The sequence below is a fragment of the Ctenopharyngodon idella genome, chromosome 2 (genome assembly GCF_019924925.1).
Source record: "Ctenopharyngodon idella isolate HZGC_01 chromosome 2, HZGC01, whole genome shotgun sequence".
Lineage (NCBI taxonomy): Eukaryota > Metazoa > Chordata > Actinopteri > Cypriniformes > Xenocyprididae > Ctenopharyngodon > Ctenopharyngodon idella.
This window is the reverse complement of record NC_067221.1, coordinates 42,725,972-42,798,060: the sequence shown is the minus strand read 5'-3', so window position 1 is coordinate 42,798,060 and position 72,089 is coordinate 42,725,972. Positions and strand designations below refer to the sequence as shown.

The window sequence follows — 72,089 nt, the reverse complement described above, 5'->3', positions numbered from 1 at the left end:
AGTAAAAAAGTATATTTCATATAAAATTTTAAAATAGTATTTTTGTGCATTTTTCAAAACAATATTTCCACTTCAGCAATAATTTGCCAAGTGTCGTCTGTAAAAAGAGACCAAAATTAAGTCTGTGTTAAAGCAATCAAAATTTATGACAGTTTAAGTTGGAAATTTAATTTTCAGATTTATGCTCAAAACGTCAATAAATGGATTATAACTACAGCGTAAATATAATTTAGTCCCATAAAATCCCCTAAAAATACAAAATATTAAATAAAAAACATTATCAAACTAAAATATAGTACATTCATTTCATTGAAATGAAAAAACAAATTAGGTAATTTTTGACCGACACGTGAAGAGCACTAGAGGGTTAAGCAATAAAAAATAAATAATCCAATCACCATTATTATATATTTATTTATTTAATAATTTTGCAGATAAATTACTGGATAATTATTTGTATGCATGTATGTTTTAGAAGTAATAACACACATTTTCTCAAGATGCATGTTTATTTAATTTTTTTATATAAAGAAATGCACTGTTGAACCCATCGATCTGTCTGTTACGAACTGCTCTGAGACTTTGGTTGAAGATCCAAAAGCAGCTTTATTAGGGCAGGCAAATAAAGACACGGGGAAACAGACAGAAGATCAAAACCCTGACATGAGAAACCAGAACTAACGCTCTGAAATGCAGTGTAACACATACAAGACTTCGCAACGAGTTGTGCTTCACACAAACTATTAACACCACCACTCGTGTTGCATTAAAGACTTTAGATTCACATGTGTTTGTTTGCAGTTTTCTGTACCTCATCATGACGACAGCAGCACGTGTTTCTCCAATTCTACATTCATCAAAATCGTTTTCTTTGAACATTTGCTTTAGTTTGGTTTTGTGCAGGTAGAGACACTGAGTCTGAGCACAGGACGAATCCCATGATTCATGAGCTCGACTTTGACTAAACCTGCATCTGCGTTTCTTTATAGGGCTCTAAATACTGGAGTAATGATGCTGAAAATTCAGCTTTGATCACAGGAATAAATTACACTTTACTATATATTCACATAGAAAACAGCTGATTTACATTGTAATAATATTTTACTGTTTTTACTGTGTTTTTTAATTAAATAAATGCAGCCTTGGCGAGCAGAAGAGACTCTTTCAGAAACTCTCTCAAAAAACTCTCATATTCAATGAAGGTTGAATCAGTTATTCTGTAATTTTCCTGTTTATTACTGTGAAGCTGCTTTGAAACGATCTGTACTGTATAAAGCGCTACAAAGATTATTGGAGAAGGTTTTACAAGAAAATACAATTTCAGTTTTTCTACTTAAAAACTTCAGGTTTAATTCAGTGTTACTTGCAACAGCAATTTCTGAGATAAAATTGTTTGTTCACCCATGTTTTTTTCAGTGTAGTTTCACTGTTTCTTTAGTATCATCGAGATACTGTTATAGTTTTTATTAATATTTTGAATTAGATTTTATGTTTATATTTTCCATTTTCATTTTAATTTCAGTTAACAATTTTAGTAGCCTAATTTTGTTGTTTTTGTCATTTTTAATAAGTTTTTTGGGGTTTCAAAAAATATATATCTACTGTAAATAGCCTAGTTTTTTTTTTTAATGAAATGAAAATAGGTAGTGCTGCCTTGACAACTAGCTGAAATAAATTATATATAATTTATTTCAGTGGTGTATTTCAGTTCAGTGGTCAGAGGAGCATCACTGTCAGCACACTAGAGGGCAGCATTTCGACATTTATCAGCTCATGCAGTCTGACGAACAGATCAGAAGCTCATCTCACAGCCTCTCCACAGATCACTTTCTTTATTTCTTTCATTCACGTTATTTTCTGTTTTTGTCCCCGGAAAATATTTGTCCACTAAAATCCATAAACACATTTGAGTGAGTGGCTTAAGTGTCCAAATGCACTGCAGAAAATCATTCTTTTAATAAAAAATACTGATGAAGTAAATGATTACGAGGCCGCTGTATGATCTGTTCATGAGTTCAGTGTGTTTCATAGGCTATGTATGAAAACTAATGTTTTTGTGCTAACGTTTTGAGAACATTATTAAAGGCCAGACAACATTGGAAAAACGGAAGAACGTTTGTTCATAACTTTGAGAGAACCTTAACAGAACGTTCCGTTAGCTGGGATGAATGAATGTACCGCTCTGGTACATTTTAAACGCTTTATTCCCTCCTGTCTGTCGGCTTTAGATGTCAGTGTGACTGATGCTCGATGTCTCTTTGCTCTGAGGATTGTGGTCAAGCTGGCGTGGAAATGAAAACAGCAGTAGTTTCTCTCTCTCTCTCTCTTCATCAGTCATTAATCAGCTGCTCGTGGTGAAACAAACCGGTTCATTGATTCACCTAGAGAACAAGAAGAGAACAGATCAGATCAGATCAGATTAGACTGCATTCATCTTACAGAGCCAATGAAATACAGTTCACATCAAACACACATGCAGAAATGTAAATGTTAAAGGATTAGTTCACTTTTAAATAAACTTTTGCTGATAATTTACTCACCCCCCATGTCATCCAAGATGTTTATGTCTTTCTTTCTTCATTCGAAAAGAAATGAAGGTTTTTGATTAGGATTTTTCTCCTTATAATGGACTTCACTGGCCTCCAAACGGTTGAAGTTCAAAATTACAGTTTCAGTGCAGCTTCAAAGAGCTTTAAATGATCCCAGACGAGGAATAAGAGTCTTATCTAGAGAAACCATCGGTCATCTTCGAAAAAAATGTAAATGTAAATGCATTATATAAACAAATGATCGCCTTCCAAGTGCTTCCGCCAAAACCGCATTTCCGTATTCTTCAAAAAGCTTACGCTGAATGTCCTACGCCTTCCCTATTCAACTTACGTAACGAACGCAGCGCCAGTTAATCTTTTTCCGTAAGTAGAATAGGGAAGGTGTAGGACATACAGCGTAAGCTTTTTACACTTTTTTATCAAATAAACTTTAGAATAACTTTGATATTATAAAAATCATGAGTCTGAAATATGATCATCATCTTTTGAGGAAGGTTTATTTGTTGATCTCTCAGTCATCATTGTATTGCATTGCATGATATGTTTTAAAACTTTATATTATTGGCAGATGTTGATATTTATGTGCATTTTATGCAAGTATGTGCTATACTGCTATAAAGATCTCATTTATCTACATTAGAAGTGCACCATATTTCTGCTCAGTTTGGGCCTCTGAATAAAAATGAGCTCCATATTCTCACTATAAGCCTGATTATTTAAATATGACAACAACAACAACAACAAATAAAACACAATATGCAAACTTTTTTTAGATTTTGTCTAAAGGTTCAATTAACTGTTAATTTTTTATTTTAAATGATTATATGTCAGGCTATAGTCAAATCTAAATAATGCATGTAAAATGGGTTTGAAGTAGATCCATTAACCCTTTAAGCTCAAACTCACTTCATTTTAATGAATTTTTCATAAAACAAGTTTCTTATCTTCATTCATTTCTCTTCTCCAGTAAATGTATCTTGATTTAAGAATGTTTAGATATTTGTGCTGGAAAACAAGACAGAAACACTTCATGTTTTTCAGTGCATCAGCTGACGGAAGGTGGTTGTTTTCAGAGAGATGTTCTTCTTCTCATCAGTCCGTTTGATTTTCAGAGACTCTGATGATGGTTCGGCCTCACGTCGCCTTGGAAGCAACAGTCCTCTTTGCATCCGATCAGACTGTTGCCATAGCAGCCACGAGGAGCTCAGCATCCGGCGACCCCAGCGAGAGCTCGTCTGTATCTGTTACCATGGAGCCCAGCATGAGTGTAGCAGCGTCACACCTTGATGAAGGCTTTTGTTCATCTGTCAATCAAACGCGAGCAGAGCTGCGTTCAGCATGAAGCGTTCTGCACGTCTCATCAGAATCATCCGCTGCTCTGACCTGCTTTTCAGGTTAAAAGATCTGCAGCACACTGGGAGAAGTGTCATCCGAGCGGAGCGTCAGGAGGAGAACATGGAAGGAACTCGCTGTCAGGCTCACTCAAAATATCTATTAAAACATGCGGGTCAGAAGGTTTATAATCACTAATTAAAACTAAAACCATCAAAACATTTCATTATATGAAACAAGATCAACTGGAATAAAATAAAATATACACTCTAAAAAAAATGTTGGGTTGTTTTAACCCATGGTTGGGTCAAATCTGGGTTGGATTTGTGCATATTTGACCCAACCATGGGTTAAAACAACACAGCATTTTTTAGTGTAAAAACCCCTAAAACTTAGGCAACATTTCTTATTTGTGTTTAGTTTAAGTTGTACTAACTAAAAACTAAAACTTAAAACTATATATACATATTTTAAAATAATAATAATAATAATACATGAAAAAAAAGTACAATAAAATTACTTAAACATTAACTAAAATTAACAAAAAAATAGTATTCATTCAAATAGTGTTTCAACCTAAAAAAGTAAGTGTTTGTGCTGCCTTAAAATTTTAAGTTTAGTTAACTTGAAATGTGAAGTTGTTATTTTAACAGTAGTAGTTGACAGTAGTTGACAATATTTGAGTTGACTAAACTTAAAATTTTCAGCACAAACACTTACTTTTTTAAGTTCAAACAACAACAAAAAAATGTACAGTGTATCGAATGGTACTACAATAACACTGGTTTGGATTTAATTGGAAATTGTATATTATATTTAATATTTATATTTAATATTGTAGTATTTAATAATGGAATATTACATTTGGGTTTAATGTAATATTCACTGTAAAATATGGTTGATAAATTCCTGACAATGTATGTTTTTCCATTATTAACTCTTCACCAATTTCAACTCAATTTTACTTAAAAACTTAAAAAAAAATGAGTTGAAATGACTTGTACAGCCAATTCGATTATACTTCAAAAATGGCAACTGAACTTTTTTTTTTTTTTTAAGTTGAATTAATGTTGTTATTTCCATCTGGATTATGATTTTTCCTCTTGGTTCATAAGACACTTGATTTTAGTTTAATTCGTTGGATTTTGGTGTTTCCACAGGCACACGTTTATCGTCTTAAACAGCAGACTTCACCGGATATAAATGTGCTGGAAATAGAGCAGAAGCGGACCTGTTTGAGAGCAGGCAGGTTTGTTTGTGAGGTGGGAAGCAGCAGATAAAGTAAATGAGTTTGGCAGCTCAGTGCATCGACTCGTTCAGAGAACATGATGAACACATTTGCATATAAATAGTACGATCATTTTAAGAGCTCATGAACGAGTTCTGCTCTTAGTGCTTTAACCACACGCACAATAGAATTATCAACTCTACAATCATTCCTTTGAACTAGTATCTGTTCTCTTTGTGTCTCATACTTTTATTGATTTTATATGACATCACATTTACAGTGGCGTAAAGAAGTCGTTTGATTGACGGATTATGCAGATTCTGTTTGCATTAAAAAGTCAAAATTATGACTTAAAAAGTCAAGGGTATGATGTAAAAAATCATGACATAGTAAGTCATATTTATGAAATTATGACATACTGTACTGAGTCAAAATTATGACATTGAAAAATCAAAATTATGACTTAAAAACTCATAATTATGACATTAAACAATCTGAACAATGACGTCAGTTATGGCATAAAAAGTCATAATTATGATGAAAAGTTGAAATTATGTCTGAAAGTCATATTTATGACATAAAAAATAAAATTATGACAAAGTTGTAATTATGACATGAGTTGGAATTATGATAAAAAAATGAAATTGACATACTAAATCAAAATTATGACAAGTCATAATTATGACATAAAAAGTAAAAGTTATGACTTACTGTAAAAAGTCATAATTATGACATAAAAAGTCAGTTATTATGACTTACTGTAAAATGTAATAATTATGACAAAAATTGATTTATAACTTACTGTAAAATGTCATAATTTTGACATTAAAGTGACAAAGTTGTGACTTACTGTAAACAGTCAAAATTATAACGTACCACATCATATTTTTTTATTGATTTTATATTACATCACATTTACAGTGGCATAAGGCAGTCCTTTGATTGCCGGATTATGCAGATTCTGTTTGCACTGTCTTGAATTTTATGTTGTCATAGCAACCTACTTTCACAAAGTGGTGTTAATGTTTGTTAACTCGTCTTAATTCGGCTTCATTTCTTCTGCAGTTCCAGCAGCATCAGTGAAGACGCATCAGTCACTAAAGCTTTCTTTACATCGCATATATTGATCGATCTGGATTCTAACGGATGTTTTAGATGATTTTATCATCTGTATCTGTTGCGTCTGCCATGTTTTCTCACTGACACGTCAGCAACTCAGAAACTGGGAGTTTCCCACTCGTAATAACGACGTTCGTGTGCTTTCAACTCATAAATACGATCCTTCAGACATGACTTGAATGCACCAAAACTCCTGCGCTGCATGGGATTGTGGGTAATATTAGCCACTAAAGTATGTACTTGAGCGCAGTGTGTGTGTGTGTGTGTGTGTGTGAAATTGAGCTGATGTGAAACTGTTTGCTCACATTTATCATTTCCATTTATTGAACATTGTGCTTCAATCAGAAACACTCTGCATGTGATACGAGAGCATTCAGAATGATCATGAGCCGCTGCTCGCTCTCGTCCTCTCTCTCTCTCTCTCTCTCTCTCGTTTGTTTGCTGAATCTCCATCACGGCATCATTCACACCGCAGCACTGACTGTAGAAACGACGTTACCTGATGATCTCTAACTGTTCCTTTTTATATCATTTATGGAAGCCAATTTCTGGCACAAAAAATCATGCTTTTGTAAATCTAAGTTATTACACAAAAAGTCAAAATTATGACATTTTAAGTCATATTTATGAGCTGAAAAGTCAAAGTTATGACATACTACGTCAATTATTGGATGAAAAGTCGAAATTATGACATTAAAAAGTAAAAATTATGACATAAAAAGTTGAAATTAAGACAAACTACGTAATTTATGAGATGAAAAGTTGAAATTGTGACAAAAAGTTTAAACTATGACACACTGAGTCAAAATATAAAAAATGTCAATTATGACATTAAAAAGTTGAAATTATGACATACTGTCATTTATGAGATGAAAAGTTGAAATAGACAAAAAGTTGAAATGATCACATACAGTACTGTCGAAAAACTATGACTTAAAAAGTAAAAATTATGAAATAAAAAGTCAGTTATGACTCAAAATTATGTTTAAATCAAAATTATGACTTAAAGTCAAAGGTATTATGTAAAAAGTAAAAATAATGTCATAAAAAGTCAAAATTATTACATATTAAGTAATATTTGTGAGATGAAAAGTCAAAATTATGACAAAAAGTTGAAATTATGACATACTAAATCAAAGTTATGACTTAATGTAAAAAGTCATAATTATGACAGAATGTTTTTATCATAATTTTTACATTTAATCTCATAATTATGACTTAATATACCATAACTTCAACTTTTTATGTCATAATTAAGATTTACCAAAGCATGATTTTTTGGGCTTCCACACATGATGATCGAGTGGAAAGAAACATCTTCATTCTGACGTGACGTGAAGTGCTTCCATGACGGATCATGTGACACTGAAGACTGGAGTAATGATGCTGAAAATTACAGTAATATTTCAGTTTTTACTGTATTGTTGATCAAATAAATGCAGGTGAGCAGAAGAGACTTATTTTCTTATTCATTATTGTTCCAAACTTTTGACCAGTAATGTATATTTATATTAAAGGATTTTCTCAATCAATGTAAACCAAATTTATCCTGGGTTCATTCAGAGCTATAGGCTGAAACCCCTTTTTCAACTTCAGACAAAAAACAGGAACTCCGCATCATCTTTTGAGACAAAGCGGGTCAAACGCGTGTAAATGACACGAGAATAAAGCGTGACAGATTCACTAACCCTTCAAAAAGCAGTTGTTTCTGCTGCTGGATTCAGCAGGTCTGTGAAACTCTGTGTGTTCAAGGGCAAATGGAGCCGCGGATCCGTCAGGCCCGGAGGAACATGAGCAAATATCGAGCCTGTCATCTCAGATTTGGTTCATAATGCTCACTGGCTGTTCAGAGCGCCTCGTCTCCATGGCAACCGCTTCATAATGCATCATGAAACACCTTCATGCAGGTTTTCATCAGATGCATCTCTTTATCCGCTCCATGTCGACGATGAAATGAATCTGAAGTCTAGATGTGATGCTTCAGGACAGATCCTCGTCGCATCACACACACACACACACACACACACACACACTGAAATAAAATAGAGTAGCAAATATTACAAAAATTGAATTTACAGGAAAAGAAATTGAAATGGAAGCATCATATAACTGCTGTAAGTCTAGATTTTTTTTTAACTTTTTATTCATCAAAGAATCCTGAAAAATAAAATGTATGACAGTTTCCATAAAAATATGACTGTTTTCAACATTGATAATAATCATAAATTGAGCAGCAAATCATCATATCAGAATGATTTCTGAAGGATCATGTGACACTGAAGACTGGAGTAATGATGCTGAAAATTCAGCTTTGATCACAGGAATAAATTACACTTTACTATATATTCACATAGAAAACAGCTGATTTACATTGGAATAATATTTCACTGTTTTTACTGTATTTTTTATAAAATGAACGCAGCCTTGATGAGCAGAACAGACTTCAGTCATGAAACTGCATTTTAATTTGTTTTCTGATTATATTTATTTCAGTTAACAATAGCTTTTCATTTAGTTTTGTTTTTAATTTTGCAGCTGAAAAGTTTTAATAATTTTGTTGTGTTTTTGTCATTTTTAAATAGTTTTTTTAACTTTAGCTAAACTTTGTTTAGTTTTAGTTATTTTAGTACTTGTTTTTTATTTCAATTACTAAAACAGTTTTTTATGGTTTCAGTTGACGACAGTCTGCAGCAGTTAATAACAGATGACCACAGTCTGACACACTCATGTGACGCAGCGGAGGATTCGTAAGGCGCTCAACCTTTTCATGTCTTTCATTAATTCTCATTACTGATGTAAGAAGGAGACTCCAGCTCATTTAATCACCTTCAGCCTTTAAAACCATCATGAACTGAAGCCAGAACAAACACTTGTGACCCGGAACACCTGCTGTGATGCTCCATTCATCTCTCCGTGTCTCATCTTCGTCTCATCCATCCTCCCGCTCTAGTTCTGGACACAGTCTGAGTCTGTTGGAGCTCTGGCGCGTCTCTAGTCTGACCTGAAGTCTTGCTCATTTGTTCACGGATCTCTGGGGAATCTGTGGGATTGGTGAAAGCGCCGGCGCTGGAAACCTTCAGCTATTACATAATACTTCTGAGAACGTTCCCTGTCAGCTGGGAGAACACTTACGTATTTGACACGGGTTTTTAAAATACACTGTCATTACAGCTAGCTTATGAATGTCCAGTAATGCTGAATTCAGTCTTCTAGGTTTGTGGAAAGACTAATTATAGTTCATTATACTCATTATACAATAGGAACAAAATAACAGACATACTGTAAGGTGATGCTCTTGTGATGTACTGATTTATGGATAAAAGCACCTGCTGTGAATGAGTGCAAATGTCTTCTAGATGTGGTTTATTATTCTCACAGATATTAATCATCTGCTGTTACTTTACGTGCTGATCTTCACCTGACAGATCATAAAAAAGGGGGACAATGTCACATTAATGGAGGGACTTGAACCACCATCCAGCAACCTACTGATCAGTATGTATATCTTCAGAAAAGTTTTTAAGTCAGTCACGGTGTTAATTTATTTGTAGGTTTTTCTGTATGTCGTTTGATTTTTGCTGGGTAAGATAATGTGTCTGGACAAATCCTGTGAAGATGCCATAATTATTTTGGAGCCGTGTGTCTGTGTGTGTGTTCATTTAGCTCATTCTTGTGTCCTAGAAACTCTAAATATAGGCTTCACACAGATGCAGAACAGGTAAATAATTAAGAGTGGCTGAACTCTACTTAAATCTGTTTAATTGATGCTTCTCCATGGACCCGCAGGCTCTGGATCTGGATGGAGATGATGCTGCGCTGAGATTTGCCAGATACAGCTGCTCACATCATGACCGATCCAGAATGATGGGAATATCACAGCCGCTTCCAGTGATGGAAGGAAATTACCTATTATGTGCCTTTTAACAAGATGTAATATAAATCTCTGGGGTCCCCAGAATGTGTCTGTGAAGTTTCAGCTCAAAATACCCCACAGATCATTCATTATACCATGCCCAAAATGCCACCTTTTGGGTGGAAGCAAAACCATGTTCATGTGTGTGTCTTTAAATGCTAATGAGCTGCTGCTCCCCGCCCCCCCTTTCCAGAAGAGGGCAGAGCCTTTACAGCACATGCCTTGGATACTCCGGCAACAACAAAACAGTAGAAACAGTATGTGGCTGTTTCCACAGAACGCGTTTTTGCATTCCACTACACTGCTTATCTGCTTTAGACGGACCTTGTGTTTTTTTCTTACATTCGGGCCATTCACACAGTGCATTTTGCGTCAAAAAACGCAAGACGTGAGCAGTGGAAAGCGCAAGGTGTCAAGACACATTTTTAAAAAGTTAATAAAGCAATAAGCCCCAAGAAGCTGTGGTTTACAGTGAATTTAGAACAGAGTGCCCCCCTTAGCTGAAAATATTTATTTTAATAGAAGCAGCAAGACACAGATGCACTGGCACAGGTGTATGTTTGTAGAGTAATTTAATGGCTTCAAACTCGACTGAACCAATCAGAATCAAGGACCGGAACTATCCGTTTTATATACCTTATGAAGCCCCGCCCCTTTCCAGCGCTGCGCTCGTTGTGTTCTGTCTTCTGGTTTGTATTTCCACAGCATGAAGGCAAGATCTTGCAGATTTGTGAATGAACCGCTCGTTTTTAAATCTTCCCAGTCTGCTGACATTTGTCAATACATCCACTTCAAACATTACAATGCTCGTAAGAACTTTCGTTAACTCTACAGTAAGTACATGGCGGACTGTGTACAGCTCACTCAGAGGAGCTAAGCTAACAGATTCCGTCACTATCATAGATACATTGTGACATCACGATGTAAAGAAAAACATCTCTGGTTACTTTTGTAACCTTGGTTTTTCTGAGAAGAGGGAACAAGACACTGTGAGCTACGCTATGGTGTGTATCCCCTTCTTCCCTTAATACTGAAGCCAAATTGCACTGCACCAGAAAACTTCTGGCCAATGGCTTTGAGTGTGCGAGGCAGGGGCGGAGTCATATGCTATATAGCTCTCAATCACAGTCATTGCCTCTACTGGAAAGCAATGTTTATAAGACTCTGAGGTTTGAACATCATCATACGTTCCCTTTTGATTCTCTCGACATTGTGAGCTATGCTGTGTACAGAACTCAAGCATAGCGAACAGAGGCGCAATAAATAATCAAGCTTGAGCCCGTTGACTGTCTTACATACCAACTAGCGGATGTAGGGGAAACCATGACAGCCAACAGAATTACACGCCTTACTACACTTAACACTTATTACAGCTTATTACAGCTTACCGGGGCGGTGAGCAAATTCAAAGTGACAAACACAAGCAAGGGTCATAGAAAATCCAGGTACTAAAATAAACAAATACTATTGCAAGCATTAACGTGCAAGTATCGCTGATAAAATAATAATACCTGCCGCTAAAAGAACAGCAACCAGAAGTAAACATGTGCCATGGTCGAGAACAACTCAAGTGTTTACCTAAGGCAACAAATAAATGCTCCAGTCAGAGCAGCCGAGTGTAACTGGTCCTACTTGACCTGCTCCGACCAGGACTTGAACCGATGTCTCTGAAATGGGAGGCAGCGCACTAGCAAGGACTCTAAAGACCGCAGCCTCTAGATTACTAGAGGTTTACATACACAGTTCTTACTAGCTTGCTTCCATTACACTCACCCCCCTAAACCTCACTCCCATCCGGGTCACGGCACCAAATGTAACCGGTCCTACTCAACCCGCTCCTAGTGGGATTCGAACCAGAGTCTCCGGCACGGGAGGCGGGTGTGCTAACAAGGACGCAAAAGACCGCAGCCTCTAGTGCCAGTCACTTGCGCGCCTCTTGAGATCAGGGGAGTAAGGTTTACCTGCACAGCTCTTACTAGCTGGCCTCCGTTACAAGAGCTCAGTACCGGACCTAGTTGAAACCATGCAGTTCAGTGTGAAGGGTGTGGTCAGGTGCACAAAAAACCAATAGAAAATCAGCTGGCATCTCTCTGCACAGACAAAACAACTTTTTCTGAGACATGTTTGTTTTTATTGTTATTGCAAACTTTACTGGCAAAACAACATTCAAACCCCCACCCCTGTCACCTGCAACCAGGGAACAGATGGGTGCAACCAAGCAAGACGAGCTCTTTTGCTCAGTGGCTTGTCGTCCGTTTCGACGGGCAAAACATTCCTCCTCAGAACACTCCCATCAGGATCGAGGTTGGGGCTCAGTTGTAGGTTTCGATTGACGGGGTTCCTGCCTCCTCTGCTGCTTGAAGTACCTGGACTTGGGCTTCACGGCAGGCTCCAAGTCCTTCTTCATGCCCGAAGAAGATGCAGCATACAGCCTGTCTTGCCTCCGAGACAAGCGCTGTGCTGAGGAAGATCTGGAACTCAGCGGAGGAGATGCAGCCCGTTTCGGCAGAAAGTGACTGCTTCTGCACCTCCAACAACTTCTCTGAAAAAGATCCCACAGCATCCCCAAAGAGGCTGTTGGGGCTTATGGGCGCGTCCATCAGCCGCGCTTTCTCTGAATCGCGCATGTCTGTCAGCGTGAGCCATAAGTGACGCTGAAGAACAGCAAGACTGCTCATGCTGCGTCCAATACCTTGAGCTGTCTTCTTAGTCACCCTGAGCGCCAGGTCTGTGGCTGAGCGCAACTTCCTGAAGGACTCAGAATCCGAACCCCGTTCATCCAAGGCCTGCAGCATCTTGGCTTGAAAAACCTGGAGCACTGCCATTGTGTGAATGGCCGGTGCTGGTATATATGCTTTGTCAGCGATATGGGCGGTAGTACAGCACGGCTTCGAGGGAAGCGATGGTGTAGATTTCCATCCACGTGCAGCTGGGCAGAGGTGGGCTCTGGTTTGGAGTATCCCAAGCGGTCGGTACCATCGACAGAGGAAAGGAGAAGAGATCCCGCGGCTTGGGCTCGGGCTGAATAAGGGGAGCGCCAAGACCATGAAATCTCATCGTGGACCTCCAGGAAGAACGGAACGGGTCTCTGGGGGGTGGCAACATTCTGTTCTTCACCCGCTGCTCAGGCGGAGACCAGTTGAGGGCCAGATCCTTAACGGCCTCTGTGAGGATGTTCAACAGCTCCTCTTCAATAGCCGTCAGAGGCTCGCACACTTCGCCACTGGAAGCCTCGGACCCCTGACAGGACCTGTCACTGAGCCTGAGGCCAAAAGCGACCAGTTCACAGGCCTCATCTATGGGACGGAAATTGCTTTCGGAATAAGACACAGGAGGTCCCATTGAGCAACGATCATGCGGGAGCTGCGCCGGCGTGCCGACGTTAGAGGGGCCTACAGCACGTGGCCAAACCGGCCTTTCCTTACCTCGACGGCGGCTGGAGGTAAAGGTGGAGGAGCGGCCTGAGCGCTGGAAATCCTGGTACAGACCATCCTGACTGTCATTTCTTCACAGAAAGGACACTCAGGCCTATTCAGTGTGGCCTCTGCGTGGGAACAGCCCAGACACCGTATCATGTGCGTCGGAGAGCTCAATGGGTCTACCACACGTGCGACACTCCTTGATGGACATCATCTCAGAAGGGAACAGTAGAAGCGTCGTCCTTATAAGGCATTGCCAATAAAAGATTCTGAGGCAATGGCTGTGAGTGCTGAGCTATATAGCGGATGGCTCCGCCCCAGTAAAGTTTACTGGAGTGGTGCAATTAGGCCTTAGTATTAAGGGAAGGAGGGGATAAACCCCATAGCGTAGCTCACAATGTCGAGAAACAGGGAACACGAATGACTCATTCTGTGTATGATTTATGGGAAATATGAAAAAAGGAGTGAGGTGGTAGTGTACACACACTGCCAACACACATTTATGTTCAAACACCATATGAAAGTGAATTTTGCATAATAGGTCCCATTTAAGTCTTGTTTTCTGAAAAAAAGTATCAAAATAGAGTAAGTTTATGTAATATCTGCCAATGGGGTCAGAAAACAGATCTTATTTTTTCTCTTTGAATTAAGATTATTTTTCTGACCCCATTGGCAGATATTTGTTCTTGTTTGAAGCACAATTTTTTTCAGAAAACAAGACTAAATATCTAAATGTATCTTGATTAAAGAATATTTAGATAATTGTGCTGGAAAACAAGACAAAAATACTGTCAATTTTTGCAGTGTGATCATTCTTTGGGTAAAGGAGAATCTGTCTGAAACAGAAGCAGTTAAATTATTCAAGTCTTGCCTCAGAGTCTGAGCAGATAAAGTACACAGAACCTTTCATAATGTGGTACAAGATCAGCAGCTGATCCTACATCGCCCCAGATACTGAAGAATAATGAAATCTAACTTTTCCGCCTGCTTCAATATGTGAACTTAATTAGGAGGAACAGGTGTGGAGCTCTCATACCCGCCAAAAGCATTTGCAAAATGTCATGTGAGGGACGCGTGGGAGCGCTGCTGGAGTCCCAGACCTCATTTCCACCGGAGTCTAGACTTTCCTGGAGTCTGAGAGGAAACCGCGGAGATTCATGTAGTGTCCTTAAAACACACAGATCTTTATGGTGCTTTATGTGCCCACTCATGTTCAGAAGTGCAGCTGACAAAAATATACTAAGAACTTTTTGCTAAATGTTATTTCTTTATGTTCTCTGAAAGTTCAAATTGTCCAGTTTTAAAAAAGTTTTTTTTCTTGGTTATTCTAACGTTAAGCGAATATTCCATTTTGCAAACATTATGGGAATGTTACTTTTGAACAGTTAGAATAACTCACCTGATTGAGTTTGTTGAGATAACTCAAATATTCAAGTTGTCACTAAATATAACTTCACATTTCAAGTTAGTTTAACTTAAAATGTAAATTAAAAGGTAAAAAACTAAGTTCAGACTTGACAGGATGACATTTGTGAATATTTTACTGTATATGTCTGTAACTGATATAACGTTAATATACCAATATATGGTCAGGTAACTTACAAAAATGCTTTTTCTGTAGCATTTTTACATTCTCTTTCCATTAAAATGAATAGGGCTTGTTTGTTTTCAGTGAGCGTTCAGCTCAGATGAGTTTTCCTTCTCTTGGCTCGTTACAGCTTTGTTAATTGTTTTGGCAGCAGCAGCATCTCTGCGTCTGATGGAGGTCACAGAGACACAGATATGATTATGCTAATGAGCAGAGACACATCCAGTGAGCGGAAAACCTGAAATGAAAAGAGGGACGTCCAGCAGAGACACGGGACATCTAGGCGTTCATTCGCATGCTGTCTTTCTCTCTGCTTAGTTTTCATTGACCTAGTCAATGCAAAAGTTATTTAAATATTTATTCAAAACCAACAGGCCTGGTTTTCATGAACTGAAGACATTTAGCTGATTCGGCTCAACTCCTATAGGAACATTAGAGAGTCTGGATTCTGACAGTCAAGATAAAGCAGCATTTTCAAACATTCAGGCAAAGTGGTGAACAAAAGTTCTTCCAGTAACGTTAATAGATTGTTTGTTCAAAGTTATCTGGTCTTTAATAGTTGTTGTTGTTGTTGAGACTTTCAACCAATTCTTCAAAAATGCTCATTTATTCAGAAATGAACCAGTAAGAACTAATTTATATTTGTAAGTAATGTTTCAATGGTCTTTTCATGTGATGCATATTAGGAAACTTAAAGTTGTGTAAGCTAATCATTTCATGTACACTTTTCATTTATATCTTGACTTATGTGGGCTATTTCCATACATATTTACATATTTTGATTCACATACCTCCTACTTTTAGTTTATTGCATTAAAAAAATACCTGCGAAGGTATAGCAAAAAAATTTGTAAATCATTGAAATAAACATTGTTTTCAAAATTGTGTTCGTTATTCAGTAAATAAATAAATGTGATTCTCAATTCATCCACAATTTTGCACCTGTATTAAATGGTCTGTCATTTTTTTCCTTTTATTATTTGTTACCTTAGTAATTAGTTCACTATGACAAAAAGTCAAAATTATAGTATGTCATAATTTCAACTTTGTATGTCATAATTTTTCAATTTATATCATAATTTTGGCTTTTCATCTGTCATAATTATGACATTTATGTCATATATAATAGGGCCTAATTATGTGATTAAAAAGTAAATATTGTGACTTAGTATTGCATAATATCAACTTTTTTATGTCATAATTTTGACTTTGTCATGATTTCAACTTTTCATCTCATGAATATGACAGTCATAATTTGAACTTTTCATCTCATAAATATGCCGTAGTATGCCATAATTTGGACTTTTCATCTCATAAATATGCCGTAGTATGCCATAATTTGGACTTTTCATCTCATAAATATGCCTTAGTATGCCATAATTTGGACTTTTCATCTTAATAAAATGCGTAGTATGCCATAATTTGGACTTTTCATCTCATAAATATGCCTTAGTATGCCATAATTTGGACTTTTCATCTCATAAATATGCCTTAGTATGCCATAATTTGGACTTTTCATCTTAATAAATATGCAGTAGTATGCCATAATTTGGACTTTTCATCTCATAAATATGCCTTAGTATGCCATAATTTGGACTTTTCATCTCATAAATATGCCTTAGTATGTCATAATTTGGACTTTTCATCTCATAAATATGCCGTAGTATGCCATAATTTGGACTTTTCATCTCATAAATATGCCGTAGTATGCCATAATTTGGACTTTTCATCTTAATAAAATGCGTAGTATGCCATAATTTGGACTTTTCATCTCATAAATATGCCGTAGTATGCCATAATTTGGACTTTTCATCTCATAAATATGCCGTAGTATGCCATAATTTGGGACTTTTCATCTCATAATATGCCGTAGTATGCCATAATTTGGACTTTTCATCTCATAAATATGCCTTAGTATGCCATAATTTGGACTTTTCATCTTATAAATATGCCTTAGTATGCCATAATTTGGACTTTTCATCTTCATAAATATGCCTTAGTATGCCATAATTTGGACTTTTCATCTCATAAATATGCCGTAGTATGCCATAATTTGGACTTTTCATCTCATAAATATGCCGTAGTATGCCATAATTTGGACTTTTCATCTCATAAATATGCCGTAGTATGCCATAATTTGGACTTTTCATCTCATAAATATGCCGTAGTATGCCATAATTTGGACTTTTCATCTCATAAATATGCCGTAGTATGCCATAATTTGGACTTTTCATCTCATAAATATGCCGTAGTATGCCATAATTTGGACTTTTCATCTCATAAATATGCCGTAGTATGCCATAATTTGGACTTTTCATCTTAATAAAATGCGTAGTATGCCATAATTTGGACTTTTCATCTCATAAATATGCCTTAGTATGCCATAATTTGGACTTTTCATCTCATAAATATGCCGTAGTATGCCATAATTTGGACTTTTCATCTCATAAATATGCCTTAGTATGCCATAATTTGGACTTTTCATCTCATAAATATGCCGTAGTATGCCATAATTTGGACTTTTCATCTCGTAAATATGCCGTAGTATGTCATAATTTGGATTTTGCATCTCATAAATATGCCTGTGATATGTGATATGACTTTTAAAGTCATAATTAGGATTTGCTAAAACGTGTTTGGGTTTCCATATTTTTACATTGAACTGAAATATTCTATATTATTTTCTGAGATGAGAAGTACACCGTAGTGAGGTCATGTGTCAGTATTGCAGCGCGCTACAGTCTTACGGTCTCCAGTATGCAGTACGCAGTGCGCGAGTCCTCCACTCTGATCCGACCCATGTTGCTCAGGTCGAGTGTTTGGAGGCGATGGGCGGGGCCACACAGTGAACAGGAGCTGCTGCTCTCCTCCTCATATCCCTGTTTCAGCAACATCAGGATGACAATCATTGCTGAAGATGACGGAGATCCAGAGTGATGGACTGACACAGGTTCGGTGAGAACATCCAGACCTTCCACACACATGCATGTCTCTGACTTCAGTTAAACACTTGTTAAATCATCATTCTTCTGTCGCTGTCTGAGAGGGAATAATCGCGTTAAAGGCTTTTGTGTGAAAATCAATGGGAAACAAACGTCAGTTTAACGCAAAACACAGAATAATGTCTAAAGTGACTGTCGTTTTAACGCTGACTGTGATTGTTATTATGACATAATTATTGACATTTCATTGTAAACTCGACCTGTCAGATCTAATCATTTGGATGCATGTTTTATTGATGTGTTTTATTGTTTTGCACATGTTGCTTTTCATTTTTCATGTTGCGCGCGTGCATGTTTTACTCTTCGAACACAATAGAAAGTCAGTGCAAATCAATAAAACACTCTGTGAGTGAAATACAGTACAGTACAATATCAGTTCAGTAGTTTTACAATATGAACATTTCAGACCCATTAATTGGTCCAAAACAAGATTTAAATCCTAATTAATGACGTTGTGAAGTTTATTATAATGGGTTTAACTAACAAACAAACAAACAATGAAACGGAAATCTCTCAAGGTGACCTTAAAGTTGGGAGTTAACACAAGTCAACTCATACTAGATTAACAGGTATCTGTTTAATACTGTGCTCAGCTTGCCATATGCAAAAAAAATCAAATTAAGACATCATCAGTCAATTATTTGTCTGTTAATAATCTGGTTTTTGGTGCTTCACCACTAGATTAAGAAACCCTGAGACAAAAATGTAAATCCTGTCTTTATTTACTCTCCCTCATCAGGTTTAAAGGATGAAGAATGATGTTTTGTGAACTATATCTGTAGAATGTGTTGAAGTCTGAGGAGATGCTTGACATTTTCTTTGAGCGCGGACTGAAGTAGCATCTATAAATGCGGGATTGTTTGGTTTGTTTGGCGCTGACATTAAAGCCGTATGGATCAGCGTGTGGGAGTGTGTGCTTATTGTTCTACCACCTCTGAACACAGAGTGAGATGATGCTGCAGAGACCAGGACGCGCTCTTTAAAGACACAGATCCGCTGCCAGTCTTACATGTGTTTGCTGATCAATATATTCAACCTTTTCATTATTTTAAGACTTATAAGGACTTATAGGTGTAAATGCACAGATATCTGCTGAACATCCGATGCCAGCGGACACTGGAGTGTGAGTTTGTTGCTTCACCTGCAGAGAGTTTGTGATTCATGTGCTGCTTGTCCTTGTAAAACTCAAGGGTGTTGCTGTGTGGGTGCTAAGATGTCCTGGGTGGTTGCTATGGTTTCTGAGTGCTTTTAGGCACGTTGCTAGGCTGTTGCTGTGAAGTTTTGGGTGGTTGTAAGGGTGTTGCTAGGGTTTTCTGAGTGTTGCTACTGTATATGGTTGCTGGGATGTTCTGGGTGGTTGCCAGGGCGTTGCTATGCAGTTGCTAAGGTATTATGAGTATTGCTTCTGTATATGGTTGCTGGGTGGTTGCTAGGGCGTTGCTATGTGGATGCTAAAGTGGTTAAGTGTTGCTGTATTGGTTCTGGGGTGTTCTGGGTGGTTGCCAGGGCGTTGCTATGTTGTTGCTAACGTGTTGTAACTCAGTGTTACTACTGTATATGGGTGTTGGGATTGTTATGATGGTTGCTATGGTGTTGCTATGCAGTTGCTAAGGTATTATGAGTATTGCTTCTGTATATGGTTTCTGGGATGTTCTGAGTGGTTGCCAGGGCATTGCTATGTGGTTGCTATAGTGTTTGAGTGTTGCTGTATGGTTGCTGGGATGTTATGGGTGGTTGCCATGGCATTGCTATGTTGTTGCTAAGGTGTTGTGACAGAGTGTTACCACTTTATATGGGTGCAGGGATTGTAATGTGGTTGCTATGCCGTTGCTATGCAGTTGCTAAGGTTTTATGAGTATTGCTTCTGTATATGGTTTCTGGGATGTTCTGGGTGGTTGCTAGGGCGTTGCTATGTTGTTGCTAAGGGGTTCTGACTGAGTGTTACCACTGTTTATGGGTGCTGGGATTGTTATGGTGGTTGCAATGCAGTTGCTAAGATATTATGAGTATTGCTTCTGTATATTTTTTCTGGGATGTTCTGGGTGGTTGCCAGGGTGTTGCTATGTGGTTGCTTAGAATTTCTGTTGATTTCTGTTGATATACGGTTGCTGGGATGCTCTGGGGGGGGGTTCCAGGGCATTGCCATGCCATTAAGGTGCCGACACGTTAGCGTTCTGAGTGTTGCTTGTGTATTTGTTTTTTGGGGTGTTCATGGTGGTTGCCTGGGCGTTGCCATGCCATTGCTAAGGTTTGTTTTTACCATATATGGTTCCTGGGATGTTCTCTGTGGTTGCTTAGATTTTCTGAGTGTTGCTATATGGTTGCTGAGAAGCTCTGGGTGGATACTAAGGCGTTGCCATGCAGTTGCTAAGGTGTTCTGAGTGTTGCTGTACTGTATATTGTTGCTGGGATTCTCTGGGTGGTTGCTAGGGCGTTGCTATGCAGCTGCAAGGGTGTTCTTGAGTGTTTCTTATGTATTTGGTTGCTGGGATGCTCTGATTGGTTCCCAGGGCGTTGTTATGCAGTTGCAAAAGTGTTTTTAGCGTTGCTACTGTATTTGGTTGCTGGGATGCTCTATGAGGTTGCCAGGGCGTTGCTATGCAGTTGCTAGGGTTTTTGTGTATTTTTTTTCTTGTCTCGCATGAAAAGAGTCCCCCCTCAAGTCTGGTCTCTAGATATGATATTTAACATGAATTTTGCATTTTTATCATGTAGCTCTTTTTATTTATTGTAACTGATCTGGTTTCATTTCCCTCAGGTTGTGTTTTGTAATGGTCCTTCAGCGAAACTCTCAGTGTGGAGATGTTGAAAGCGTCTGTGAAGTGTCACGACCCCCTCTGCCCTCATTGACGTTCTCTGAAGGGGGTCTGACTCACGTCTGTCACTCGTAGACGCTGACATTTCCACCGGCCGTGTGTCATGACGGGTTTACTGAAGTCTTTTCACGCCATGAATTATTCATACAAACATCACTGTACGCCACGCATAATTCTGAGGGATTAGGCAAATTGAAAACCTGCTGGCAAAGGTGAATTATACATTAGTCAGTGCAATTAAGCAATGTCATCTGCTTCTGTAATTGATTATCTGATTGGAATGTATAATCGGGTTCATGAGGGGGCGCATGTGAAATCAGCGAATTTACAGATGATGTTTAATTGAAATGGGGCGGATTAATGGGAGCTGCTGGTAATGCTATCAGCCGGGACATTAGAGAGAAACAGGATCAGGCTGTCAGGAACTCGCTGTTATATCTGTAATTTCAGATGTTGAGTGTTTTTCGTGCCCATTTATGCATGAAGCATCTGCTTCCGTCATTGATGATCATTGACTGTAATCGTCTGAATATGACAAACAGAACTGCATTAGTATTAATAAAAGATTATAATTAAAAAAGCAACAAAAGTACCCCAGCTTTACTTCAGAAGAAAATGTTATTTCTCAGAGGTTGAAGAGTTTCAGTTCAGTTTTCAAGTTCAACTTTGTCCCAGATGTTTCTCCTAAAAAAAAAAAAAAAAAGTAATATTAATATAATAATAATAAAAAGACTCAAATGAGTAATAGTTATCATCCACTAAGAGTCTAGAGCTAAAAATGAAATGTGGAGCAGCTCAGATCATTAGATGAGAAACGTTTGAGATCATATTGAGATTTCTGGCTTTTGATTACATTTACATTTATTCATTTTGCAGACGCTTTTATCCAAAGCGACTTACAAGTGAGGAATACAACAAGCAAATCATCGTGAAGAGGCAAATAGACACAAGAAGTGCTCACAATACAAGTTTCAGACATTGCTTAGAGTAGCATAAGCTAGAATAGGGAGGGATTAAAGGAAGTGAAAGCATTTTTTTTAAAGATAAGGTTTAAGTGCTCTCAAAAGAGATGAGTTTTTCAGCTGTTTTTTGAATATTGCCAGGGATTCTGCATTCTGGATGAAGGCGGGGAGATCGTTTCACCACCAGGAACAGTGAATGAAAATGTTCTGGAGAGTGATTTTGTGCCACACTCTGATGGTACCATGAGCCTTCGCTCCTTTAGTGATCGCAGGCTTCTGGTAGGGATGTAGACTCGTAAGAGTGAGTGGAAGTAGGAGGGTGCTGAGCCTGTGGTAGATCTGTAAGCAAGCATCAATGCCTTCAACTTGATCTGCCAGTGCAGAAAGACGAAGAGATGCGTGACATTTTAGGCTCATTAATGACCAGACGTGCTGCAGCGTTCTGAATCATTTGTTGAGGTTTGATTGCACATGATGGAAATCCAGCCAGAAGAGCATTGCAGTAATCAAGCCTAGAAATGACCAGGGCCTGGACGAGAAGTTGTGTTGCATGTTCAGTTAGAAAAGGCCTGATTTTCCTGATGTTGTATAGTGCAAATCTGCATGACCGAGCTGTCTTCGCATTGTGGTCTTTGAAGGTCAGTTGGTCATCAAAGATTGCTCCAAGATTTCTGGCCGACCGTGATGGGGTAATCGATGACGTACCTAGCTGGATGGTGAAATTGTGCTGTAGAGTCAAATTGGCAGCGAAGACGAGAAGCTCATTTGAAAGGTTGAGCTGCAGGTGATGTTCTTTCATCCATGCCGAGATGTCCGCTAGTCAGCTTGAGATTCGTGCAGCTACTGTGGGATCATCTGGTTGGAATGAAAGGAAGAGCCGCGTGTCATCAGCATAGCAATGGTAGGAGAAACCATGTGCCTGTATGATGGGAACCAGTGATGTAGTGTATATGGAGAAGAGGAGGGGTCCAAGCACTGAACCCTGAGGAACCCCTGTGGTCAGTTGATGTGCTTTGGATACCTCCCCTCTCCAGGCAACTCTGAAAGACCTACCTGTGAGATAAGATTCAAACCAGAGAAGTGGAGTTCCTGTGATGCCCAGTGACGAGAGGGTGGACAGAAGGATCTGATGATTCACGGAGTCAAAGGCAGCAGATAGATCCAGCAGAATGAGAACTGATGATTTGAAATCAGCCTTCGCAATCTGTAGGGATTCAGTGACCGACAGTAGTGCAGTCTCGGTTGAGTGGCCACTCTTGAAACCAGATTGGTTGACGTCCAGCTGGTTATTCTGTGAGAGGATACCTGATTGAAAACAACTCGTTCAAGTGTTTTTGCTATGAATGGTAGGAGAGAGACAGGACTGTAACTGTCTACAAGTGACGTGTTTAACCCTCTGGGGTCTGAGGATTTTTGGGGCCCTGGAGAAGTTTTGACATGCCCTGACATTTGTGCTTTTTTCAGTTGTTCATAAACATATTAATGGAAAAAGTGTCATTACACTGTATTCAGCACGAACTTGGATACCATAATATGTGAGGAACATGTATGTACATGTTTGTATTTTTGAAGGAATAACGTTTATGCGTGGTTATTGAAAAAACAAAAAACTTAAGTCACTGAAATAAGGCCATAAAACTAATATTATATATGTGTTTACAAGACTTCTGGGTATTGGAGGTTGTAGACTAGAGTTTTTGCTTCAAAATGATGTAAAAATTATCCTGCCTTCTCGTTCATATAAAACAATATACTAATTTAAATGCGTGAATCTTCATGAATAATGCTGTGATTCACACCTGAGAAGACAAAGACCTGCATAATGACCCGCATAATGAGCCCTTTCAGTCAGGTAGGCAATGTGAAAAAAAACCCTTTGTGAACATGCTGATAAAAGTATTAATGTAAATATAATGTCCACTCTTGACAAAAAAACGTGATTTTTGTGATCTCATGCACGTATTAGAGTTAGGGTTAAGGAGTCTCAAGTCTCTAGCCAAATAATGGTTTTCTATTTTAATATACTTTGTTAATGTGCAGTTGACAAACTATACATCATTAAAAATATCTTATACTCAAGCTTCACATTTTGACCTCTGTTTTACTCTTATAGTGACCGTAATTTGTTAATAGCCTATGCGTCAGGAGTTATGAATATGAAAAACGGAGTCGTTACCTTTGATAAAACAACATCCATCAAGGCTTTTAGCTTAAAAGCATGCACATTTGGAGAAATATTGATGGATTCTCATATGTTTATGTCAATTTTCTATACAGAGGAGTAATATAAAATATTTATTCAATATTTATTGTCATCACTATGAGCGCTGGATACTGTTTTCAATTCATACTTGCAGCTGGAGGACGCTCTGTGCACCTTTAGTCCACAAATGTCTCAGTGAAGAACAGACATACCATGTAACTAACAACGGAGGCTTCCAGAGATCGCTAACCATGGCTATAACATGCAGATAAACACTTTTGAAGATAATAAATACACGATTGCGACGATGTATGCATGTATTGCCTCAGAATTTGTGTCTGAATAGCGCTCGCTCCGTGGGCATGGCCGCATTAGCGGATAATGAGCTGACTCACGGATGTCTGACATATGTCTCTTTTCATTCAGATTACATAAACAGAGAATTTTTGTTTTCGATTTGACTTACACGATTTAAAACCTGACATTTCAACGTCTCTTTAGACATAAGTCTAATTTTTTTGTGATTAGTATTCACTAAGTTACAGTTCATTTTCTGAGAACTATCAGATTGGACTTCGTTCAGAGGGAGACGACAGATCACGCATCATGTTAGTTTTCTTTATTTTGCAAAAACCACAACATTTTGTTTTTACTCTGAGTGTACACAAATAAATGATGTATAAAAAATGGTGTATAACTCTTAATTGTATGTGCAAAATTGACGGAGTATTTTGAGTCTCTTTCATACTGATAAGAAAAAAGCAAGGTGGTATCGCCGGCGCGACCAGCCGACCTCTGAGTGTTAATGTGGGTTTTTTAAGCAGTGGGTTACCCGAGCCTGCTTGAATGCGGTAGGGAAAATGCCAGTGTGGAGAGATGTGTTGATAATGTGTGTAAGTGCTGGTAGAAGTGTAGGAGAGATGGCTTGTAGAAGGTGTGACGGAATGGGATCTAAAGGGCAGGTGGTACTAGTGAGTAGAAGTTTAGATACTTCTGCCTCATTGAGGGGAGAGAAGGAAGAGAGAATATTTGTGGCTGTGGATGTGGTTGGACTGAGTTCCTGTGTGTGTGGAGCTGAGAACTGACTGCTGATGGTTGTTGTTTTGTCAGTGAAGAAATTAGCAAAATCATCAGCAGTTAAGGAGGTGGTGGTGGAGGGGGACAGAGGAGAGAGCTGAATGTTTTGTGCGTGTGTTTGAAGCACGGAAATATGAAGATTTAGCAGGCAAGAACTTCATCAGAAAAGGATGAGAGCAGAGACCGAAACCTGCCTAGGTCAGATGAGTCTTTGGATTTGCGCCAAATTTTTCAGATAGCCACGGGTTAGGTGGAGTAGCACGTGCTGGTCTGGATGACAGAGGATAGATACTGTCTAGAGAAGAAGTTAAAGTGGAACATAACGTGTCTGTTGCTGTATTTACATCCAGAGATGAAAGATGTGTGGGTGAGGGAACAGAGGATGACACGACAGAGGAAAGATGAGAGGGAGAACGAGAGTGCAGGTTTCGTCTGAAGTTAACTGGTAGAGGGGTTGGTGGTGAGTCGTAGATTAAAAGTAATAAAGAAATGATCGGATATGTGCAGAGGTTTTACCAAAATGTTGACTGTGATACAGCTGCGTGTGTAAATTAGGTCAAGTTGGTTGCCAGATTTGTGGGGACTTGTGGAGACGAGCCGTATGAGATCGAACGAAGCTAGAAGAGAGAGGAAGTCTGAAGCATAAGGCTTCTCTAGATGGTTGTTGAAATCACCAAAGAGTACAAGTGGACTGCCATCCTCAGGGAATGAGGACAGCAGCATGTCCAGTTCCTCTACAAAGGTACCCAGTTGGCCTGGGGGGCGATAAATTACTACAATATGCATTTTGACCGGGGTTGTAATTGCAATATCATGAAACTCAAACGAATTGTAGTTGCATAGAGAAGGGTGAGTTGAGTATGAGAAATGAGAAGAGCAGTGCCCCTACCCCTCCAGACTGGCGAGGAGAGAAAGAGAAGTTGTTAGAGAGAGCAGCGGGAGTTGCCGAGTCTTCTGGACGAATCCAGGTCTCAGTCAAGCCCAAGATATTGAGAGTAGATTTAGTAGCAAAGGCTGGAATGAAGGTTTGATTGCAAACCTTAGTATCTTAGCAAAAATTTGAGATGCTGTTGAGATCTCTTCAAAAACTCTAGATCAGACACATGCTCATCTCAGTTTCCTCTCCATTTAATTTCTTTGTTGTCTTTGGGGAAACTACTGAAATATTAACGCTGCAAAAAATGATGTTCTATATATACTAAATAGACTTAATATCTTCAGTCATTTTGTTTCTCAATTTCCTGTTCTCTTTCCTTCCCACCCACAGGATGATTGACAGGCCCACGACCCAATAGGCACGATGATCGCTACAGGTGGGCTGCTGAGAATTTCGCGGCGCCAGGATTCACTGCGATCCAAGAACCGTGCGGAGAACAAGAAGAAGAGGAAAGCCAAGAAAAAACGAAAGAACGACGTTGTTGTGGTGAAAGGAAAACTGAAGCTGTGCTCCGTCTCGGGGCTGGTGGCGGCGCTTGGCGTTTTGATCCTACTAGTCGGCATCGCCATGGCCGTACTGGGATACTGGCCTAGAGATCGCACGGATGGGGCGGCACAGCGAGCGAAACAGGCTAACCTCACAAGCAATAACATGGTGGTGGTGTCGAGCGAGTTGGCCGACAGAAACTCTTCATCACGTTCACTCGGCTTCTTCCACAGTCTGTTTGCGGGTTACTTATACTCGGATAATCTCAAAGTCTTTGGGCCTTTAGTGATGGGCATCGGGATTTTCCTCTTCATCTGTGCAAATGCCGTTCTGCATGAGGACCGTGACAAGAAAACTAAAATCATAAATCTGAGGGATATTTACTCCACAGTCATAGACATTCACGGTTTGCGCGCCAAAGACTGTGTCCCGTTCAACGGCCTCATCAGTTACATGCAGTCCAGGAGCATCGAGGGGAAAGCGGGAAACCACAGGCGTCCGTCGTGCGTGAGAAAGTGCGCAAAGCGCAAGTCGTCAATTTATAGTATATCCCGAGGATCCGAGGAAACGCAGTGGGAGACGGGCTCCATCGTCACGTCGTCCGTTAACGCGTTCACCTTACCCGTCATCAAACTCAACAACTGCGACATGCAGGAGCACGACATCTCGCGCCGCAGGAGCTGCTCCGCCGCGCTGGAAACCAGAGCGCAGGTGTCAAGGACGCGCATGTCGCTTTCCCAGGATTCCAAGCTCGACGTGGCTGTGGCGGGGAGGCGGGTCACGGGGTCGCGCCTGTCCCTGAGCACGCTGTCGGATCCCGGTTGTCGGGATGAACGATCGCGGAGGTTCAGCTGTCCCAGACTGGAGCGCTCGGGCAGTAAGGGCTACATTAAACTGGGAGATTCGCTCGCAGGTGTCAGAGGAAGTGAGGATAAAGAGACACACACACTTCCAAACTGCAGCCCCTAAAAACACCTTTAAATGTCTGAATGTCACTGCGGATGATGCTTGTGTTTGATGATGATGCATCATGTATAACTAACAAACCACAAACAAACAAACAAACAAACACATACTGACTGTCTTCATCTACTGGTTTATCAGTTCAGATTAAACGTGTTTGTGCATCTTTCTATACAGTATAAAGACTCTTGCTGTGGTGTTTTTTTTTTTAATCACATTTATAAGTGTGACTGAACAGATTCACTGCAAAAAATGATACAGTACAAATATCTAAACATTCTTGAATCCAGCAAAATTACTTTTTTAAAAACAAGAACAAATATATGCTAATTGGGTCCGAAAAATTCACGTATTTCAAAGAAACAATGTGTTTTATTTTACTCCATTGGCAGATATTTGTTCTTGTTTTAAACTGGACCTATAATGCTCCCTTCACAAGATGTAATATAAGTCTCTGGTGTCTCCAGAATGTGTCTGTGAAGTTTCAGCTCAAAATACCCCACAGATCATTTATTATAGCTTGTCAAATTTGCTCCTATTTGGGTGTGAGCAAAAACATGCCGTTTTTGTGTGTGTCCCTTTAAATGCAAATGAGCTGCTTCTCCCGCCCCCTTTCCAGAAGAGGGCGGAGCTTTAACAGCTCGTGCTTCGGTCGCTCAACAACAACAAAGCTGGAGAATCTCACGCAGACAAAATGAGGATTGTCAGTAACGGTGTTCAGCCTTACATTGTTCAAACCGGAGTCGACACTGATGGAGAGACTCAGGAAGAAGTTACAACTTTTAGACGTTTCTGAATGGTTAGTGGATAAATTTATGTAGTTGCTGTGGAGTTGATTCAACTCATCCACTAGCATGTGCCGTCATGTTCATCTTTTGTGTTGAATTGATCCTCGTTTGTGAAGCAGTCCGGCGTAAAATGACGGCATGTCAACAACACTCTACTACAACAACTCTTCCTCTTCTCTAAAGCAGCCCAACATGGCCCGCCCCCTTTGTTGTGTGTTCTCGGGGGCGGGGTTTATGTAAATGTTAGGGTTTGTGATGTCACTAACCCGGGAAGAAGCTCGTTGTAGTCCCTACCAGCCGTTTGTTGTAGTCCTTAAACAGCGATTTCTGTAAAAGAAAATCTCTCCCTTTACATTGAACTTTGAGTGTCGTAACTTTGCAGATGTTGTTTATGATCAAACAGCAACATTACACACTAACTAAAGTTAAAAAAGTCAAATCATAATCAAGGACCCCTTTAAGCAAAAACTTGCTTCATTTTCATACATTTTTCATAAAACAAGACTTAATATCTTCAGTCATTTTGCTTCTCCAGTAAATGTATCTTGATTTAAGTATATTTAGATATTTGTGCTGGAAAACAAGTCAGAAATCAAATGTCAAATGTTTGTAAAGTGATATTTTGTATCTAATGACATTCAGACATTTTTATGTGTCTGTGTACTTTTTGTGGTCACTGTACGCTACTGTTCAAAAGTTTGCAATTAATACTTTTATTCATCAAGGATGTGTTAAATTGATCAAAAGTGACAGAGCAGTTTCTTGAGCATCAAATCATCATATCAGAATGATTTCTGAAGGATCATGTGACACTGAAGACTGGAGTAATGATGCTGAAAATTCAGCTTTGATCACAGGAATAAATTACACTTTACTATATATTCACATAGAAAACTGTTATTTTAAACTGGAATAATATTTCACAATTTTTACTGTATTTTTGATCAAATTAACACAGCCTTGGTGAACAGAAGAGACTCTTTCAAAAAATATTACAAAATCTCACTCATCTCAAACATTTGAAGCAGGATGAAAAATGAAAACCATTTAGAAAATGTGTAAGACCTTAATATCATATGTTGATGTTCATCATTTTATATATTTGAGAACATTAGTAGCAAAGATCCGTGTTCAGACTAATGATGTTTCTATATCAATTCTAGATCTGTTCTAGATTTCACTCTCACATTCTTATTCACTATTTCTGACCTTTTTTAGATTTTTCGTTGTTGTTGTTGTTGTAAGAAAGAGTTTGTTAAAAATGAAAAATTCTGTCATCATGTCACTATAAACCCTTTATTTAATCAGACAAAGAAAAATTCACTTTTATAAAAACACATCTTCTTGAAAGATGATAATATTGTTTTGACTCACGAGGAACAAAAAGCATCATAACATTCATAATTCATGATGTGAGCACATTAACTGAACTCATCTGATACTGTATGAAATTAAAAGTAATTAAGCATAAGAATATGTCTATATTTACTCGCAGATGAGTCATTTGACAGCAGGTGTAGGCGCTGCCTGCTAACGAACTACTAGTTTATAATTAAAGTTTTTATGCATTTTTTTAGTTTTATTTACTGTAGCAAATTAAGATGTTCAACCTTAAAATGTTTCACCATGAGCTTTCTTTCTTTCCCAGCCAACGCTAACGTTCTGGCAAGGTTCTCTCAACGTTATGAACAGTAACGTTAATAGAACGTTCAATTTTTAAATGTTACTAATTGTTCAGAGAACATTCAGATGTAACATTCTCATAAACAATGAAATGGAATGTTTCCTAACATTCGTATACCAAAAAAAAAAAAAAAATTTGAACATTCAGAAATAATGTTTTCATAACTTCATTGGAACATATATTGTGTTAGCTGGGATCTTTCTTTCTTTTAAATACATTCCAGTGTTTTTACTTTCTATTTGTACTGTATTGTATGTCAATATCAGATATAAATTAGTGTAAGAAAAGAACATGAAGTTGTTTTGAGTCTTTAACATGATTCTGATGTAGAAAAGCGTCGTGCCTTTTGACGAACTGTTACAGGATGTTTTGTGTAGCTTCGATCTACTCGTATCTGTTGTTATATTTAGACTTCACACTTCACTGTATATCTGTCACAGTTTTTATATGTTTATTATAAAATAGCGTAATCACAACTACTAGATCCTGAAAGTATTGTGTCCGTGTGGGACAGCAGCACTGACATCAGTGTTCATGTTTCAGATGTTATAAACACACACAGCTCATATTATGCAACTTTGCACTTGTTGTTTTTGTATTTTCACTCATTTTTAGTGAGCAGATGTTGTATACACAAGGGCAATAACTGATTTAGCCGAGGACTCGGGTCTTTTAGACACTTTGTTGGTGATTTTCGAGAGTTTGTTGAGACTGTAGCTGTATAATAGTTTTAGCTGCTACATCACAATAAAGTTCTTTGAGTTGATTCTGTCCTGCATTGATCTTCTGCTGTCTCAAACCTCTCTGTGATGTTATAAACAGGTTTATACTGACATCTAGTGGAGAATTAGTGATCTGCTTCAGACTGACTGTCTGTGTATTTCTACATTTATTAATTTTAGTTCATTTCAGCATTTACTAGTGCGTTTTTTGAGTATCTGTTAAATAAATGCTGTTTATTGTTAGTTTCTGTTAAATTTGAGTTTGCAGCACAAATTATATTTAAATGAAACTGCACTTTTTGAGGGAAAACCGTGTTATTCAAATATACATGAATTCATAAATGAGTCTGACACTGACAGGTTGTTTTTTCCTGCTCTAAAGACTTTAGTTCATGGACTTTGACCTTCACTATTCCTGATATTCTTCAGGTCACATCACATGAAGATCTGAGATTGTCTCTTTATCTAGAATTGCACATCCATGTTACTACAGAATATAATAAACTTTAATATCCATGGGGAAACATGCCTTTGATTGTTGTACCTTTGGCATTTGTATTATTTAAAAGGCTGCAAACTTTAATTTTATTTAAATGTATTTACATAAAATACTCAAAATATCGCAGTGGATGATATATTCACCAAGACATCTGTATCAAATTACCTCAGCATTACAGTCACATATATATAGTTTATCAAAGTTGATCAAATAAACCCATAAATTGTAATCTCAGAGTGTCTGAGGAGTCACCCTTCCCAGATAAGACTCCAGGAAGGAGGGGATTACATTTAGGGTGTGGTTAAGACGACAGCGAGCCAATCACAGGCACAGGGGGCGTGGCCTTCCCGTACCAGCCTCCGCCCAAGGAAACTTGTGAAGGCGAGCGTGTGATTGAGGTGGAAGCTCGTCAGGTGAAACAGTCTTTCTGCTCGTGTCCTGACAGCGTGTGTTTGGATCAAATGCTGCTTTATCTTCACTGACATTTGTCCAAGGATCCTCTGAGAGCGACTCTGTGTCAGGTGATGTTTAACGCGTTTGTGTACTAACTTACAATGTTTTTAAGTGCGTGTTAACGCTGTTCCTTTAGGTCAGATAAGATTAGTAACATGTTTACGTATGTATTTGATAAATAATTAGGTATATGAAACCATTTGTAGATATAGTTCTGCTTTGAATGTGTCAGTGAGTGAGTTTTTGTTCAAAGTGACATTGGAAACTCAGTAGCTGATCCAAAAAAGTGCATTTTTGCTGTACAACTACTGAAAATATTGATTGTTTTAGATTACTAGAAATCTTCAAATCTAGTGGAGTGTTTTAGACGTAAAAATGAGTGCTGTCAAATCGATTAATCGCATCTAAACACACACACACACACACAAATATTATTAATATGTATGACTAAAGTAGTTCATGGTCATGTGGTGTGACAAATGAATTTTAATAGTATATTATTTCTTTAATTTTGCATGTAGCCTCAGTTAATATGAGCTCATAAAAGTTGTTTAAATCAGTATTCGATGCTGTATATGTATATCATGTTACACTTTCCAAAAGTATTTCATAACTACCTGTGAATACACTAGTGTAAAAGTCATCTCTCAGATATCTGATTCTTCATCTGTTTGAGATCTTGATCACTCAATATGGATGTTGAATGTTTCTCTTTCCTCTTTTCCCTGGATTATGGGCTCCTGGTGCCGTGGATGTGGATGTGTGCATCTGGATTTTGTCTGTCCGGTGAGTCACTTTCCAAAAGAAACACAATTTTACCATCCTGCGGTCAGCGGATATCTTTGACATTTGGGGGTTTTCCAAAAAAACCTCCTTTGATGTATTTCTAGAACAGGAAACCCCCCAAAATTGCTAAATTATACTCCAGGAACACAGCGAGAACACTTTCAGATTCACTTCAACATGAAAAGCACAGCTATGAATGACTTTAGTGCTCGACCAATAATAATATATCAGCATTTTTATTTAATAATAATAATAATATTTTCACCAGTAGACAGCAGAGTGACCAGTGGCTCATGATTATGTTATTAAGCAATATAATTAAAATGAACCAAATGTAAGTTTCATCTAAAGTACTGCAATAAACTCTGTTCTTCCTCAGTGTTTCTGTCTTGTTTTCCAGCACAAATATCTAAACATTCTTAAATCAAGATACATTTACTGGAGAAGAGAAATGACTGAAGATATGAAGTAAAAATGTTTAAAAACGTTTGTGCTTAAAACAAGAACAAATATCTGCCAATGGAGTCAGAAAAATAAATATAATTCAAAGAGAAAACAAGATTATTTTTCTGACTCCATTGGCAGATATTTGTTCTTGTTTTAAACACAAACGTTTTTAAACATTTTTACGTAATATCTTCAGTCATTTCTCTTCTCCAGTAAATGTATCTTGATTTAAGAAACGTTAGATATTTGTGCTGGAAAACAAGACAGAAACACTGAGGAAGAACAGTTTATTTCGCAGCGAATGGTCTTTAAATCAGTCAGTTCATCGGCCAGACTGCTTATCTGTTATATTCAGCAAAAGATGCCGTCATTGAGGGTCGTTTGCAGTGTATTGGACAGTCCTGTTCTGTGTGCTGACGGTGTCTTTTTTACGCTCTCGTGTGTTTGAGTCATCTCTGTGTGACTGCAGACTAAGTGAAGATTGCTTTGGAAAGAGGAAATGATTGTTGCTTTGCTTGTTTTCATTTCCTCCTGCCGGTTTTTGCTGATGTGCATTTGGATTTTTGGCTTCCTACATGAAACGCATGACAGAGAAATCTATAAGAAAACATTCCAGACTGGTTAAATACTGTAGAGTTGCTCCACAGCTCATTCTCATCCTGTTCTGTGCTTGATAGTGACTGTCTGACTCTGATAGCGTTTGTTTACCTGTTGGTTTTCTGTACCTGATCTTTAAGTCTGGATGAGGATATTGATTTCCAGTCGTCTGCAGGTTTGTGTTGGAGGTTTTTGTCACACATCTGATAAACGTGCAGATATTCTGCAATGGGAATGATGCGAAGAATCTCGGTGGGAAGTCAAACCGTTAATTTCGGTCTAGTTGTGAACTTGCTTTTGGAGCAGTTACACTTGAGATCAGTGCATTTCAGATATTTGTGTTTTTAAACACTGCTTATTCCTTCTTGCAGTTTTCTCATTTAGGCTCATGAATGTGTGTGCAAAGTTTTGACACACAAGTGTGTTTTGGAAAGGCTGTATAAGTTTTGGTTGCACTGATGCTTAAATTGACTCACCATTGATTTCAATGCAATTCACCAAAAATCAACTCTTTGAAAAAAGGTAAAGAGTCTGATTTAAAAAAAAAAAAAAAAAAAAAAAAAGACCTTTATTTTAGCATGTCAGAGACTAAATCCGATCGGAACCAAACCAGTGCAGAAAGATTCTCTGGAGAGGGAATAGCAATAATTAACAAAAAAAAAGTTGAATTTTCGATTCACCGTTGTTACAGGGCGCCAAAATGTTCGAAGTGGGCGGGGCCACTTTTACTAAAATGGTGTTAAATCTTGAACGGAATGAGAGATTTTCACCAAACTTGGTACACACCTGTATGGGCTCATTCTGTGGTCACGTGAAAAATACTGCGGTGATTGGCCACTTCGGTGGCACTATAACATGAAAAAAAAAACTTGAAAACGGCTATAACTACGCAGCCGTTAGTCTGATTGACTTAAGAATTGGCATGCAGCGTCTTTGTCCAAGGTGCCATGACTGTTTATGAGGACATTTGCATATCTTAAAAAACATGGCCATCATCGGCCAATGAAGTTTGAGCACATATTAGACAAGGTTAACGGAGGCCGATTTGAACGAAATTCGCTGGGCCTGTTTGACTTACGGCTCTAGAGGTCTGTGCTAAATTTGAAAGAAATCAGCCACTGGGTGGCGCTGTCGTGTTTTACACATTAAATATCATGCAATATTTTGCACATACACACAATATTCATATCATATGTTAAATCTCCACACAACTCAAGAACCACTGCTGTCAATCAAATGGTTCGTTTAATATTGAGAATTGAGAATATTTTAAAAAAAAACTACTTTTGTGAATTAGTCCTACTCAATAAACCCAGTGCAATTTTCTGGACTCTCTAATTCAAGTTTTTCAACTAATATTTAACTACTTTATTTCAATTATCAAAAATGTTTTTAACAGTGTAGCTTTAGTTAACAATAATAACCTGCAACAGGAGGGTTGAACTTTTACCTTTGACCCCAATGAGATCTTGACATTGACCTCCTAAAACAGTAAAAACTTTGGTGAAAACAGAGCATTCTTCAGCCTTCTTCTAACTTATGTAAGTCCACTGCAGGATGATGAAGTTCGTCGGGGTCAAAGGTCACGTGGGCGCATTTCTGCCTGTTTATTGGGTGATAAGGAGCCGCTCAAAGGTCCAAGTCGTTCATAGTATGGAGATGCCCTCGTTCGGGGCTGTTTTCCTCACCGTTCAGCTGAGTTGGCACCGCCTGGCCTCATAGACTTTGCTCGCACTTATTCATGCTCATTTTGCACTTTTTCTTTCCAAGTTCCTGAATCCTGCTCCACGTGAGCGTTGTGTGAAGCTCAGCAGAAGTCCAGATAACAGCTCAGACCTTGTCTTCAGTCAAAGGTCTGATAAGACGCCTCAGATTGGCCTGTCACCCGCGTGGATGACGCTTCTTTTGCCCATATAAAGACATGCCGTCCCAGTGGGCAAGAGCCTGTCGGCGGGTATTTATAGTGGGAATGTTTGAGCAACCGAAATGATGCGTCTTAAAAACACTTTTAACCCTCTGCTGCTCCTCATTCCCCAGCCAAATTTAGCCGAAAATCTCAAATGTAACTTTAGTACTTTTAGTAAAATCAGTGTTATATATTTTTGTTCAATAATATTTGTATTCAATATTTTGTACAGTATTTTGAGGACATTTTATGGTACTACGTCGTATTTATGCAATAATTATGATCCACTTTATAAATCTGACACCTCCAAATGTATCTTTTTTTTTTAGTAAAATTAATATATATATGTATTTGTTAAATAATATTTTTTATTTAATATTTAGTTTTTTTGAGTGAATTTTATGCTACTACGTAATATTTATGCAGTAATTATGATCCATTTGTTTCTGCAATTTTTAAAATAAAATTAATTAATCTATACATTTTTTTTTTCTCTAATTTTTTAAATTATTTCTCAGTTAACCCCTTCATTGTTTGCTTTTTTCTGCATCGTGGCTGATTTGTAGATTGTACACCCCAAAAAATTCTGTTTATTTTAAATTTATTTATTTATTTTATAATTCCTGTTCATTTCTATGGTTGTCATTTTTGACTGCAAGGAATATTAGTCAGTATTATTATCATTTTAAACTAAAACTAAAAAAAACATTGTTAATTGAAATAAAGCTGAAATAAAATATAAATATTAGCTTAAAAACTTAAACTGAATGAAAATTAGAAATATAATATATAAAAATAAAGGCTAATTCAAAATATTAATAAAAAAACAAATAATATATTTGCATAAAGAAACAAAGCTTTGGGATTTTTTTTGCATTGTTTCATTCATCAAAATGTCACATTTATCTCCCAAATTCTCATTAATGTAATATTTGAAATTTGTGCATTTTCCTTTTGATATTTTTGCGTGTCAGACGATGTACAGTGTGTGTTTTTCCCTTTTGTCCTTGTCATGCAAATTTGCCGTCACGGATATTTCTGCTATCCAAAGGTCACATGCGGTCATATTGCTGGTCCAGTGAGAGAAAGCTGCTGAAAACTGGTTTAAAGATAACTCAAACTCATGACGTACGGCCGTCTCTTACAGCACTACAGGTCAATGTCAGCAGATACCGTGTGTCATGTGACGTGTCCTCGTTATGCAGATTTACTAGTCTTAATGTTAATGTCACGCTTTAGAATGGAGACTGAATAGAGCACATTCATACATCAGTGTTTGAGACGCTGCTTTCAGTCTCGTTTCCCAGTACGAGCTGCTGACGGACAGAATCACACCGAAGCAGTCGGGATATTTTTAAAACTTTAATTAGATTATATCATTTATTATAATTTAATTGGAGCTACATTTTTACAGCAAAAAAAGTCCCTGGGACGTCATTTCTTGATGTCTTGATGTTGTTTTTGGGCTCTACTAGAACAGGTTGATTATTTTCCTATATAGAGAATAATAATGATGAGCTTTTTCATGATCAAACCGCAACATTACACACTGACGACAGATGAAGATGGAAAAGAGGTCCTCTTTATTTGGTTAATTTGCATGAATGCTCTGAATGAATGCTTCATTTGAATATGGATTGAACTTGTGACTTTTGTGCTTTAATATCAATTATTACATGTTGGTTATAAAGAATAATGTGCACTGAGGAATCACTCACAGGAACGTGAATTAATGGAGTAAATGCTCTGTTTTGGGTTTCATGCTGACTTCCAGAGAAACCGCGCCAGTTCGTTCCCAAAGAAACAGAAAGAGGAATGAGAGAGAAACAGTATCTGCAGTGACAGTCGTTGGGCGAGGGAGGAACTGCTTTCCAGCGAGTGGAAACTTGCCTTTTCTCTGTTAGTGTCACGCTGCCGTCCGCATGTTGTGTTACAGAGACTGATTTCCCTACTGTGTGTGTGTGTGTGTGTGTGTGTCATTCAACTAAAACAAGCTTTCAGTTGCTCACACTGACAGTAAATCACTGGAGGTCAGTAGCAGATGTTCTGGTGGAAGTCCTCTCTTTCTTTCTTTCTCTCTCTCTCTCTCTCTCTCTCTCTCTCTCTCTCTCTCTCTCTCTCTCTCTCTCTCTTTCTCAGTCATTATTCAGTAGTTTTGGTCGAGCGATGGATGAGCTGTTGTCAGATTTACTGGAGGATATTTTCTGCTACTGAAAGATTTTTGGCCGTTTATAAATAGCGTTCTTCTATTTTCTGACTCTTCAGCAGTTTAACTTCTGCTCTAACTTCTGTGCTTCTCTTCTTCATTCAACAGTAATTGTGGTACTGATGATAATTTTGCTTCTACGAATGGATATTCATAGAAGTAAAAGTCTCTCTTTCTGTTTATAAAGAGCAGCACAGATTTGTTTGGATTATAATTTACACTAGAAGAAAAGGTTCAGTATAAACTCTAGAGTTCTTCACTTAATTTTAAAGAACGTTTTATGCCAAAAAGGATCTACATAAGGAGAAAAGCTCTTAAATGATTGCATAATACTTTCATGGGTTATTTAAATGTTTCTAGTGACAAAGTATGTTTACGAGGTGTTTAATTCATACAATTAAACAGATTTTAAACATAAATTTAAACAGAAAGCACAGATTTGTTTGGATTATAATCCAGTTTGTGGTTCAGCAGCGTTCTTTGTCTTTATGAAGCATTTTTCACAAACCCATTTTACTTCTGGTTTTCCAAGAAACACGATGTGAGCGGACGTGATTGGACAGTGACAGTGTCACTATATGAGGTGCGTTTTAGAAAAACAGACGGATGAATCAGTAAGAGCAGGAGCATGTCGCTCTGATTTCATACAGATATTAACACAGTTTTTAAACGGTGAGCGATCTGAAGCAGCTCTGGGATCTTCTGCTTTCAGACGCTATTTAAAAGTCTCCTGGTGTTTGAGACATTCAGGAACTACAGTAATAACTCGCTGAAGATCAAATAGAGCTGCCCCTGAACTACAGTAATCACTCACTGCAGGAGAAACACATGACGGTCACTCCGCTCCTCACGTCATAAACCTCCAGCAGTTTGTCAGGGAAGCTGGTTTCTGATTTATATCTCACTATTCTGACTTTTTTCCCCCTCAGAATTGTTTAGATAAAAGTTTATATTTCTTAATTCTGAAAAAAAAAAGTCATAAAAATATATAAAAAAGTATAAAGTCTTTGAGAGATATAAAACTTTAAAAAATTAAAATTTAACTAAATAAATCAATTTAATTAAAATAAAACAATTTAACAATTTAATTAAATAAATAACAAAGTAACATATTCGATTAAAATAAATACAATTTATAAAAATAAAATATGATTGAACTGACTAAATTTGATTTAAAATAAAAATTTAAATAAATACAATTTGATTTAAATAAATAAATAAAAATATAAACTTGCAATTCTGACTTTTTCTCATAATTGCGAGTTTAGATTTAAACTTGGCAGTGTATAAAAAGTAAAAATAAATAAGTTTAATTATATTATTTTATTTAATTACTTAAAATTGAATTGTATAATTTACCTAAATAAAAACTAACTATGAGCAATATGTTTTTACAGCATTTATTAATTATTTGTTTGTTCAAGTTCGTTGCATTAAGTAATGTTAACAAATACAATTTTATTTTTAAAAATGTATTAGTAAATATAGAAATAAACATGAACTGAGATTAATAAATGCTGTAGAAGTGTTGTTTATTGTTAGTTTGTTAATAATGTAATTTAACAAAAATTGTTATCAGACAAGCTTCCGTCATCATTTATTTCTCTTAAATTGATTTTCCTTAGTGTTGTTCATACTGCACTTATGAGAAAACTACAGCTGCGAATGCGTTGGTGTCTTCAAGTTTAGCATTTTAATACTTGCCAAAATCTTCAGTAGATTTAGTTTAATGCCTTGTAAAGCATGTTGAAGCAGCTCCACCCAGAGTTCCTCCGTCTGTTGAAGAAGCGGACCACAGACACGCTCTGTCATTACGGCACACGCGTCCGTCTCTATAGGGGCCGAACACCAGCTGAGGTTTGTGTGCGCACTTACAGAAGACGCCTAAAGCCTGCAGACCTCACATCGACCACCACTTTAAAACAGCCAGTGTGTGTGTGTGTGTGTGTGTGTGTGTGTGTGTGTGTGTGTGCGTGTGTGTGTGAGAGAGAAAGAGAGAGAGAGTCTGCATGTGCGTTAAAGGTTATAGATCTGAAATTAGTGTTGTTGCATGTATATACAGAGACCACAGCGTGTGTAAAAACACAGATATAGACATTGGCGTGTTCTGGGGTTTTCAAGCTGGGGTCCCGGGACCCTCAGGGGCCATGAGGGGGTCCGTAGAGAAGTTTAGAAAAAAATGCAAAAAAATATAGGATTAAATCATTTAAATGTAGGATTAAAAATAGGATTAAAATATTTAAATTTAATTTATTTCATGCCATTTATTTTAAACTAATGTGTGAATTTATTATTTATTTATTTAAATAAAATTGTTTAATTATTTTTTATTTTAATCAGATTTATTTGTTTAATTATTTTTATTTTAATCAAGTTTATTTGGTTTAGTTTAATAATCTAAATACAAAATAAATGAAATAAATTTGATTAAAATAAAAATACATTTTTATTTAAATTAATAAATAATAAATTAACATATTACATTAAACCAAACTATTTAAAATAAATACAATTTAAATAGTAAATAAGTAAATTTAAATAAAAAAATAACTACATAAAAACATTTTATTTAAATTAAATAAAAAATATAAAAAATAAATGAATAAAACTTGATTTAAATAAACAAAAGCATTGTAAAAAAAAAAAAAAAATACTAAGCAAAATATAGGGAATAACAAATGCATATTGATTTAAATGAATAAAACACATCTAACTTGCATCCATCAGTACAGTACTACAGTCAGTAGAGAAAAAAAAGTAATATAAGATTGTTATTTTACACTTCCACAACATTCCTCCTGCGTCATAGCTGTTCATTTGATCTCGCGCTCTCAGCAGTTGCGTACGTACAGTGACGTGAATTTGAATTCCCCGTTCACTGCGCGTCCCGCCCCGCGCTCCTCCCGGTTACAGTGCCGCTATTCCCGCTGATGAGAGCGGAGACTCCAGCCTGCCTTGACCGCTCTCAGACGCTCCGCCGGCGGCTAGAGAGGAGCGCAAAACCCGAGGAGAGAAACGCCGCGGCGCTCACGGTAACGTTCATGCGCTTGTGTTGTTTACAAACGCGTTAGATTGACATGTTTTCCTGCAGAACGTTCTGGATGAAATAAATCTGTGTTTGTTCACTGGCGTTTATGTTTAGAAGACGCGTTTGACAACAGCAGCGAAACATCTGCGTGTTAAATATAAAATACATTCATTAACGTTATATTAACGTAGCGATCGTTTAATATTACGGATGTTGTATGAGGACACTTACTCATATAATATCCTGATTTCTGCGCTGTCAAAACACTAGTGATTTACCCAAAAACTGCGTTGAAAATGCTGAAAACCTGAGCTTTTATGTATATATTTGATTATTGTTTTTGACGCGTCAATCATTTCTGCGCGCATTTTTCACGCGTTTTTGCGTTTACATACTCGGAACGCTTGGCAGATTTGATCGCGTATGATCCGTTTTGATGTAGAACAAGGCGGGTCGGATTGAAATGAAGCAAACTTGCACTGAATTAGGATTGACACTACACTTTTTAGTTATGTAAAAGTAGTGTATATAAAAATATTTGACCCGTCCCTTCTGAAATCTCATTGGTCAATGGATGCATCAGTCTTGAGACATTTTAATACTAAAATCCCTAAAATTGTAACTATATTAGCGTCCACACCAACTAACAATAGCGTTCTGTTAATTCAAAGTGCGTTATACGCCGCAAACTCGAAACATCGAACGAATTCATCACACTGTTCCGCTGATTCTCCGATGACTTTGTTGATTTGACGTTACAATGTTTAGAAGAACCATGTTTCTTACATTCCAAGAGTCACGTGTAGAATGCAGCTGATTGTAAATCAATATTCTGTATTGATCGAGAAACATTGTCCTCGACTAGAATGTGTGTGTGTGAATGTGACAGAAAGTTTGTTCAATTTTCAGTGCATCTATTTCAGGTCAGAGTAACGTTGGTTTATGTGTCCCACTTAATGATGATAATTCATAAATTGACCTTTTAATTACCAGCACTGACCTTTAACCACTAGGCCATGGTCACCTCATATAGGTTAGTTTCTGTAGGCTAGAACGATTAATTATGCCTTTATTTTAAGTGATTGATTGTTGCATATAGTTGGTTTTTCTAATGAATCTGTATGTGAAATTGAATAATAAAGGGATTAACACAAACTTCCCCGTGATGAACTCGGCATTATCTGGTCACAGACGGCTCAGACTGCGTCTCCATTGCGTTTTTGATGGGGAGGATGTTTAAGCCTTTAAGAGGGTTTAACCCATCTGTGCTGGAGGTAATGGACTGATTGTCGGGTCAGGGCGGCTCGTGTGTCTCCAGGTGCTTGTTTTACTCAGACTTGTTTAAGAGCGACAGGATTGGGTATAAAGCAGAAGGTGTTTCTGATGCACATGCAGCATGAGATTCTGTCGTTGGATAGATGGACGTAGTTTATTGGTCCCTGAAGGGAAATTCCTGAAATATTCCAGAAAGTCATGGGGTTTTATTACAAGAGCAATAGTGCACTGTAAAATGAAATAAAGATTATTGGAGTACATTTTACAAGAAAATACTATTTCAATTATTTGTGAAATTTGCAAGCTTTTTCTGAGTTAAAATTGTTTGAACACCATGTTTTGTTTTTCAGTGCAGTAATTGTTAAATAATTGATGTCAATTGTAATATCTGACTTAATGTATGAGCAGTTATGAATGTAGTTCCCTTTTAAATAGAGAGAAAGCGGTTATCAGTTATTTTAGAATGGTCTAGAGATGCACCGATACTTAATTTCTTTGTCGATATACTGACAGACAATTATTCAAAATGATATCTACAGATAGTTTGATATTTATAGGTTAAAATTAACAGCAGAGCACAAACTATTATATTCAACTGTTACTTATTTTCAGAAATAATAATTACACTGAAATGTTTGTATAAAGGTAGTTTTCATAAACGCTTTTTTATTCAAACACACATATATAATTAACTGTAAATAAGCTCCTCTCTAGTGTTTATTATAGCTAACTAACGAACTGTGAACATTGGATAACTTTCCTGAGGAAAATGAAAGGTTAAGTGACATTGTTCACACTGTTTTATTGATGTTTCCTGCGGTTGAAACACTGATTAAGTGTTCTGATTAAATTCAACGCAAGATTTTCTTCACACGCAGTACGAGTTGCGGCCTGACATGTTTTTCCGCCCCCTTTTGATTGACAGGATATAATCGGCTCTGATCATTGGCTGTTTTTAAACAATCGACTGATGACTTTTAGTGAAAATCATTGCTTTATCAGCTGATGCATCTCTGATTTAGATGTGAGAGCAATGAAGAAACAAGGAGTGTGTGAAAATACACAACAGAATGTGAACCAAATAAGTCAAGATGAATAAGAACTTTCTAATTATGTTCATTTTTATTGATGTTGCTGTTTATTTTCGACTCTTTAATTCAGTCAGCCCCTTTAGTTAGTGAAATCCATTCATTTTTACGTCAGCATTCGTCCGTGTGGGGCTCATTAATGTTTTTCTTCAGCTGTGCAGCTATTTTAAGCCACAAATGCTCAAGTGCACAGAACTGGAGCTCCAGAGTGATGTTCATTATAATTGCTGTCATAATCGCAGCACAGCTACTGTACTTCCTCGTTATTATTCATGAAGATGTGTTTTATTTGCCTCTCAGAGAATAGATAGAGGAATCAGCATCTCTTCTCTGATGTCGAGCAGATCTGGAGGGCCGCTTCAGTTTGACCTACATTTCTGCACCAGGCCATTAAAGTTCACAGAATCAGTCTGACAGAACGCAGTCGCGCAATTCCTGCAGTTTTCCACTGCGGCTCTCCAGAAACACCAACAGAATCCACTGATGGTTTACATCACTGTCACGCCTCTGAAGATACCAGGGCTGTCAGAGACTACAAACAAACACACATCAGTCCGTTATGAAGCAGAAGATATTGTGCTAAACATTTGCTAGGCAGGGCTCTACACTTGCCTTTCTTTTTAGGAGCACTTGTGATAACAATGTTATGAGATTAATGTTTTAAATATGGAGTTTTAAATATAGAAATAATAAATTATTAAAATAACTGAAATGATTCTTTGAAAATGAAACTAAAACCGCCAGTAGGTGGCAGCATGTCACTGTCTTTGTCACTGAATCATTCATTCAGTTGATTCGTTTTAAACGGCTGATTCGTTCAGTGACTTCATGAATGGATCAGTTTTGTTATAATGTGAGGATCGTGCAGAATTCGGCACTGAACAAAAACTCCGAGGGGATTCGGACTAACTTAAACGCCTCTGATTGGCCGCTGCATTCAAGAAATCAACAGATATGTCTGTGATTGGCTATGTTGCTCAACGCTGCAAAAACATGTTGTAAATAGAAACCTTTGACGCTCTCCAGAACGCAATTAACAGTATAAGTGAAATATTATTGTAGTTTTGAAATCTGGGTACCGTCTTACTTTCTAAAATCACGTACGGGGGAAGTTCGGTCCCGTCAGCGAGGCACGCAAACATGACAGTCGCGTGGCTCTTAGACGGTAAGCTTTTCTTTGACTGTTAGCGTCTTTTTGATCTTCTAACATTACACTCTGACACATCGTATTTCTTGGCACACTCGTTTTAAGCGTGTTTGGTGCCACCTGTTGTTGCGTTTGTATTATTGACATGTAAAGTCTAGACCCTGAATATAAGATGAACCTGTTTTTTCAGATGTATTTCTAAAAAAAAAAAAAAAAAACATTGTCTTTTATTAACATCGTCTGTTATTGGTTTCAGCACGTTGTTGTTTCCAAACAGGTTTTTTAAATCATTCAGTCTAAGGTCATTTTGCTTGAGTTCTGCTATTTGTTCTTGAATCTTCAGCGAGTGGTTGGATTGTCACAGATAAACACAAGTTGGAACGGCTATTGGAAGGAATGTCTGTCTACCGTAACACACTTTCAACGGACCACGGCCACAGTCTAAATGTGTTTCAGGACATTAAAAGCTTGTGTACTACAGCAGATCGGCTGCTTTTAAAAATATAGCGCAGAGTAAACATCAGGCTAAATATAAACGTATATGTGGTCAGAGACCCGCACCGTTCATTCCACTGAGGAATTCAATCCAGTCAGATTGTGAAATGCCCAGCCTGAATATATCCCTGTGACATTTCAGTGTAACTGGCCATGACGACTGACGCAGGCTCAGAATCGGACGTCCAGCAGACAGAAGCCAAACCGTCTTCCCCGCAGCACTTCCCAGCATCAGGACACGGCAGCCCGGACACACGGCACCAGGTGAGTCGGGTCAGCGTGAGCTTTCCTCATGTACACCAGGTAAACATGACTCTCAGTCCAGTCTCTGGTGTGTTACAGGGTCCTTAAAATGTCTTAAAGTCACAACACTTATGCTGTGCTGAAAAACCATTACCTGATTTGGTGTTCCGGGTCAGAAATAAAACCCGCCTTTCAAAAAACCCTCATAAATCTCTCATAATGCTATGTCATCGCCAAATATTGGATTCAATCTTTTTAGCAACTTGTTTACTTTCAATAAGCACAGGTTTTGTGTTTCGTTTTTGGATCTGATTGATCTGAGCTCATCACCTCAGTGTTTGAGTAAAAAAATAATTCACTCAAGCTTATTCACCTCAAAAACACTGAGGTTCATAAACTCAGATCGGTGAGGCCTACGATCAATCAGTCTCAAACAGAAACACAAAACCTGTGATTATTGAAAGTTGATGAGATTGAATACAATATTTGGCAATAGCAGCATAACAAGAGATTTATAAGCAATTTTGTGTAGATGTTCATTTTTGACCAGGGAACACCACATGTGTAACAAGTTGGGGAAAAGAGCCCCAAAAATACAACATTTATTGGGTAGGTTTTAGTCCAATGTGTTAACATTAACTAGCATTCTCAAAAAAGAAAACCATAATAATAATAACTGGATAACTGGAACACAACATGAGGATTCAATTCAGTTTGAAAAAAGCCTTAAATATTAGGGATGCACTGATCACGATTTTATTTTATTTTTTTTACAAGCAAATTGATTCTGATACTGTTTGCCGATATATTAATAAGCAAGTTTATTTATTTATTTACTCTATTACAACAAAAAAATGTCTGTAGCCATTTAAAATTAGAAGCAACCACTGCATTTTAATCAATAAATTTCAATATTTAAAGGGATTAAAAAAAAGTAGTTCACCCAAAAATGATAATTCTGTTATTAATTACTCGCTCTCATGTCGTTCCAAACCTGTAAGACCATCAAAAATATCTTAATTTGTGTTCTGAAGATGAACGAAGGTCTCACGGGTGTGGAACGACAGGGTGAGGAATTAATGACAGAAATTTTGGGTGAACTAACCCTTTAATCTGCTCATATGGTATTCATTTTATTAATGCAAAAAGGTCTTAAAAAGCCTTAAATTTGATTTTAAAAATCATGCAGATGCCCTGGCTCTAGTGTTTCTGTCACATCATCAGGTCAGTAGTTTGGTCCGCTTTATAGGTTAGTCACCAAATGATCGAACCCATCTGACATGTAAAGTGTGTGTTATGTTTAGTTTAATCTTTATTGTTTACTTGCTGCTAAGCGCTTCAAACTAAACTTTCACACTTGCTATGAACCTGTCAAATCCAGTGAGCAGTTCTTATTCAAAAGTGCTGATTTTATAAAGGCATGAGTCTCATAAGCTGAATTTATCATAAACCTGTGCATCACTGCTGCGTCTCTGTTCACGTTGATGATATACGGCGTATATAAGAAGCTTTACGTCACGTATATGAGGCGTCATGAAGATTCTCTGTGGATTTACAGATATAATCCCAGGGAGAGTTTCAGGATCTGTCTGGAATAGGTAACAGAGATTATGTAACGTGATTTAATGATGAAAATCTATTCATGGCAAAGTGCTGAAATGAACCTGCATGATGAAGATAGCAGCGTCAGACTCTGAAACGAAGCCATGACACGAGACTGCCGTCGAGAGGGTCGTTATGAAATGATTCTGTTCAGGAACATGTCTGAATTAATAAACTATAGTAGTATATCAATGACACTAAAATAACAATGATTTAGAGATTAATGAGCTCATTTGCTGTTTCTGCAGTATTGTACAGAGGGCCAATCAGAAGGCAGTTCATCAGAACTCCAGCAGCAGCACGAGGATCACTACATTTCCCAGAAGTCTCTGAGCAGCAGAGTGTCCTGGTCAGCGTTGGGCAGGAGCCACAGACTGAAGGTCATGGAGTGTAAGGTCACGCTGCTGGACGGCACGGACTACACCTGCACGGTGGAGGTGGGTGCTGATGGGATACCAGATAGTTTCACCCATACTGTGAGTCAGTGACACGTGTGACGGGGTCATGAAGTCAGTTAATTAAACTGCTGTCACATGACTGTGTTTAGCAAGTGGAGTCCAGGAATCTCAAAAAATGAATGTAGTTTCAGGCTGAACAGTTGAGGAAAATGAGAATTGCATTTTGTTTATTCTTAGAATTGTGATTTAAAGGTTTGTTGGGCTTGTTTGTAGCAGGGTTATTATAGTTAACTGAAAATAAAACCATAAACAACATTATTTTGTTGTTTGAAATAAAGTTAATGTAAAAAAAAAAAAAAAAACATATATTTAAAATATATATATTAAATATATATAAAAACAGTTTAACTTTATGTACTAAAATAACTAAAACTGATATAAAAATTAATAAAAACTATATAGACATTTAAAAATTTAAAATGAAAACTATACAAATAAATTAATATTCAAAATATTGATTAAAAACTATAATAGTTTCTGAATGATACTAAAATAACACTGGTTTGTTAAAGATCCACAGTTTGCCTCCCAAAAATCATGTGATTCATCAAATGCTCAATATTACAATAAAATAATATTTTTTTGATGATTTTTATTATGGTTATTGTTATTAAATAAAAAATATTAAACAAATTATTATTAAACAGTCCTATTGTAATACTATTGTACTGTAAAATTAAAAATATATATTTTGATTGATCGTTCAGCCCTACAGGTCTTTAAAAAGTCTTAAGTTTAGTTTGATCAAATTTAAGGTCATAAACAGTCTTAAATCTTAAAGGTCCTGCAGAGTTCAGCTCCAGCTTGCCTCAACACTGTCTGGATGTTTGTAGTGTGCTGGGGAGATCTTGATCAGCTGGTTCAGGTGTGTTTCACTGGGGTTGGGCTGAACTCTGCAGGACACTGACCCTCCAGGAGCAGGACTGGACACGCCTGACTTAAACACACTGAAATATGAGGCGTATACAGGACGTGTGAAACGGGCGTGACGCAGCGTGTTTTCTGAAATGGTCTCCGTCTGTTTTACTGGATGTTCAGTCACAAACAAATGCACATGCATGAAAACGATGTGAATAGATGATTTTTATAGTGTAATAATAAGTTAGTATTTTTAATAATTTATCTTCATTATCTTTTCATCAACTCGCTGCAGTTCCCTTGTTAACCCTCATTAATGAATCTGTGTGTCTGTTTCTGGTCAACAGAAACGAGCGAAAGGTCAGACGCTGTTTGAGAAGGTTTGTGACCACCTGAATCTTCTGGAGAAGGACTATTTCGGCATTACGTACCGGGACGCTGATGGACAGAAGGTGTTTGTTTGCTCTTCCTCCTCTGAGTTCACGTCTCAGTCGTTTCTTTCAGTGACGAACCTCCTGTTTTTCCCCACAGAACTGGCTGGACTCTGCCAAGGAGATAAAGAAGCAGATCAGTAGTACGTCTCTTCCTAACAAACACGTTCTCCATCCAAACGTCCTCCAGTTCTTACAGGAAGTTGTTTTTGGTGTTTTTCAGCTGGTCCCTGGAACTTCGCCTTCAGCGTGAAGTTTTATCCTCCGGATCCGGCGCAGCTGTCTGAGGACATCACCAGGTGTTTATATAGAGTTACCTCAAACTAAACCAGGAAAATACAGGAATGCTGAACTGAAATAAAGAAGAAAAAACTTTTATTTCCGCTAGTTGACAGGCGTTTTCATTTATTTTAACTTGATGTACTAAAACACCTAAAACTGAAATAAAAATTAATAAAATCTACATATACATTTGTTTTTAAAAAACTAATAAAAATGACAAAAACACACAACAAAATGACTAAAACCTTAACTAAAATTCAAATGAAAAACACAAAAATAAAAACTATATCGAAAAAATTAATAATAAAAATGTAATAAAGAAAAAATAAAGAAAAATAACACTGCTCTGAACGCCACAAATCTGTAGTAAAAAAAACTTAAACTTATTTTATTTTTGCCAAGGCAACTTTTCTTATTTTCATTTACTTTAACTTGATGTGCTAAAATAACTAAAACGGAAATAGACAGTGAACAATATATTTTTACAACATTTAATAATTTGTCAATGTTAGTTAATAAAAATACATGTTAGTTCGCAGTGAATTAACTAATGATAACAGAAACAATTTAAACTTATTTTGTATTAGTAAATGTTGAAATTTACATTGTTAGTTCATGTTATCTAATGCAGTTATCTAATGTTAACAAATGAAACCTTGTAAAGCATTAAACAATAACTAATAAAAATGTCATACTGACCACAAATCTGTAACAAAATAAAATATAAAACATTTTATGAAGTTTCTCATTTTTATCTAGTCTTAATTGATGTAGTAAACTAGAACTGAAATAAAAATAACAAAACATTAACTAATAAAAATGACAAAAGCACACAATAAAAATACTAAAACTTTAACCAAAATGAAAATGGGAAATACAGAAATAAAAACTAAATCAAAATAATATGAAAACAGTCTATTTTTGTTTTTCGATCCAGCCTTTGCAGTCGACTTTGGATCCACAAAACTAAAATATTATCCTAATATTGTAATCATTATGAGCACAAGTTATAATCACTAACATGAACTATATTATATCTGACTGATAACAGAACACTTACTGAACTCTAACATTGAAACAAGCGTTTTCTGTGAAGCTACTTTGAATCAGTATGTTCTTGTAATGAATATATCAGTGATCGTAAAGTAACGCTGGTGCTGTAAACATTCTCTGACCTCGACAGTCTCTCTGTCTCTGTCAGGTATTACCTGTGTCTGCAGCTCAGAGATGACGTGTTGTCCGGGCGTTTGCCGTGTTCTTTCGCCACTCAGACCGTGTTGGGCTCGTACACGCTTCAGTCTGAGCTGGGCGACAGTGACGCTGACACGCAGGGATCCGGCTACATCAGCGACGTCCGTTTGGCTCCAAACCAGACCAAAGAGCTGGAGGAGAAAGTGCTGGAGCTGCACCGCAGCTACAAGTGAGTGACACACTCCAGAGAAACTCCCCGACAGCTGTGTGTGATCGTACATGTTCAGATTAAACACCGCTTTTATCCCCGGGTAAAAGAACGTTTCACACTTGTAATTTGGAAGCGGGGTTACAGTGTACAGTGTGAAACGATGCGATGTTAGAATGTTACAGCGAGACGCAACAGACAACCAATCGTGTGCCTCGTATTCACGTGCTTTGGACTGTAACTTTGGTAACAATTTGGAATGGGGGACACATATTCACTGTTAACTATGACTTTTGCCTCAATAAACTCTTAATTTACTGCTTCTTAATAGTTAGTAAGGTAGTTGTTAAGGATTATGGGATGTAGAATATGATCATGAAGAATAAGGCATTAATATGTGCTTTATTAGTACTAATAAACAGCCGATATGCAGCTAATAAGCAACTAGTTAAAAGTGAGAATTGTTCCTCCTACTGAAGTGTTTCCATAAATGCAGCGTTTGAGAGGAAAAATGTCAAATACTGACAGAAAATGCGACAATTGGAGTGAAGACGAGATTTTCATTACCTTTAAAAGTCCATTCAGGTTAAACTTGATAGTGAAGTGTTTGTGTTAACATGTCATGTGCAGCGTCTGTCAAATCAGTGACACTGCCAATATGCAAATAAGGACGTTAACCCAGGTTAGGAATGTACAGTGTGAAATGAATACCTTTTATTTTATTTCCATTTTATTTAAATTAGCAAACATGTTTTTAATAGTTAACAATATCAGCACTGGTCACTGTAGGTCAGTCACTGGTAGAGACACAGATGTTTAATTCACTGATCACAATGAGCTGCTGTGATTATTGTGCTCATTAATGATGAACAGATCAGTGTCAGTCAATCTCTGATCACACTGAGCGTCTGTCTCGACCCACAATGCCCTGCTCTGTTTACTGATGTACAGACAGAAACGCGAACAAAACAGTGTTGTGTGTATACTGACTGTAAGCGCTGTGTGTGTGTGTGTGTGTGTGTGTGTGTGCGCGTGTGTGTCTATAAACATCTCAACACTTGAGAAGCTGAAGTCATCTGTCAGGCTGAGTAATTAAGTAAATGCGTAATTAACAAAAATGAGTGTGAAGATCTGCTTCATATTCCTATGAAGTCCAACTGCAATCATGCAGCATCTGTCAGTGTGTGTTAACAGGTCATTTAGCAATAATCTGTGTGTGTGTGTGTGTGTGTGTGTGTGTGTGTGTGTTTATAGAGGAATGACTCCTGCTGAAGCTGACATGCTGTTCTTGGAAAACGCAAAGAAACTCTCCATGTACGGAGTCGACCTGCACCGTGCCAAGGTAAGAAGTGTGTGTGTGTGTGTGTGTGTGTGTGTGTGTGTAGTTCAGGTAAACCCTACGTTATGGGGACAAATTATCCCCACAAAGATGGCAATATCATCAATAATCCTTGTCCTTGTGGGGACATTTTTGGTCTCCATGAGGAAAATGGCGTGTGTGTGAGTGTGTGTGTGTGTGAGTGTGTGTGTGTGAGTGTGTGTGTGTGAGTGTGTGTGTGTGAGTGTGTGTGTGTGAGTGTGTGTGTGTGAGTGTGTGCGTGTGAGTGTGTGCGTGTGTGTGTGTGTACTAACGCTCCTCTCATTAACCGCTGCAGTGCTGCTCATCTCAAGATCTTCTGATGTTACAATAATGAAATCTAGAAACTCTTAAAAACACCATGAATGCTGTAAAAAATTAACTTCTAGTTCTCACAACACTTTCTCCGGTTGATTAATCACAGTACATTAAAACAGTTGTTTTGCATCACAATTTTTCCGAAATGTTAAAATGTTTAAATATGCAAAGATGCATTATCTAATTAAATATGTGCTAATTTGCATACATTTCCAGAACAGAAGCTTGAGCATTGGATAAAGCCAGATTCAAAATTCCTGTTTGATTTAGATTTTTCCAGAGGGGATTTTGGATATAAATCAAAAAAATATTGTCAACAGACAGAAATAAATATATAATTTTCTAATAAATATATAATTTTCACCATGTTTTCAGGAATAAAATGTTCTGTAAATCAGGCGAATGATATGTGAATATAGATATGAATAAAACTGTGACGTTTGGTGTGTGTAAAGAGATTTCTGACCTTTAAAGATTGAAATCTACAGACACACATCGATCAAGTGCAATAAAATAAACACTTAAGTGTATTTTGGATGTTTTCCTTCCACTAGTCACATGCTACAGAAGCAAAACAGACCTCAATACGCATGATAAAAAATGTTTTTGCATGTAGTGTCTCGCCCTAATGAACACTAGATCTGTTTAAACTGCGACGCTCCAGTTCTGCGCAGCTGCTCACGATCATAAAGACTCGACCTCTCTCTTCTGCTGTTAATGCATGTTCATGCTGCTCTTCTGATTGGCTCCTGCAGCCCATCGCAGTCTCTCTCTCTCTCTCTTTCTCTCGCCCCTCCTCCACTGACTCAGCTGGTCGGACGGCTGTTTGAGTGCATTGCACCGGCGCAGGAGGAGGTAAGATGCTGCGTCTGCGGCCGCCTGTGTGTGTGTGTGTGTGTGAGATGTGTGTTTGTAGATGCATGTGTGCCTGAATATCATTGTGAAGGTCTCATCAGTCTGTGAGGGTTTATTATTGGTAATGTGTGCGCGTCTGCGTCTTCAGTGTGTCATTGTGCTGCCGTAGTCATTATTCGTCCTGCCGCAGACGTGCTCTTGTAGGATGCGGCTCTTCATATATATGATGTCATACGATGGCGCTCTGATGATTTTCTCGCTGAGTCACGCGGATGCTAATGCAGACGCTCACGTTGTGTTGTATTGGTTTATCAATTGTCATTGTTTATCGTTTCTCATTCTAAACCTGATTTTATTTTTGTCTGACATAAAAGGAGAAATTTTATGCAACTCTTTTCAGTACAAAAACTCTTCAGAATGAGCACACATGTAGCTTGTTTATTGAGGAAGCAGGACAACCAGCTAGTAATGCGTTACAGTAATCTAGTCTAGACTCATGAATGCATGAACTAACTTTTCTGCATCAGAAACAGATAACATGTTCTGTAGCTTAGCGATGTTTCTGAGGTGGAAGAAGGCTGTTTTTGTAACATATGAAATATGATTTTCGAAGGACATGTTGCTGTCTAATATAACACCCAGGTCTTTAACTGTAAAGGATGAAGTAACAGTACATCCTTCTAAATGCAAATTGTATGTGTACAGGTTTTTGGTCCAATAAGTAATACCTCAGTCTTATCCGAATTTAAAAGAAGAAAATTACTGGTCATCCAATATTTTATATCTTGAACTTAGATATTTGGATAGATTTCATCTGGTGGTATCGTCAGCATAGCAGTGGAAACTAATTCCATATTTCTAATGATATTAGGGGCAGCATGTATGTTGAAAATAGCAGAGGACCTAAAACAGACCCTTGGGGCACTCCATCATTTATTGACGTTAACATGGATAATTCCCCGTTTAAATAAACAAAATGGTGACGGTCTGATAGGTACGATCTAAACCACCTGTCTCTGAATACCAGTGTCATTTTCTAATCGATCTAAGAGTATGTCATGATCTATAGTGTCGAACGCAGCACTAAGATCAAATAAAACTAGTATTGAGATGACTGAATTTCTGAGTGAAAATTGATTCAACAACAATTTTTTCAAATTATATATTATAAATTGATACATAACCAGGATTATTATAGTTACCTAAAACCAAAAATCTTTACTTGAAGTAAATTAAACATTAACTAAAATAAAGCAACATAAAAAAAAACTTATTTTATTTCAGCTACATTTCTTGTTTTTGTCTAGTTTGAGTTGAAGTACTAAAATAAACAAAGCTAAATAAAGTAAAACTTAATAAAAACTACTGTATATAGACATTTAAAAAAAGCAAACTGATAAAAATAACAAAAACAACAAAATTACTAAAACTTTAACTAAAAATAAAATGAAAACAATCAATTTTAATTCAGAATATTACAACTTTAATGGTATATCAGATACTAAATAACACTGGTCCAGATGACTATAAAAAACATCCTTTTTGTCGCTCATATCATCCTCCATCCAAATATAGTTTGATGTCAGTGACGTGGTGTTGTTGTTGTGAGGACTTGTTGGTGAATAATGATCTAAATTGGTGTCCGTTCATATAGCGCACAAGTCGATGACAGTTATGATACTTTTGTCATTTTGTAGCTGGAGAGCGTCTGTCCTCATTTCATTCCCATGATCATCTGTCAGTATAGATTAACGGCCGATTCACATTCAGTGTGGTGTGAATGGCCTCATGGGATAGTGAAGTGGATTGAGTTTGGTTACAGATCCCTGCCATTACATGAGTGGAATTGTTTAGAAAACTTCCAATATTAAAAATGGCAACCGGTGAAATTCATTCATACATGTTTGAGTCTGATCAGAATCAGAAGACGACGCACCTGCAGTTTTTGTGTTTTTTATGGCTTTAGTTTTAGTGTTAGTCCTGTGTGAACGCAGCCATAACCTCATTTCATTTTGACACTGAACTGAGTGTTTAAAACGGTTCCTGTGAGATGTTCTCTCTGCCGTGTGTTTCTCAGGATTCGGAGGGTGTGGAGATCATGCTGGGAGTTTGTTCCAGCGGCCTCCTCATCTACAGAGATAAACTCCGCATCAATCGCTTCGCCTGGCCCAAAATACTCAAGATCTCCTACAAGAGGAACAACTTCTACATCAAGGTCCGGCCAGGGAGAGGTGAGAAGACGTCTCGTTGCTCTTCGTCAGATCTGCCGTTTGTCTGAACGTGTTTGAAACTCTTCGCTTTCTGTTTTCACTCAGCTGGAACAGTTCGAGAGCACAATCGGGTTTAAACTCCCAAATCACAAAGCAGCAAAGAGGCTGTGGAAAGTTTGTGTGGAACATCACACCTTCTTCAGGTCAGAGAGACTTTTTATCTATCTATCTATCGTTCTATCTATCGTTCTATCTATCTGTATGAGTGGATCAGAGTGTTAACGATCTCTAACCAGCGGTGTGATTCTGGTGTCCTGATAGGCTGGTGTCTCCTGAGGCTCCGCCCAAACGCTTCCTGTCATTGGGCTCAAAGTTCCGTTACAGCGGCCGAACACAAGCACAGACGCGCAGAGCGAGCGCTCAGATCGCACGGGCCGCACCTCAGTTCCAGCGCACGGCCAGCAGAAGACACACCGTCACAGCCAGCATGGACAGCAGTACGCATCACACACACACACACTTTCTGTGTGTATATATTAAAAAATGTTTAATGGATGTGTCTGTGATCAGCACCAGCGTCGGTCAACCATGATGACGTGAAGAACTCCAAACCTGCTGTTGCTACGGACGACCTCATCGACACGGAAACACCGGAGAAGAAGGCCGAGGAGATGAACTCTGTGGAGGAGGAGAATAAGACCAACAGTGATGAATCAGAACAAGCCCCGCCCACCTCCGTCACCAAGGTAACGTCAAACCAATCCCTGATCCGTTTCAGATATGATGGTTTAATGTTCTCTGATAAAGTTTCTCTTCTGAACTGCAATTAGAAATACTATGAAATTTGATTTATTTTTTTCCTAAATTCTGTTTTGTTTTAATGGTTTAAAGTGTAATAATCAAATTGAATTCATAAAGCTTTAACAATTTAATAAGTTATTAAATTTTATTATTTATAGTGCCGTTTGAAATTATTTTTTCCTAAAATTTGGTTTTATTTTTTCTCATTCATATTTGTAGTTTAATTGTAATAATCAAACAGAATGTTTAATCAATTCAATTCATAAAACTTAAATATCGAAATTAAATTTTTTCCAAATTTGGTTTTATTTTTTCTCAAATTCTGTTTTCCATTTTAATTTTTTTGGACTCCATTTTAGTAGTTTCATTAAATTTTAATAATGAAAAAGAATGTTTAATCAATTCATAAAACTTTAACAATTGAATAATTTATTAAAATCTTTACAATAATAGTACCCTATGAAATGTTTTACACTATTAATCGTACAGCTCCACCTCTGATTTATTCGTCCAAATGTTGCCGATTTCCGTGACATTCCACGGAACTCCTTTTTATGACTGGATTCTATTTATGAAGTGAATATAAATGTGTAGAATTAGAGTAATGTTTATAATAACAGGTCAATTAATCAAACTGCTCTTTTTCTGTCCTTTTACTAACCAGCTTTTCTTTTCCTGCTTCTCTTTTCCCTGCGTACATGTTCATACAACATGCATGTTTCCCTTGGCATCTCTTGTTGACCTTATTTCTTCACGCGTGTGTCACAGTCCTGTCCGTATTCATCCGATCCGTTAGGATCTGAGCTCTCCCTCCCTTCCTCTCCCGTCTCATCCACTAAAGTCCGCAGAAGACGCAGGGAAAGCAGCCGCAAACGCGCCGCGTCCGTCAGTCCCGCCAAAACCACAGCGGGCTGCCGGCGGCGTCAGGCACAAGCCGACCGTAAAGCCGCGCTGCTGGAAGAACAGGCGCTCCTCCTGTCCGCCCGCAAACAGAGGCTGGATCAGAAGCGGAGCGGCGGCACGCTGTTCTCCTTCTCCCTCCACCTGCCCGACCTGTCCTCGCTCCTGGACGATGACGGTTACCTGACCTTCCCCGACCTCACCGAGCTGCGCTTCCTGCCCGAGAGTCTGCATCACTTCATGCCCATCAAGTCTCCCTCGCTCATCCCCTGCTTCCTCTTCATTTTCTTCTTCCTGCTTTCCACGTCGTTCTCTGTGCCGTACGCTCTCACGCTCTCCTTCCCGCTGGCGCTGTGTCTGTGCTACCTGGAGCCCAAGGCGGCGTCTCTCGGCACGACGCTCGCGCAGGGCTTCCAGGACAGTTCGGATGACGAGGTTTGAGTCCGTCTAATGAGCTTAAAGTGTGTGTTTCATCTGTTCCTTCTCATTCATTCCGTGGGATTATTGTCATCGTTACTGTTTGGAGAAACCGCCAGACTGCTCACTTCCCCTGGAACCTTCCACATATATTTACTGTATATATATATATATAAATATATATATATAAATATATATAGGAAAATCCCAACACTATTATACCCACCCTCATGAACTAACAATGAACAATACTTCTAAAGCATTTATTAATTTTATTTAATGTAAACAAATACATTATTAAAATCCAAAGTTGTATCTGTTAAAGGGGTCATGACATGGATCTTTTTTTTATTATTTTAATATGTTCACTTATAATGTTAAACTTTTTTGCACAAAAAACAAATACATATGCAGAAAAAAATTATTTTCAACCTTCATTCTGAGCCTCTGTCTGAAATGATCAGTTTTTAAGGCGTGTCAGTAAACACTCACTGATATGATTGGCTAACGTCACTGTACAGGAAACAGTATCAACGGCACTCGCTGTTGCACGGGAGTAAGTGTTTTGAAAACATTATCCATATAAAACCGTCATTTACAGACAGCATTATGAAATCATTTACTCACAGTTTGTGATGCAGCTGCTGTCAGATTTAATAGTCGCTGCTTCATCTGTCAACTAAAGTTGTGTCTCAGTCAAATGCTCCGAACAAACATATAATCCTCCGACATGATCTGGGATGACATTCAAATAAACTAGGGCTGCCCTCGACTAAAGATTTTTCTAGTCGACTAGTAATCGCTCATTTAAGCAATTAGTCGATTAATCGAGCATTCCAGCGCTCAAACTCGCACATAAAGCTTGCAGCAGCGCATCGGCAAACGTAATGATCATGAATGTGGCATGAAAAAACAGAAGGAGACTGTCTGAACATTTTAATAATTTATTGATGAGTATTTTGTGTGTTTTCTGCCATACTGACTCGTCATCTCCGCAGTAGTGGATGTGTCTATATGCAGGTTTCATACAGATTACATAATCTGAGAATATTTGTTTTAGATCTGAATTGGACATTTCAAGCTTTTCATAGATATATTTCTCATGTCTGTGAGGCAAGTATACGCTGAGTTTCGGTTCATTTTTGTGATGCGCTCAAATTCACAGAGACCGAGACGGCAGAAAGCGCATCCTGATTGTATTCTTTATTTTACAAAAGCACATGTTTTGTTGTTATTGTGAGTTTACAGAAATAACTCACAATACAGTAGTATTATAGTAGTATAAAACACAATACTTTACAGTTTCGAATGATGTATGACTTATTTGTATGACCAAAAATGACAGAGTATTTTAAGTTAAATGCATAAATGTGATTGTACCGCTGCCTGTATGTCACGCAGTAAACACACACAAACACTTGGATATTCGGCAAATAATAGCGCACATTTATCTGGGTTAATGTTAGAGCGAGCGGACTTGTAAAGTTGCTACTACTTGCATGTTTCAACTGATAAGCCATAATTGAGGTTGATGAATGATGCATGATAGATGAATGTTTGGATTTGGACAGACTGTGTGATTTCGCCACTTTCTGTGGAGGTTATTTTTTTCTGCGACTAACAAACTAATACCATTTTTGGTCAATTAAGCCTCTTCTCGACGACTTATCGACGATTAGTCGACTATTAGGGGCAGCCCTAAAATAAACCATCCACTTGTTCCTGACGCTGGTAATCTTCTGAAGTCTGGTCAGAGACACAAACCAGCTGTTTAAACTAGACGCGTCAAAGCGAACGTTCTACCACTCTTCTATTTGTCCTGACGCTGACAGACTCAAGCGTGTGTCAGAAACTGAACACACATCTGTATACCGTATCAGTGTAGACAGCATCAGTCATTATAATGGATTTTATTTACTTTTGACACGACGCTCACATCCAGTGTAGGCAAATGAGACACTGCAAGAGACGCGAGCGCAACGGTTAAAGACGTCCGTCTAGCGCATGTTTGCATTGAAAAACAATAAAAAATTTGCTCTGAAACTTGCAGGATGTTTTAATAATACAAAGACCTCTTATATGTCAAAAGATCAAGGCAAATTTGATTTCTCAAATCATGACCCTTTTAATATTATTTAATGGACATGAACTAACAGTTGTATTTTTATTAACTAACATTAACAAAGATGAATGAATACTGTAACAAATGTATTGCTCATTGTTACCGTTAATGCATATTGTGTTCATCTAATGCAGTAAACAAACATGTCATGATGTTGAAGTGCATGTTGTAGTTTGAAAAACCTTGTGATCAACATGTGCACCTCATTTTTACCTTATGTCTGGATGACATTGTGCTCGATGCATGTTTCAGCTTGTATAAAGCAGTCAAACTTCCATCCGTGGACGAAACGTTCAGCGTTCAGCTCATCTAAACGTCATCCTCTGGATAAAGAGTATTTTGCTTGTCTGATGCATGTTTCTGAACCTATGAAGAATCTTCTCATGCACATCTCGTCAGGTTCTTCTGTGTCATTATTCCTTCATTTTGAGTCGCATCCCCGTATGATCTTCATGAGGAATCATCTCCTTCATTGAATTCGTCCTTGTGAATTCTGACCTGGAGTTTTTTTCCTTTATTGCTGCGATCCGTTCTTTGAATATACAGACCGACAGTGAGCAATCCGACTTCGCTTGTGATGACGACTCGACGGTGACTGAGGTGTGTCTGCGTTGGTCTTTAGCGCAGTTTTCTTCTTAATGTGCTTGTGAAATGAATGTTCAATGTGTCTCACGTCCTCTCTTTCACCCAAACTCATTATAGTCTGACTTTGAGGACAACACTGACATGAGGACACAGGTACTGAGATCCAGAAACCAGTTTAAGGAGGTTTGATGGTCTCGTGTGGGTTTTATTTTGAGCTGGTCAGAATCCAACTAAACCAGCAAAGACCAGCAAACCTCCTCAGGCTGGTTTAAGCCATTTCAACAGGAACATCCATCAGCTCTCACAGTCTTTGTCATCACCATGTGTTTGCTTCTGTCTTTACTAGTAAAATGTATCAGAAACGGCTCTGATGTGGATTTCATTGCTGAAAGCATTTTCTTTTTTTCCTCCTCTTTCTCTAGTATAGTTTCATAAAACGGATTAAAGGAGAGAATGTGTTTGTCAAGCACAGTAATCTCATGTTGGAGGTTTGTGAAGCATGAGTTGACGTGTGTTTGGATTTAACTGCTCATATGATCGTATGAGCCGGTTAATAACTGAAATATAACCGTAGTCAATCCTAACAGCACTCGGTTGTTCTTATTTTAGATTTAAATGGGTGTTTCAAGCCCTTGCATGAATTAAACCATTTGAAATTTCCAAATTGCACAAACGGATCTTTGATAAACGTCAATAAAACACTAAAGCCCAAAGTATACTCTAGCGTCGACGCATGCGCTCTAGAAAGTTTCATCTTTGTCCAGTGTCTGCGCTATTTCTCTCCAGAAGTTATGAAGGATAAAAATGTTTTTGTGCTCTTTTAAACTAAAGTTGCGTCTATCTCTTTACCCCCTCACTCAAGCGCTTGTCAATGCAGACATCTGTTGTTGTTGTTCCGTCTCTTTAGTTTAGTTTTCTACTGTGAAACAACGGCTCGGTCCAGTGCTGCCACCTTGTGGAACAACTGATTAGTGGCAAAACAAATTCAATGCGCATGTGTGACCTGCGCGTACAAAGAATGGTTACAATAATACACGTAAAAACCGAAGTGTACTTTGGGCTTAATTCAACTGGCAGCTTTGAGCAATGAAAAGTATGAAAGCTTGTTTCCACCACAGAATAAAAAAAATAAACAAGGTAATTGCGACTTTTTGTCACAATTCTGAGTTTTATATAAACAGACTTTTATATAAACTCTTGTGAGATAAACAGTTGCAATTACCTTTTCTATTCTTTTATTCCGTGGCAGAAAAACAAAAAACAGAAAATTGCGAGATGTAAACTCAGAATTATTGAATAGGTCAGAATTGTTAGATAAAAAGTTGCAATTACCTTCTTTTTAAAATTCCGTGGCAGAAACAAGCTTCCATAGAAAAGTCAGTCGCTGTGTCCAAAATCGAGTTGGTGCTACATTTAAATTTGAATTTACTTTGCGAACGTTGCAGAAGTATGTTCTATATAGTATGAATATGGGTTGGATGAATGAAATTCGGACGTACTATATCCCCCACGTTACTGTCATATGACCTACCAGCGTCGGTTGCATCGCTTCACTGGCATTCATAAATCCTCTCCCATGGCCTCATGGGATAGTAAAGTGTCCATTGAATGCGCACTTCAGAATCTCGCCGGAAGTAGTAGGTTCATATACTATGAATTCGGACATACTATTCTTTTGGCGTACAGTTTTTCGCAAACTATATAGCAGGGATGTATTCGATTTCGGACACAGCGAATGACATTTGTTTGAAATCTTTGTAATGCCCCGCCCCATATGATCTTTCCCTGTGACGTGATTGGTGGGTCAGGAGACAGACACGCCCACAGAACTAATGCAGCATCAGCTGAACGTCAGTGAGCTGAAGAGGTCGTTTTTGGAGATGCGCTGTGAAGCGTCTGGTGTGAATGAGTGGGACAGGAGACTGTCCTCGTCCCCTCGTCTCTGTCCTCGACTGGACGAGCCTTCATCGGTTAAACCCCTCGTGTGCTCACAGGAAGTAAGACGTGTGCGGTGTGTGACACTAATGTTCATTTAACAACAGACAGAAAGTCTGGACAAATCTGCACTTTAACTTGGGACGCTTGGCGTGCATCTTTTTTCTATACAATTTTTGTGATATCAACTTCAAATTTGGAACACAGCTTGGTTAGCCGTATGGCTTTGATTTTATAGCGATTTTATAGCCAAAATTATTTTGTAAAGTTAAATTAGATAGAAACACAGAATCGTATGGTAAAAAGTTATGAAATTTGGCACACAGATAGAGGACAGTCTGAACATTAAACACAGGAATTTTCTCTAACTCAATTCCTCTAGCGCCACCAACTGTCCAAATTTCACTTACATTTATGCTAATAACTTTTGAACCGTAAGGGCTAGAAACTAAATTAGATGTTTCGATTGTCAGTTTCCGTCATGAAAACTTTTACACCATTTAGAATTTTCCAAAAAACCTACTTTTTTTAACTCATCCTAGACAGTTCGTCTGATTTTCAAAGAGCTCATCAAAATGGACGTGAGCCTATATCTCCGCAATGCTTTCGTGTATTCTAACCAAACTTGGTGTGTGTCATGACAACCATGACCTGATGGTACCTGCACAGTTTCGGCACAGTGACACCTAGTGGTCAGGAGATATGGAAAATGGCTATTTTTGCTTATAACTTCCGAACAGTTTGGCCAAAAATCACAAAATTTGTCTTTAGATTTGGTATAGCATGCCAAGTCAAAGGATAACCAATTTTCCCATATTGGCCATTTAAAATTTTGTCATAAAATGCTATATATTACACACGCATTGGCGTATCGTTTACGAAACTCAGTAAAGTGTCATCTGCACCATTCCCTGAAGGTACTCAAAACGTTTCAGGGCAGTGCCACCTTATGATCAAGAATTACAGTGAAATTTCAAAAAATGCTAATAGTTTTTGATAAATCCCTTGGGTCATGCTGAGAACATACCAGTTTTGCCGTAGTGTGCCAAACTTCCTGTTCGCCATTTTGATTTTCTTTAAAAACCTACTTTTCGCCAAGATTGAATCAGATCCTTCCCAGACCTTGCTGACAAAAAAAAAAAAAAAAAAAAAATAGACAAATTCTATAAATAAAACGGCAAAATGGACATGAGGCTATATGTCCGAAACACTTTAGCGTATTCAGGCAAAACTTGGTGTGTGTTATGACAACCATGACCTGAGGATATCTGTACAGTTTCGGGACAGTGCCTCCTAGTGAATATATGTGCGAAATGTTTTTTTGTTTTTTTTGCTTATAACTTCTGAATAGTTTGACCAAAAATCTCACACAAAAAAAAACTCAAAAAATTGTCACCCAACATTGACAACACCAGATAAATTTGGTGTCAGCGCCACCTATTGGTCAAAAGTAATAAGCAATTATGTCACATTACAAGTGATTGCCTTGATTTTTAGCTCCTCATTCTGCCTCTGTGCTTCTTGGCCCCTTAATTGCTGCTATATTTTTTCTGTTTGTTTGTTTGTTTGTATTTATGCAACTCTTGTATAACTTGCATTAACATTTCTACTACTACTAGAATAACTGAGCTCTTTATTTCACAGTGTGTTTTGAGGACTAACTCGACTCGTGCGTTAAGCTTATATTGACTCATAAAGGAGTGTTCAGTGGTTTAACCCATAAACATCATTCCTGACTGTCGGATTAGAGGCGTTTGTTAGTTTCCTAAGCAGAGTTAAATTATTTTTTGTAATTAGTCATCCATCCTGTGTGTGTGTTTGTGTTTTGGTTTAACATCACTGATGATCATTCCTGCTGCATGATCACTCATTCTGTGCTTTATAAGAGACATTTTCACTCCACCAACCTCCTACATATTTAACTCATTTAACTATCCTCTCTGATGTTTATCGGCTCTGTCTCTGTGTCTGTAGATGTCCGAGGAGGATAAAGCCGAACCTGAAGATGTTGCAGTAAAGCCGGATCACGGTGTTGAGGTTAGACATCACTGTTTACTGCATCATACACGCCTGTATTCACTGCTCGCAGTAAATGCTGTTTCTGATTCAGTTTATTCAAGATGTTTCTTATTGTGAGTTTTAATACAATCTTTGTATTGTAGTAAGTCTTTTTTTTTAATGAAAAATTTATTAAAATGAAGTGAGTTTGTGCTTAAAACAAGAACAAATATCTGCCAGTGAGGTCATATAAAACATTTATCTAATAAAAAGTTTGTTTCTGACACTATTGGCAGATATTTGTTCTTGCTTTAAGCATAAACTCACTTTAATTTAGATTTTTCAGAAAACGAGACTTTTCAAGAAAGTTACTTAGTAAGAAATTAGTTTTTTTACAGAGTGAGATTCACTCTAATCGTACAGAATTCGACCTCTTTGTTTTTCTTTGGAAACGGTTCAGACGAACATGGTGTTGTGAAGCTCATTTACCGCAGTGCCAGACAATCGTGGGAACTTCTGCAAAAATCCGACTTTTGCCATAATCTGGAAACCTTCCTTCACAGTAAACGTGTTTCCTACCGTGTGCTTTATGAAACCCTCGCCGTGTTCGTCTCACTGCGGGATTTATCACAGTCTTTAGACTCCAAGGGATTTTCAGAGGAGAATCCGTCTGACTGTGAGATGCCATCGGGATTTGTTTAATCTGTCTGGGAAACTGTCTCGGAGATTAATTGGATCTGCTAAACCGTTGTGTGTTTCACAGGTGAATCTTGCCGTATCTTTGGTCCTCTTTTCCACTCGACATCTGTTGGATCGGCTGCATTGCTTTAAATCCACACATAACTCTATTCCTGAACATCTGCTGCTTCTGGTTTATGATCTTCAGTATTTATGATGTTTTTATAAATGATCCATTCGGGGCTGATTTAGAGCCTCGACTCTTTTTCCAGAGTGAGTGGCCGTTTGTTCTGTTGATGTATTTGACGTTCTCTCATCAAAGATAATATTACCGCTGTCTCTTCTTTTAAGCTCTTAGGTAAATCTACAAACTTATGTTGTTTCAAGAACCTTGAAATAGCAGCTTCGAGACACTGAGTTATGAAACAAAAACACTCACGGCCGCTGGCTTTAGTGAAGGACAGACATTCAGATCGGATCAGAATCAAAATAAAAGGGATTATAGGAATCTTGTCAAGACAAGCCAGAGAAACATGGAGCAGTTGTCCATCAGATACGGTGGCTTAGATTCACATGCAGGTATTGTAAATCTCACAGGTCAATAGGCGGATTAACATGTAAGAGAGAGTTCACGTTCACATCACGGTGATATTGCATGTGTTTTAAAGTTTCCTACTTGCTGAGTTGTTCATCATTTTAGGACAGTTTGAGAGGAGGAATTGTGACCAAAGGCCTCGAATCTGCTGCAAACACACACTTTGTTGTTAACTTTGGGGTCACTTTTGTTTCTGAACTGAAGAAATATTTATGGATGGTAAATTTTCTCAACTCACAATTGTGGCAGAGCTCACTTAAATGTTGATGCTGTTGATTCAGGCAAGTGTTTTTTCTCTGTAATAAACACTGACAGTGACATGAAGTGTGCCGTTTTTGTCCCAGAGTTCAGTTGCTCCACAGGTGGAGGTGTGCTGTGAGACGCGGGTACAAACTCCCTCTGCTGGTGAAAAAGAGAAGTATATGAAGGCCCTGAATGAGGCCATCGCGACGGGGAGACGCTCTTCATGGGCTATAAATAGAGAAGAAGAAGGTGCTGTTCTGGAAGGTGGAGCATTGGACAGCTGTCATGAAGACTTTCTCCAAATCTGGGATCCGAAACGCCAATGTATTGAAGTTGAAGATGAAAACAAGGAAACTTCAATGGAAGAAACCACCTCAGAAACCCAAGAGATTCCTGCTGGAAAACAACAAGTCATTTGCCATGAAGAAGATGAAGATTTGCTACAAATCTGGGATCAAAAAAACCAAAGTATTGAAGTTAAAGATGAAAACAAGGAAACTGCAATGGAAACTCCATCTGGAGGAGAAGAAACCAGTTCAGAAACCCAAGAGATTAATGCTGGAAACCAAGAAGTGATTTTCCATGAAGAAGATGAAGATTTGCTCCAAATCTGGGATCGGAAACACCAAAGTATTGAAGTTGAAGATGAAAACAGGGAAAATGTAATGGAAACTCCATCTGGAGGAGAAGAAACCAGTTCAGAAACCCAAGAGATTAATGCTGGAAACCAAGAAGTGATTTTCCATGAAGAAGATGAAGATTTGCTACAAATCTGGGATCGGAAACACCAAAGTATTGAAGTTGAAGATGAAAACAGGGAAAATGTAATGGAAACTCCATCTGGAGGAGAAGAAACCACCTCAGAAACCCAAGAGATTCCTGCTGGAAACCAAGAATTCATTTGCCATGAAGAAGATGAAGATTTGCTCCAAATCTGGGATCCAAAATGCCAAAGTATTGAGGTTGAAGATGAAATAAAGGAAACGGCAATGGAAGAAACCACCTCAGAAACCCAAGAGATTCCTGCTGGAAACCAAGAATTCATTTGCCCTGAAGAAGATGAAGATTTGCTCCAAATCTGGGATCCGAAACACCAAAGTATTGAAGTTGAACATGAAAACAAGGAAACTGCAATGGAAACTCCATCTGGAGGAGAAGAAACCACCTCAGAAACCCAAGAGAAGGAGAAACTGATGTTGGAGAATGAAATGTCGGTGTTGTTCCACAACAGCATTGAGAGTTTTGATCAAGGACGCTTTGACGAAGCATTTGGAGACACGTTTAATTGTTCTCACCTCTTGTTTTTTAATGAAGAGGACGAGTCCATCAACTTGGAGACTCAATACTGTGGAGAATCAACTGAGCAGAACCAGATAGAAGACCAACCTCAAGAGAAGACAATCAACGTTGAAGATAAAGCCGATCCTTCGTGTTCCCAAGTAGACAAGCAGTCAGCGTTTCAAACGTCAGTTCTTGTGAAAACAAAAGTGTCGTCCTGTCAAAATGAGGAGAATGAGCTGGTTTCTGGACCACATGAAGAACAGGAAGTGGCTTCACAGGAAATAAAGCAGGAAGTGCATGAACATACAGTAGAGGTAACCAATCCCAGTGTGCATCAGGGTCACCGTGTGTTTCTGCGCTGACACCGGCACTGACTAATGATGGAAGTCCTCTCGTTCGTCTTGCTTTACGATTGGCAGTGTCTGATGAATGTGATTGATCTCATTAAATACACAACGCTGCATGATCACAGATGTTCTGATAACACACAACACGCGCATGTCATGAGCTGCTTTACTTTTCCACTCGCTGAGGATGTTTCGCCACTCAAACTGCTGATTTTGTCTTCAACGAATGGTTGAATGAGAAACCGATTGTGATGTCGAGTTCGCTTTATTTCTATAGCGCTTTATACAACACTGATTGCTTCAAGCAGAAAATACATCAATTATCAAACAACTTGAGCTATAAAGCAGCTCGACAGAAGATAATGTTGATTCAGTATAGTTCAATAAGTGTTAATGTTTCAAAATGCATCAGTTCTGAAACCAATTTCAGCTATAAAGCAGCTCTTCAGAAGATAATCACGTCATTATTCAGTTCAATGTTGATTTAGTTTAGTTCAATAACTGCCAATGTTGCAAAGTTTATTGTTTTAGAGTGATTTCTGTGTTTCTGAATCAGCAGTCGGAGGAACAGGTTAAAGACGTCCCTGTGGTTCAGACCGAGACCAAGACCATCACGTACGAGTCTTCAGAGGTAACGCGCTCTCCTCCTTCTGAAGAGGGTTTATGGTTCAGTCTCGCATCTTTGTCATGTGTCTCTGTGTGTGTTTGAAGGTTGATGCCAACGGCGACTCGGATCCAGGCGTCCTGATGAGCGCTCAGACGATCACGTCAGAGAACAACAGCACCACCACCACCACACACATCACTAAGGTCAGTGGAGACGCTCACGGGCCACAAAAGCCTTTCGTTTGGAGTTTTAAATGCTGACTGAATCCGGGAGTGATTTTGATGTCAAATGCGTGACAGGCTTGTTTGTGTTTTGTCAGACGGTGAAGGACGGCATCTCAGAGACTCGCATCGAAAAGAGGATCGTGATCACAGGAGACACAGACATCGACCACGACCAGGTACAGCGATGGGTTAACTAACAGACTCGCTGAAAATAACCTGTCGAACACGCTGCATAGACACACGGATGAGAAGCGTCAGACCTCTCGCTGACACGGTTAGAGCCAGATTAAACAGACGCAAAACACAAAAATCTGATTAGTTTTGTAAATTTGTATTATTTCTATTATTATTATTGCTCATATATCAGGCTAATTAAAATTATTTTACTTCATCTATTTCTCATTTTCATTTAGTTTAACTTGATGTACTGAAATAACTAAAACTGAAATAAAAATTAATAAAAACTATATAGACACTTTAAAAAACAAAAACGTACGAAAATGACAAAAACAACAAAATTACTGAAACTTTAACTAATTGAAATGAAAACAGAAAATAGATATGAATAAAAATTAATTCAAAATATTGATTAAAAACTATAATAGTATCTCGATACTAAAATAACACTGATATTCATATAATATATAATAAAATAAATATAATATAATAAAATAAAATGATTACAATAGATAGCAATCATTTTAATTTTTTTAATTTATGATTTAATTATAAATATATTTTATTTAAAATATTTCTAAAAAGGTTTGTCAAGCATAAAATCACATTTAGATTGACACTTATTTTCTCTGATTTATATAAATATTAATGTTTGGGTGAAATTAAATATCATGACATTTTTTTTTTCTGACTATAAATGAATCAAATCTTGTAATAATTCATGAGATCTTTATATATTTAACGATGCATGTATTGATTGAATTACAATCATGGGTGATTTTATGATATGTGATTGTTTTGTTCAGATCATGTTTTGTTGATGGAATCATTATAAACACACACTGATTGACTGATAATTCTTCTGCGCGTCTCTGTTTCTCTCTGCTGGTGCATTGTGGGTCAGGCTCTGGCTCAGGCTATTAAAGAGGCCAAAGAGCAGCACCCAGACATGTCCGTCACTAAAGTAGTGGTGCATAAAGAGAGCGAGATCTCACCTGCTGAAGGTGACGCGTGAATCACGCAGGTAAGAGCGATTCAAGAGTCCGTTCGCTCGCTTGACTTCATTTCACCTCTATCGCGCTCATGTGTCTGTTACGTGGAGTTTGTGCATGTGATCCATCTTGATTCTTCAAACCTCCACGCTGACGTTTGTGTGTTTGTGAGGATGATCGGTCGTGTTCAGAAGTAATGTTTTCTTGAACATTAACCGTTCTCAGCGACCTCTGACCCTTCAGGTTGGACTGCTCTGTCTTTCAGCTTGATGTTCATCTATTCCTGAAGTCATTTCACTGCTGCTCTCGTGCACGTGTGTTCAGTACATGTGAAGCATGATGGGAAATGTCCAACAAAGTCCTGTTGTTTTGGTTTTTCTCTGCTCTGTTTTTACAGAATATTTCCAAATGAATTTCACAAAAACATCCTGGTCATATTTCACACCAAAATCAAAAATAAAAAGTAGATTATTTCAAATTGAAAAGTATAAAACGTTTTTTTTATTTATTTGTTTATTTATTTCCTTCTTTTAGGACCGTGAACTGAGATGTTATTTTCATGACAAATAAACATTTTCAACCTGAAATTTCACTGGAGTGAAAATAATATATTATTATTGAAATATTTATATATTATTTAAATACATGGTTTTTAATATTATTTATTATTTTATATATTATATAGTGTATACCACAGGATTTTTGTTAGACTATGGGGGCTGGTGTTTTAGGAAGACAAACAATTAGAATATAATATATTACATATATTATATTAGAATATAAATAATAATAATTATTATTATTATTCCTATGACAGCAATATCCATATATTGTAAAACAAATGCACTGTAAAATAAATTAAAATGAATATTTCATAAGTATATTGTTTTACTTTATGCTGGAGTGAAATGATAACACTTCTTGTCCTAATTTCTACACTTGCAAGAGGAAAAACCCTAGAACTTTTATTTTGACAGAAACTGCAGTTGAACTTTTATTTTGGCAGTAAACTAGAGTTTCTGTGAGAAGAGGTTTACAATCGTGTCTCGTTACAAATCTAGTGAAATGCTGTAATCATCTGCCCACAAAAATGTTGGAAATTATGCGAATGTGAAAATAATGCGTAACTGTTGAAATTGACTGTGAGCGCTGAAAACACCGGATCACGAGCGGATCGCGTGAGGAAAGTGTGCACTTCATTCGAACCGCAGCGCAAACAGACTATATACTTAATTAATTAAATTGCAGTTTTTTGCCATTTGATAAGTGCACGAATCCATATCGCACTTTCAATTTAAGTTCATTTTCCAGATACTTTGCCAAAGCAATGGTGCAGAACGAGTCCTTTTATGTTACTAAAATAAGGTGCGTTCACGCCATGTCAGAATTACAAGATTCCAACTTCTTTGTAGAACTCGTAATTACAGCTTGCAAACTGGGAATTTTCTGAGAGCTCCTACTTGTACCATGTGACCGCTGCAGATTAATTTGGGCATTGATAGTGTTGCCATAGAAACACATGTAAACAACTCCGAGTAGAATGTCATGTGATGTCATCTCGAAATTACGGTAATTACCACATGCCTGTGAACAGCACAGTCTACGAAATTAATAGGGAAATTTTTTTTTATATTTTTATTAAATATTATTTTATATATATATATATATTATGATCCGGATGTTTTTGTAGAAAATCTTTCACCAGCTTCCATCTTTTCAAGCACTTTCCTCAGACCGACTGAAACACTTGAACGTCCGGTTGTTTGATTTTTCTTTGTGTTTGTGTTGTTTAGGAATAATGTCCAAGCATCAGCTGAGAGAACAAACACACGACCTCTGACCTCAGACGACACGCATCATGAAACATCAGCTCACAAAACAAACTCGTGACACAGAGCGAGAAGATGATGATGATGATGATGATGGTGGACTGAAAAAGGAGGGAAAATCTTTGCCTTACAACATCTGATTCCTTAAAATGATTCGAATGATTTCATTTAAGCCACTTCAGTTTATTTATAGTCCAGCGCCCCCGTGTGGAGACTGTAAGAAACACGTCCAGGTCAAGATCAAATTCTGCTGAGATTTCACCTGGACATTTTCTTCGCAGGTTTTGTGAGATTCACACAAAATCATTTTAATTTGTACGAAAGTAAAGCAGCTCAAAGCGAGAGCGTGCCAATGTGTTTCTGATCAGTCTCTGGTTTTTAATCCTGTACATAAAGAACTCAAACCAGCCCGGGTGAATCGACACGTTTCTACTTGAATCATAAATGTATTTTTATTGTTTCACGGTTGTTGTTTTTTCTCGCACTAATAGATTCAGCATTATATATGCAAAGCGATGCCACTATTTTAAGGGCTTTTGGTAAGCTTGTAAAGCATATGAGTTTATTTATCCGTCACAGATGGAGCAGAACCGCACCGCTACTGAAACTCGCACAGGAGGGTCTGCGGTAGGAATCCCTCTGTCTTGACCTTTTCTTATATTTGACCCTGAGAGGTCGTAGTGTTTGTAGAGTGTGTAATGGGACAGGATCCAACCAGCAGAAACAGAACGATAAATGCAATTGATGTGATTCATTTTGAGCTTTTATTTTGGAATAAAATATTGTTGAGATCGGCACTTTTTGTGTTTTGTGGTTATTTGACGATCCTGATTGAGCAGCTGCAGCAGTGTTGATAGATCACTATAATCACTTGTTTCATTTCCATGCATCTTTATAATGTGATTGAAACCATTAGAGTTCACGTAAAACCAGTTATTAATGTGATTTATGCTCATAATATATATATATATACACACACACCACTGTTCAATCATAAATGTTTCTTGAGCAGCAAATCATCATATCAGAATGATTTCTGAAGGATCATGTGACACTGAAGACTGGAGTAATGATGCTGAAAATTCAGCTTTGATCACAGGAATAAATTACACTTTACTATATATTCACATAGAAAACATTTAATTTAAATTATAAAAATATTTCATAATTTTTACTGTATTTTTGAAATAAATGCAGCCTTGCTGAGCAGAAAAGTTTCTTTAAAAACATTTTAAAAAATCTTACCATGGCTTTTCCAGGTTTATAAATCACACTTTTAAAATTCTCTCATATATCCAAAGCTTGTTTGGTCTTGTTTGAACTCGTTTTAAAGGGATAGTTCACCCAAAAATGTTGATGGTCCACATTCACTTCCATATTTTTTCCGAACTATGGAAGTCAATGGGGTCCATCGACTGGTTACCCGTGTTCTTCAAAATATCTTCTTGTGTTCAGCAGAAGAAAGACATTCATACAGGTTTGTTTGGAACAGCTTGAGGGTGAGTAAATACGACAGAAGTCTATTTTTTTTTTTTTTGGTGAACTATCTCTTTAAGACATCTAGTGTTCCGCGGGATGTGCAGTTGCCCTCAGTGTCCACTAGATGTCCGTCTCAGAGCAGCAGCGCTAT

At 37.7% G+C, this 72,089-nt stretch overlaps 2 protein-coding genes across 8 annotated transcripts; both read left to right on the top strand.

The window, feature by feature from the left end:
* The first annotated feature begins 17,928 nt into the window (after positions 1–17,928).
* LOC127496623 (transmembrane protein 200C) lies at positions 17,929–30,833 on the top strand. 2 transcript variants are annotated; one of them, XM_051864258.1, is made up of 2 exons: positions 17,929–18,098; positions 26,476–30,833. In XM_051864258.1, exon 2 carries the CDS (start codon positions 26,509–26,511, stop codon positions 27,598–27,600), a length of 1,092 nt encoding a protein of 363 aa, XP_051720218.1. In that variant the 5' UTR covers positions 17,929–18,098; positions 26,476–26,508; the 3' UTR covers positions 27,601–30,833. The 2 variants fall into 2 exon arrangements, with proteins under 2 accessions (XP_051720218.1, XP_051720209.1); XM_051864249.1 differs by having other exon boundaries at positions 17,930–18,103.
* Positions 30,834–40,533: 9,700 nt separating this feature from the next.
* Positions 40,534–71,256, top strand: epb41l3b (erythrocyte membrane protein band 4.1-like 3b). 6 transcript variants are annotated; one of them, XM_051863901.1, is made up of 22 exons: positions 40,534–40,714; positions 44,858–44,979; positions 46,809–46,997; positions 48,224–48,328; positions 48,408–48,450; positions 48,531–48,606; positions 49,791–50,009; positions 51,243–51,330; positions 52,474–52,518; positions 54,596–54,744; positions 54,830–54,931; positions 55,050–55,225; positions 55,299–55,474; positions 56,298–56,864; positions 59,515–59,568; positions 59,671–59,706; positions 63,463–63,525; positions 67,187–67,261; positions 67,342–67,440; positions 67,557–67,637; positions 68,543–68,662; positions 70,424–71,256. In XM_051863901.1, the coding sequence occupies exons 2-21, from the start codon at positions 44,869–44,871 to the stop codon at positions 68,651–68,653; spliced, it is 2,565 nt and encodes an 854-aa protein (XP_051719861.1). In that variant the 5' UTR covers positions 40,534–40,714; positions 44,858–44,868; the 3' UTR covers positions 68,654–68,662; positions 70,424–71,256. The 6 variants fall into 6 exon arrangements, with proteins under 6 accessions (XP_051719861.1, XP_051719843.1, XP_051719817.1 ...); XM_051863883.1 differs by lacking the exons at positions 40,534–40,714; positions 44,858–44,979; positions 46,809–46,997; ... (5 more) ...; positions 52,474–52,518; positions 54,596–54,744 and adding exons at positions 65,104–65,478; positions 65,965–66,597 and having other exon boundaries at positions 54,797–54,931; XM_051863857.1 differs by lacking the exons at positions 40,534–40,714; positions 44,858–44,979; positions 46,809–46,997; ... (5 more) ...; positions 52,474–52,518; positions 54,596–54,744 and adding an exon at positions 65,104–66,597 and having other exon boundaries at positions 54,797–54,931.
* The last annotated feature ends 833 nt before the right edge of the window (positions 71,257–72,089 follow it).

Bases quoted from the DNA above. Each gene is read 5' to 3' on its own strand.
- epb41l3b (XM_051863857.1), top strand. The intron at 56,865-59,514 runs GTTTGAGTCCGT...TTGAATATACAG, and splicing joins AGGACAGTTCGGATGACGAG to ACCGACAGTGAGCAATCCGA. The intron at 67,441-67,556 runs GTCAGTGGAGAC...GTGTTTTGTCAG, and splicing joins CCACCACACACATCACTAAG to ACGGTGAAGGACGGCATCTC.
- LOC127496623 (XM_051864258.1), top strand. From the start codon at position 26,509: ATGATCGCTACAGGTGGGCTGCTGAGAATTTCGCGGCGCCAGGATTCA.